The following is a 72,089-nucleotide window of genomic DNA, read 5'->3' as shown; positions in this document are numbered from 1 at the left end:
TGTTCTCTTTCTCTCTTAGCGTCTCACTGAAAACTTAATATATGAACAGCCTGAAGATCCTTTGTATTTTTTGCTGTGGCAGGTATGAACTAGACCAAAAGGAAAATAGTACTTTATTTTTAGAGCCAGCTTCGCATCAACCAAGGATCTTAGAATCAAATATTGAGAGTAGAGAAGGGAAGGGGAAGATTTCATTAATGGAATGGAGAGAGTTTTTTAATTGAGGGTAAATGTATTCAGATGGAAGTGATAGAACTAGGAAGACTTAAAGAGGCAACATTGAGTAAAATGAAACAATTGGAAGGACTATATGAAGCAAGTTTATTTGCTGTCTCCAAAAAAAAGCACCAACCTAGCTTCAGTGCAGTGCAGTGGAAAGAATAATGGATTAGCAGTCAGGTAACCTACCAGGGTTGGGGAGCCTGTGGCCTCAAGGCCACATTTGGCCTTCCAGGTCCTCAAGTGCAGCCCTTTGACTGAATCCAAACTTCACAGAATCATTCCCCCCTTGATAAAAGGATTTGTGGCCTCAAGGCCCCGGATTTCCTACCCCTGACCTAAGCTCTAGGCTCAGTTCTGTCACTGATTAGTTCTGTGACTTTAAGCAAGTCAGTTAAATTTTTTTGAGCTTCAGTTTCCTTATCTGTAAAATGAAAAGATTTGACTAAATAATTCTTTGGATAAATGGTAGCCTTTTTGGGGAAGATAATGAATTCAGTCTTAAGTGTTTTAAACTTGAGGTGACAGCAGAATATCCATGTAAAAATCCATGAAGTTAGTAACTGAATCTCTTGGAAGAGATAAGACTTGAGGTAGAACTTCTAGGAAAAGAGTGTAGAAAGAGTATTCAGCTTTGTTGTTCAGTAATTTCAAACTCTCCATGACCCCATTTTGGTTTTTCTCGGCAAAGATACTAGAGTGATTTATCATTTCCTTCTCTAGCTCATTTTACAGATGAAGAAACAGGCAAAGTTAAATGACTTGCCTAGGGTCACTAGTACGTGTCTGAAGCCAAATTTGAAATCAGGAAAACCCACATCATTAATAATTAGCAAAAGTCAGGATTTGACTCTAGACCCAACATACTGTACCACACTATCTCAGAAGAGCTGGAACTTCCTGATAGGGTAGACGAAAGACTCATGTGAAAGAGAGCCCTCAATTATATCCTTTATGTCTGACTTCACTCCTGACTTCAGGCCTGGCACTCTATCCATTGTGCCATCTAAGTGCCCACTAGCTTATATTTAGAGCATGGGCATAGAACTTGGAGCTAGTAAAAAAAGAACCGAAATGGAGAACAGTATAAAATCATGAAAGCCAAGAAGAAGAGAAAGAGTCAAGAAATTCTAATGCACAGAAGTAAAGGTCCAAGGGGAAAAGTTAGACATGAACTGAGATAGGAAGGAAAGATAGGATTAGTGAAGACACAGAGATGTTTTGAGCTAAAAGTGAGAGAGACAGTTAAGGACAACCTGGCAATATTTTCCTTAAAGTAAGAAGCATGTTTATATATGTGTGTGTATGTATGTATTTTGATCTCTTAGACACTAATATGTCAACAGGAGATGAATGTAGAAGAATGGGGTGTACCTGCAATAGCTTTGTATAACCTGTGTGTGTGTGTGTATATATGTGTGTGTGTTTATCTGTATGGGCCCTGAATTGCTTTATACTTCTGCATAGTGATGGGGATCAATCTCTGCCAGAGAAACCATGAAACCAGCATCCACACCATCCTGAGTCACATGATCCAGGTTTAGTTTCCATGATGTAACCAACCTTTTACTCAAAATCAGTACACAAGAACATACTAAAATGGCAGCAGTGGTTCTCGAGATCAAAATGAGCTTTTTCAGCCTATGGTTATCAAAGATGATGTAGCAATCATAGGATCATAGATCTGGTACAGGAACTGGCACTGGAATGGACCATTAAAGGAAAAGCTGTAGCTCTTCTGAGACACTCCTGTAAACTGAGGCCCAGAAGGGTTAAGTAACTTGTTCAAGGTCACATCATTAATAATTAACAAAAGCCAGGATTTGACTCCAGACCCAACATTCTGTGCCACACTCTCAGAAGAGCTGGAACTTCCCGATATGGTAGACAAAAGACTTGTGTAAAAGAGAGCCCTCAATTATATCCTTTATCTCTTCATGTTCTATTTCTAGCTTTTCAGGGGATAGATACACCTGTGCACAGAAATAAGCATTTCAGCAGCCATAATCTAGTGGTAGTAGTAAGTTATTTAGTAATTAGAAGCAGAAAAAGAAAAAAGAAACTTGCTTTTTTTTCTTTTTTGTTCTTAGATTCAGGACATAATCAGAGAGAGGGATCGAAGATAAAGCCTGCAAATAAAGAAATTTCCTCGTTCTCAACCACCATCAGTCTGAGTCAAATTGACTTTTTTTTTATATCGACACAATTTCTCCATCTGGAAAACGAGTTTCAATAGCTAGCTACTGGCAGTTACTCTGCCTAAGTGGATCCTAAATTTTCATACTTGATTTGTAAAGGTTTCTTTGTAGAATGAATTATCTGGTTACACCATTATCTAAGGATATCCTGTACTTATTAGCACAAACTTTTCAGGACATACCTTTTTGTTCATGAATTGCCCCAGCCTAGGAAACCATCACCACGTGGCCACCCTACCGGTAAAGAGCCAGGCCATTCCTCAGTCAGACAGGGGACACATCTGCCCTTGGAATGGAACAGTGCTTAAAGCCTTTCCACATTGGCAGAACTGGCCAAAGTTTGTGCCTTATAGTCACAGCCAAAAAGACAAAGATCACCTCAGTGCCGTGGTGAGGAGGATTTATTGGAGAATTTGAACAAGAATCACATAGAATGAAAATTATAATAAATAACATTTATATAGGACCTACTGTGCTCCAGGTGCTATAGTAAGTACTTTACAATTATCTCATTTAATCCCTAGGAGAGAGCCCCAGGAGAGGTAGGTGTGCTATCATTATTTGATAAATGAGGAAACCAAGGCAAACAGGATTAAAGTGATTTGCCCAGGGCCACATAGCTATGACTGAGGCTGGATTTTGAAATTCAGTCCTTCTGACTCTAGGCCAGGTGTTCCACCCATGGTGCCACCTAGCTGCCCCAAAGTTGAAAAGGCATGAATGAGTTACAGCTTTAACCACTGAAGGGCGTGCTCACATCACTGAGATCAAAGATCCGTTCAACCTTCAGGTACTATTATTTACCTCCAAAAGATCTGTAGAATAATAATTATTTATATATATATATATATATATATATATATATATATACATACATACATATGCATACACACACACACACACACACACACACACACACACCCCAGAGAGGCTAAGAAAAGTTCTGTGCATGTACACACACATGTCTCATAACATAGAGTACATATGGAATTTTTTAGTCTGGATCTATGGTTTTATTGATGTAGGGAACTCCCATTATAGAAACTCCAATGATGCAGTTCTTCAGCTAATCTAGAACTTGAGTCTTAGAGCGCTGCCTGGGGCCCTGAGACACACAGGAAGTGACTTTCCTAGGATTACATAGCTACTATGTGCTAGAAACAGGACTTGAACCCAGATCTTCCTGATGCCGAGACTGGCCTTCTGCCCACTATGCCAATCTTCCTTTATTGTATTCATTATATAGTAGTAATAATGCTAGCTAACATTTGCATAGTGCTTTAAGTTTTGCCAAGCCCTTAACAAATATTGTGTCATTTGATCCTCACAACCACTCTGGGAGGAAGGTACTGTTATTATCCCCATTTTACAGATGGGGAAACTGAGGCAAACAGTGGTTAAGTGACTTGTCCAAGATTGCACAAATAATAAGTGTGTGAGGCGAAATTTGAACTTGGATCTTCCTGACTCCAGATCCAGCACTCAACCCATTACACCACCTAGAGTACTCTCTCTCTCTCTCTCTCCCCCCCCCTCCCTTCCCCGCCCTCTCCCCCCTCATTCCACCCCCTGAATATGTGTGTATATACATATGCACACACATATCTTGGAACAGACTCATGATTTGATAAGCACAGGGAATTCCCCCATGAGGAAAGTCCCTCCAGTCAATGCAGGTTGAGACACTACAACATGTATAGTCTTAGAGAATTCCCTGGAGAAGTTAAGTGACTCGCCCAGTGTCATACAACTGGTGTACATCAAAGGTAAACCTTGGACCTCAGCTTTCTTGAGTGAGGCCAGCTCTTTACTACGCCACATTCAGAGTGTGTGTGTGTGTGTGCGTGTGTGTGAGTGTACATATTCTATGTTCTTGATGACTTTGACTGGTTGCCAGGGCCAGCCTAGGAGTCTAGCTTATTTCAGAGAGGCTCATCACCAGGTTAGCCACAGGTGATGAATTTTTGGGCTGAGAAACTCTCAGAGCTCATCTATTAAAAATCAGTGTGAGAAGTATCTACACCAATGAAATCATGGATTCTTAAAAGTATAAACATTATATATTCCCAGACCTTACAGTCCTATATATGCATATATGTGTATGTATAACATGTCAAATATATCAGTCACTTCTGTCTCCTAATGGAAGAATGCTATTTCCATATTTCTCTAGGCCTTCTGTGTATTTGTACAGTTTTTTCATTAGCTGTGCAGGCTGTGGTGGTCTCAGATCATGATTCCATCCATCCCTAGCAATCATAGCCTTGATTCCATCCAACCTTAGCAATCTTAGCCTTCTAATTCTTAATGCTGAAGCAAAAGGCCAACTCTGTACACACCCATGGGAGAGGCAGTGTCACCTCATTACTTTTATCCCTTGAAGATCATGGTACCCTGTGTGCAGTGTTGTAACCAGTCCAACTGGTATTTAAAGGCAAAAAGTCTTCACTGGTATGAGACTGTGTGAGTATCTGTCCAGAAACCATGACTGATGATAATACTTCTGTGAGGTGAACTTTTTACTTAATTTCTCTCTGAACTTTAAGCAGACTTGGTTCTCAGCACTTCAGCTAACACCCTGGCAACACAACCTTTGAATGTGGCAGTATGAAATGGTAGAGCTACTTGGGTAGCACTGTACATTTTGGGGCATACTCAGCTCCTATTCCTGTATTCAGGAAACATTTGTCCTTCTCAGTTAGTCAGAGCACATGGAGTTACGAGATAAGACTCAGGTCAGTGCTATTAGCAGTGTGCAGATAGTAAAGAAAGATTGGTCCTTGTGAAATTTGTTGTCATTTTCTGGGTGTGGGGTTGTAAGGAGGTTGTCCCACTTGGTCACAAGCCCTACTGTGGATTAACTATCCTAGAGAGCGTTTGCCTAAGAGTTTATTTTCTTTGTGGACTGTCTAAAAGGAGAGGGAATAGTATCATCAGAATCAGCCCAAGTAAGCTTGGCTGTCAGTGTGACAGCGTCTATAGAGAGTGAAAGTTTGCCTTCAAATAGCCAATTTCAACAGGAGGAACTCTATCAAAAACAGAAAAGAAAGATGATGCCTTTGAGGCACATGTTGGAGAAAGAGGTGCTGTTCCTAACCCCCAAGCTGTTGATGCATATACCATGTATCTTGTAGATCTATGTATGTTGCTCCATCAGTCAATCAGCAAGCATTGATTAAATGCCTTCTATGTGCTAGGCAATGACAATGCAAAGACAAAAATGAAAGTCTCTTCCCTCAAGGGGCTTGCATTGTCTTTGAATGTAATGATAACCTGGGAGTGACCTAGAATGGAAAAGGATTCTGGGATGATGAATGTGAAGGGGCATTGCCTAGACATTCCTGAGCCTCTGGCAGGACTATATCCTTGACTTCCTGCTCCTAAGGTCTCCTCGCCACCATGCTTCAGCCCCTATTAGGAAAGTGAAGCTGGGATAAGCTAGGTTATCTTTCTATTCCTCTTCCTCCCCCTCAATTAAAGATTACTAAAAAATTTAATGAATGTGTACATTTTTTTCTTTCCTACTCAAAAATTCTTACCATTTGCCTTATCCTGTGAATATGTGATTTTGTGTCTTGTGTGTATGTGTGTGGGTGTATATGGCTGTGTACATGGAACCTATGTCCCAAAGCAGTGCTGAATTCACATAGAATTAACATAGTTCATATTTTGAATGCTTCTCAATAATCCTGTCTTTGACCAAAAAAAAAAAAACCCAAACCAAACCAAACTGAAAAACCAAAACTCTGTCACAGTTGGGCCTCAGAAGAGAAGAAAAAATGTACCTCCTTCTTTTCTTTAAGTAGCACCTGAGAGACAGAGAGAGAAAGAGAGAGACAGAGACCCTGTCAGTGGGCTGTCCCCCCCAGCCATTATCCAGGAAAGCAACTGCAATGGAGATGTGACCTGACATCATCTCAGGCCAGTAGGCACTAACAGGGAGGCGACCCTTCAAGCCAACGCGCCAAGTGATCTTAAGAAAGACAAGAATAAGCAAGGAAATAATTTTATTCCTTTCTAATCAATTTGCTTTCCCATTCAACACAAGGACTGTTCCAAAACTTCTTGTTTCTTCTCAAACATCCCACAACAGCCTCTCCTTCCATCCACTCAACTGGGCATCTCAACTCGTACTTCCCTGGGAAAGCTGAGGACATTCACCAAGAGCTCCCTGTCTCCCCTAATCACCATCTCATATTATTCAAATGCTTTCCATCACTGTCTCCTCCTTCACCCCTATCTCACATTCGTAAGTGGCCCTTCTCCTTGCCAAGGCAACCCTCTTAATAGGTATCCTGGATTCCATTCTCTGCCATCCCTAGGAAATTGCCCCCACAACTATTTCCACTCTCTCAAATATGCACATATTTTCCCCTATCCTTTAAAAAACCTTCATTTGATCTAACCATCCCCACTAGCTATTATTCCACATCTCCAACCCTTCTTCACAAAACCCTGAAGAAACCACTAGGTGCCTCCTCTTCTTCCCTTCTAACTCTCCTCTTCAATCTGAAATCCAACCTCATCAACTGAAATCGCTCTTTCCAAAGTTACCAATTATCTCTAAATTTCCAAATCTAATGGCCCTTTCACAGTCTTCATCCTTCTTGACCTCTCTTCAACCTTTGGACACTGTTCATCACTACTTTTGGAACCTTTCGTGAAACTAATCTCTTCTGGTTCTTCTACCTGTCTCACAACTCCTTCTCAGGATCTTTTCATGGAAATTTATCCAGGTCATATCTATTGACTGTAGATGTCTCCCAAGGCTCTGTCTTGGGCCGTCTTTTCTTCTCCTTCTCTACTACCTTTCATTAGCTCCCAGGGTTAAGTGACCTGCCCATGATCACACAGCTACTAAGTATCTGAGTACACATTTGAACTCATAAAGATAAGTCTTCTTGGGGCAGCTAGGTGGTGCAGTGAGTAGAGCACTAGCCCTGGAATCAGGAGGATCTGAGTTCAAATCTGACCTCACCCACTTGACACACTTACTAGCTGTGTGACCTTGGGCAAGTTACTTAACCCCAATTGCCCTGCCTCCCCCAGAAAAAGATAAGTCTTCTTGATTCCAAGCCCTGTACTCTATCCACTGTGCCACCTAGCTGCCCTGGAGGAATGAAATACTACTGTGCTATTAGAAACAATGCATATGGAGGCCATGTGGTACAGTAGAAAGGATTATAGTTTTGGAGTTAGGGAACTGAATTCAAATACTGCCACTATCAGTTCCTTCCTGTGTGACCTTAGACAAGTCATTTAATCTCTCTGGGCTTCAGTTTCTTCATCTATAAAATGAAGGGATTGAATTAAATGACCTCTAGGATCCCTTCCATCTCTAAATCCATAATCCTATAAAGAATTTAGAACATCGTGGAAAGACTTATTTGAACTGATGCAGAATGAAGCAAGCAGAACCAGGAAAGTGATAGCTCTAACATCTCTGTTGTGTGTAATCTGTGGCTAACTCCTCTGTATAATGCCTTGTAAAGCCAATCAGTAAGTGAAAGATCTTTCCTACCCATTGAATAGGCCTCTGGTGGGGCCAACAAAAGGAGGCCTGATTAGAGTGTGCCCCAGGCCCACACTCTTTTGCTAATTAAGCTGATGTAGGCATGAAGCCCTCAGGGCCCTAAAGTGAGTTGCTAAGCCCAGAGTATGTGCACTGAGTTCTAGTCAATCAGATGCTGGCTAGGACTGTATAAAAAGAGAGCCCAGAACTGAGAGCAGCAGAACTGAGAGTGATAGGATTCAGAAGCAGACATCAAGAGGACATTGAGGCAGCGAGAGCTACAGAAATCAGAAAGAGAAGGAGCAGGAACTTGGAGTCTAAAGAGCTGCAGAAGAGAGTGCTGAGCAGAGAGTTAGGATTCCAGAGCGATTGTTTACAGGAAGGCCCTAGCAGGGGGAAAGGATACAGGATGACTTGGCTCTTTGCTATAATATTGTGTTACAATTTCCTTGTTGCTACATTGATGTGGGCTTACTGGCTTTGTAATATTATTGCTACTATATGGAATCGGAATTACTGGTCCGGGGATTGAATTCTCTCATTTCTAAATAAATGTTCTACTTCTTCTGCCTTCTACCTAGAGAATTTCTTATACTTAGTGATTCTGAACCATTCAAGTATGTTCATGGTCATCCTTGAGGTCATGAATCTTGCCTTACTGTTATACCCCTATAACCCTAACCCCTACTTGGACCAGCAAGGTGGTTCCTCAGAACCCAGCTGCTACTTCTCTTCCTCTAGGTTCTAGGGATAACCCAGAATGTGGGGGTGAGGGGGAGGTATCTTTCTAATGTTATGGCCTACAGGCATGCCTTCCCTATTGATCATCAATTGATATCAATGTCACCCTTTCAGGAAAGACTTTACTAATTTACTAGTGTGGTCTAATTAGAATACTTGAGATAAAATATTTTCCCAAATATGATGATGTCAATTGCCTAAGCCTTTAGTCCCCTGAGCCAATCAAGTCCCAAGAATAGTCTCAATACCTTTTAAAACTAGTCTGGCCTCCATGCACTATGGGTGCATAGGTTAAGCTATTGCTTCCACCACAGTACATAGGTATACATGCCTGTATTTGTGTGTGTGTGTGTGCATCAGCTCCACAGATATTCTATCCAACCCATAGTGTGGACAACAGATATTCTTTATCATCTGGTTTTTCTTACAGAGATAGTCAGGCTCTGCTCCTAGGTGAGTATAGGTTTCACGTTGTATGCTTTTAAGTGTTCTGGGACTTGATGAAGATAGCACAATGTGATCCGCAAATAACAGCATCTAGGATACCTTGCCAGATGTAGGGAATTCCTCTTCTCTTTAGACTCTACACTGGATGTAATCCATCATAGTAGCAAACAATGATCTGGCATATGCCATTTTGTACCTTGTATATTTTATATTGACAATCAAGGAATCATTAAACAAAATTTTCTGTGTTGTTAAATCTTTCAAGCAACTGTATATGATTTTGACAAATGCACTGGAGATACCTTATTCAGAAGAGAAGCTTTAAGCTGGTGTTTTGCTCTTCTGTATCAAGTGGTTTTTAATAGATAAGAAGTAGTAAGTAGAGTGATATCTAGTGGTATTCACTATGTCTTTCGTAAATTGTGTGTAAGGTTTGGTCTGCTGTAGGATATCATTGGAGAAAGGTTGCTGGTTCCTCTCTCAAACCTTCATTAAAGATGCTCTCAATTCATGTGTAGAATATTCTTGTAAAAATTTTTGAGAGTTGAAAAAGTAGGAATATGGGCCTGTTGCTATTGATATCCTGTCAGTTGCTCTTTTTTTTGGGGGGGGGAGGTTCCTAGGGGGCCAGAGGAGTAATAATAAGAGCCAAAATTTTTCCAAGCCTTTGGTATCCTCATCTCTTTTAGATATCTATCTTTGTTTCATGGGTTCCCATGTCAAAAGAATTCATCATCAAATGACCAACCTACTTTCTAGGAGTCCTACCATACTTAGTTGGGCTGGGCAGTGGAAAAAAGACTTGGTCTGTTTCCAGGAGCATGTGCAAACCTGCTAGATCCTGCACTCCCTTTTTCATAGTATTGAAAACCAAGGATCACTGCCACTCTACAATGAGGTGTGAGGGTAGATGTTTGTATATAATTTGATATTTTAAAAAATAATTTCCTCTTTCAGTTGTCTAACAAGTCTTTTTTTTTAGTTTTCCCATGAATATCTTTTATTTATTGCATCATTATTTATTATTTGGTTTTATTGAATTGTGGTATCTAAGTTTAGTGTACAAAGTCTCTGCTTTTCTATATTTCCTTGTGCATTTGTACTAGGCCATAGGATTCATTTTTACTTAAGATCTGTGAATGTTTGAAAAAAGATATATCTTTTGCTTTTTTATTTATCTACTTTTTTTTATTTCTCTATTTTTATTAGCTCTAGTTTAAAGCTCTTTTTCTCTTTGTGACTTTTAAAAAATATATTTCTGACAAATTTATCTTATCAAATGTGGGGTGTGAAAATGTCCCATTATTAAATATCCTGATTAGTATGAATAATGAATCTCATGAAGTGGTTATAGTATTTGAATTTTCATTGGATTTCTTTAAACTATAACTAATTACCATATACATATAAATATATATTACATATAATTATAACTTCAAAAAGTACAAATTCAAATAATGCAACCACTTCAAGGGATTCATTGGTCACACTAGCAGAACCTAGCTGTGTCATTTTTTTTTCCTTGTCAGAAGCCTGTGAGATTTTCCTATATGGATTTTGCTGTATGAGATGTACAATTATTATATGTGTATGTATATGAGAATGATATATTCTCACTTAGTAGAGAGCCTTTTAGCATGATATAATGTCCTTTTCTTGCCTCTTTAATATTTTCCAGTCTAAATTCAATCTTGTCTGAAATCATTAATGCCCCTGTCACTTTTTCTGATTTGAGAGGGGCATGATCAGTTTGAGACCAGTTTCTTGCTTTGAATCTCTTTATACTTCCTTGGATTGAAAGTGATTTATAAGCAAGATATTATTGGACTCTGCTTTTTGTTGTTGTTTTTGTTTGTTTGGAGGGGGGGAGGTGAGGCAATCAGGGGTTAAGTGACTTGCCCAAGGTCACACAGCTCGTAAGTGTCAAGTGTCTGAAGCCAAATTTGAACTCAGGTCCTTCTGATTCCAGGGCCTTTCACTGCACCACCTAGCTGCCCCTTGGACTCTGCTTTTTAATCCACGCTTTGACTGTTTTACATTTAATGTTAAAATTGTTAGGTTTATCTTTCTTTCAGTCATTCTATTGGAAAGGGAACCACACTTTCTTATTTGTATAAGAAATTTAGAAAATAAACTTCTTAGATCAAGGACTATTTCATTTTTTTGGTCTTTCTATCCCTAGCACTTAGAATGATATTGGTACCTAAGCAACACAAATAAAAGCTTGTTGAATTAAATTATTTCTATTATTAATCTAAATTTAACAGAACTGAATAACGTCACTGTTCATCTGTCATGAATTAATAAAAATGTAGGTTACTTTAAATTGGACTTCACTTTGCTCAAATAAGACCTCACTTTGAGATAAATTACTCTGCCCTTCCTTTGTGTGTGGTCTTGTTGTTTGTTGTTCCTTTTGTTTTTGGGGGGAAACAAATCCTTTTAATGGCACTTTAGCCAATAGAGAATTGGGAAGAGTTAGCACATTTTGTAGTTAGTGATTGTTTTATCTTGCTATATGAAGTACAAATTGTTTAAAATAATTATCTGTTTTTACTAGAAAGCTTAGTTCTTGTTTAAAGACTTCCTTGAAATGGCCATATCTCCCCAAAGTCTGTTTGTTTCTTTTATATCCATCTCCGGGCATCGTAGGACATACTGAATTTTGCTAATTATACAACTCTAGGTTTAAGAGCCATACTTTAAAATTTCATAGATACTGTGTTTCAATTTCAGCAGGAGTACATTTTTTAAAAGTTTTATTGATATATTTTGTTTTTGTATCATCTAATAGCTCCAAAGTATCTTCCCTCACTCTCCTGGTGGGTTATTCCTTACATCAAAGAATAAAAAAGCAAATAGTCCAGCAAAACTAACCAGAACATCAATCAAGCCTGACTCTATATGCAATGTTCCTACACAGTCATGATTGAAGAGAAAAATCATTTTGGAGTCAGGTGGGAGGATGTCACCATCCTTGTCCTTGTCACCATCAGCAACAACTGTTGACCAACTGCCACCCACAGTCTAAGAGCACTGGGAGTGGCAGCATCTCCTAGACCACCCTCACAACCATCATTGGAGGAAACACTGCCTTGTGTTGGCAAGGGGCCAGCCATCCCCATCAATTGCTAACCAGCTGCCGCAGACAGGGCAGGCAAGCCAGGCTAGCTTAAGCAACTAGGTGAGGGTGAGATAGGAGGCAGAATGTTCCAGGCAACTCAAACTGTAGAGGGAGAAATGAACTCAGGGGTGTAGAAATCCCAAACCAAAATTCCCAAGGCAAGGCCGCCTGGAATGAATTCGCGGACCCAAGCATTCTTTTAAGTCAAGGAGGCAAAGATTTATTACACTTTAAGTAAATAAAGTGAGCAAGAGTTCTTAGGGAACCTGCAACCATACAGGGCTACAGGGAAAGTTTAAGTACAAGATTTAGGGATGAAACCTGTCAATCAGATGTGTTGGGGTGGGATTAGGGAGTGGTCAGGGCGTGATTGGGGCAGGGGGGATGGGGTCAGTTCTTAAAGGAACATGCACTTTTTGTATCTACTGCGCAGGTATCTTACCCAGAGTTCACTGGGAAATAGCCCAAAGGTGGGCTAGGAGGAGGTGTGGTTTTGCCTGAGAAACATCACTAAGTCACCAGTTCAGGACTAGCTGGAGATACTGGCTAGGTTCCATCAAGTGCCTTGTTAGTCAAGATTAATGTAAGGGAGTATACATTTGAACAATGTCTAGGATACATGTTAGACTCAGTATATGGTCAGTTATCAATACCTGGGAATCAAACTATAATTGAGCATAGCTGATTACTAGAAGCAGAGATAATTTGGGGGCACACTGCCCTTTAGCTAGAGAGGCTGCCTGGGAGAGAATATGTTTGAGAACTAGATGTGTTCTGAAATTGGAATTCTGCCATAGGCACAGGCACCCAAGCAGAGGCTAAGGGGAAATGTGATGTTAGAATTAGGGTCCAAGCACAAGCACCCCAATCAAAACCACCACCACTCCTCATTCTTTGACCACCATCTCCCCCTCAGATCCTGATGGAGACAGCCTGGCTCCCTGAACCCAAGAGCCTTGGGAATAGCTATCCTTCTGGCTGAGTCCCCTCAAACATCATCCTGGAGCAGGATTTGGAGAGATGCAGCCTGGTAACTGCTCTTACAAGTGCTCCAGTTGCAGCTACTGAAAACCCAGAAGAGAAAGTTTTTGCAGCCAAAGCCTTTGGCACCATCAAATGGTTTGTCCTCAGAAACTAATCAGTAGAAATGACATTAGAGAAGTTGTATTAACATCTGCTTTGCCTCTGCACCCCAAGGTCCATGGGATCTTTCTGTCTGCCTTGCAGCTAGGGCCTTCCAAATGTGTTATCTTCTCCATTAGAATGTGAGCTTCTTGAGGGCAGGGACCTTCTTATTTTTCTATTTGTATGCCTAGAGTCCAGCACTGTGTTTTGCACATAATAAGTGTTTAACAAATACTTTACTTATTCATTCATTCTATACCCATAGTCCCTCACCTCTGCAAAGAAGGGAAGGAGGTGCATCCTAGTATCTTCTTCATGGCCAAGCCTGGGTTATTTTAATGTCACAATTTTAATTGTTTTGTTGTCCTTTCTAATTCCATTGTTGTAGCATTATGCACATTATTTTCCTCTTTCTGTGTACTTCACTTTGCACCACTTCATTCATGTCTTTCTATGTTTCTCTATATTCATTATGTATTTGTTTTTTGTTGTAATATTCTATTACATTCATGTCCCACAATTTGCTTAGCTACTTTCCTTTGTTTCTAGCTCTTTACTACTACAAAAGTCCTGCTATAAGTATATCGATGTCTATGGAATCTTTCTCTTTACCATTGATCTCCTATATGCCTAGCAGCGGGATCTCTGGGACACAGGGTGTGGGTAATGTAGATGATTTCTTAGCTTAATTCCAAATTGATTTCCTGAGTGGTTGGTAACAACTTACCCTCCTCAGACCTCACATAGCATTGTCCTGCACCTCCCTAGTGAACTTAACCATGTAATATTGTGTGTTATGATGATTTACATAGATAGATCTTATTCCCCCTACAGAATTTTAAGTTCCTTAAGGGTAAAAAACAACAAAAACCATGTATTTATAACTCCACCAGTACCTTGATCTACACACAACAGAAACTTAATAAATGTTTGTAGATTTTTAAGCCCAATGACCATAATATATGACCAATAAACATATATTAAACACCATGTGCCGGTGCTGTGCTAGACACTGGGAATACAAATGCAAAATATTAAACAATCCTTACTCTTAAGAGCTTCTGGTCTAATTGTGGGAAGGGGGTGGAGTGGGAAGACTGGAAATACATATGTAAGAACCTAAATGTAGCAATATTCAACTTACTTTCTCAACCCACACATGCACTGGCAGATCAGGTCTCCAAAGGGCAGCTATATCTCCCCCTCATGGTTCTAGAGGTAACCCTAAGGGATTGTGGGATTTTCTCCAAGTCTGTTGACCCAAGTTCCCATTCTAACATGTTTACTCCAACATCAGTTGCCAGGGATTAATGCCCCAATATCATTTAACCCATTTATATACAATATAGACTAAAAAGATATAAAAAGAACAGAAGTATAAACAGGTCCCCCCAAAGTGGGGGCATAGCTTCCCTTCTACTACTTCAGATCCTGGAGAGAATGGGCTCAGACTTAAAGCAGTTACTATCAAGCATTTGTGCTACAAAATTCTCTTCTGAATTGGGCATAGTCAATGGATAGAATTGCTCCCTGGCTTGGAAGACATGGTGTCCTGGCTACTGGGTCGGGTCACTGCTAAGCTAAATCTTACAGGTTAGTCCTCTAAGCTTTGGCTGTTGGAAAACTCTGTTAGCTCTTCTGACCTTTCAAAGCTCATAATGTCATTCTATCTCCAATCTTCCTTCACCTAAAAACCAAGAAAAAAATAAATACAACACAGCCAGAAGCAACAACAGGGCCATGCATCCTCAAGCATATCATCCTGAGACGGGAGAGTAGGCTGCTGGCACTATCCCTTCCTCGCTTCCCCTACCAGATACTTAGAACAAGTCTTTCCTTGATTACCACCAAAAGAAAGAGGTGAGTCATCCAGTTTTTGTATGCACATTCAATTCTGCCTCAGAAGACAATCAAAAGACTTGTCTTCACCACCCAGTAATCAGACAGGAGGAGGTAGTCATGGGATACCTATTTGTGCTCTGAAGTGGAGAGCTGGGTCCCTCTTCTACATGTCATCACAGATTTTGGGAAATAGGAAACATCCACATAGACCCCTGCTTATGCTTCTAGGACTATGCCCTCATTGACCAGTCCCCAAAATGTACAAAACTAATATAAAGAAATTAAAAGAAATACTAGGTAGCTAAATATAAGGTATGTAGGGGTGGCAAGCACCAACAGGAAAGCCTTCATCTGCAAGGCAATACTTGAGCTTTGCTTTAAAGGAACAGAAGGATTATATGAGGTGTGGGTGAGGACCAAGTATATTCTAGGCATGGGAGAAAACCAGAGCAAAGGAACAGAGATAGGAATCAGGGGTGAGCCAACTTTCATTTATACTTTAGAAATCAACAAATGGTGGAAATCAGATTTTGTTGATTGTCTAGATGAGTGGTATCAAACTCAAATAGAAATGGATCCCTCCCTATAAAAATTGACTTGAAAAACTACAAATTAACATTATCTATGTTGTATTATATTTTTATTCATTTTGTTAAACATTTCCCAATAACATTTTAATATGGTTTGCACTGGGGAGTTTTGCATATCACGATTGGCTGTGAATTTGACACTTCTGGTCTAGACTTAGGAAAGTGATGGAGAAAAAAATGTTAATAGCATAGATTAAACTTAAAAGTGTGTCAGTATATATTTTCTTCCTTCTGAGAGCCAGTGGTTAAGCATTTATCAGCACACACACCCCTGATGTGGAACACAGAGTAGGCTACTTTGGCTTGATTTTAGAGTATGAGAAAGGGAATAATGTATAAGAAAGTCAAGAAGATCAGCTGGGGCCAGGTTGTGAAGGGCTTTAAAAGTTAAACAGAGAAGTCTGTATTTTGTCTTAGAGATAACAGGAGTTGCTGGAATTTCTTGAGTCAACGTGAAATGGTAAGATCTGTGCTTAAGAAGAACCACTTGCACTTTATGTGGACAATATACTTGAGTAAGGAAAATCAATTAGTGAGCTGTTATGATCATCTAGGCAAGAGGTCACAAGGGTCTGAGCTAAAGTGGGGACTGTGTGAGTAGAGAGAGAACAAATGCTAGAGATGTGATAGAAATAAAATTAAAATCTGATAAAGCATAAGAACAGCTTGGCAAAGGCCACAGACCTTCCTGCAGAGTCAGACTTAGATTGAACTCCTGCTCCTGGCACCTACTGACTCTGTGACCCTGAACAAATCATTTAACCTCTTAGGTAACTCTTTAAGATTATAAATGGCAGAAGAGTTGCTGATCAGCATCAGTGGAGAGAATTTCCTCACTGGGAGTTCTTTCTGCTAATGAAATCACAGGTTTGGACTCACCCCCACCAGCACCACAAAGTGTGAAAAGGAGTATAAAGTCCTAAGAGATTGCAATTGTTTGTGACCCATTACCCAAGTCCTTAACATCTGGTTTTACATAGATCAGATTCAATCTTGGCTAATGGCCCCCAAATCATATCATTTTGGTTCATTTTGTTTCTACCCAGAGTTTTCTCTGGGACTCTTAGAAAATGTCATGAGGTGAGAGTCCTCATTTCCCATGAAGGCTCTCTAAGTTACAATACAGATGAGATATAAGACAGCCTTGATTTTGCCACACAGAAAATTTAAAATATCATAAAGGACTCACACTATCCCATACCAGTTTCAACAATTCTCTTTTTCTGTGAGTTTCATATCCCCCAAACCCAATGGACCCATACAGCCCTCTAGCCTTACAGAAGTAAATGTTTAGACCCTCCTCAGAAGTAAAACAAACTTGAAGTTGCTAAAGAAGGACACCTGCCTTGCTCTAACCCTATTCTTTCCAGAAACCCATACTCCAGCCCTATGGGTTTGAACTCACCTTGGAGGGGAATGATCTTGGGGTTGCTGGAGAGGCAACTCCCTTTTCCATCAGATCTGCACTATCTGCATAACTCATATAAGTATGAAAAAATCAAGGTTTTGGTGGGAGGTTGTCAACTTTATCATGGCTCAGTCTCCAACTGCTTGTAGCTCTACGGCTGCAAGCTAGATCCTCATTCCAGTAACTAATGATACATTGTCAAAAGGGTCAGGAACTCTCATTATTAGGCCATGTGATTCCTCCTTCCACAGCAGCCATCTCATGGTATGAAAGTTTACATCACTGCTCTTCTGTAGCTAGGACCATGGATTTGAAGCTCAGGAACTCTTCTGGGGCTATGTGATCAAGAGACCTTACTTACCATTACTTCTCCCAGATACCCCTTAGACTGGAAAGGGTAAGAGCATGTTCCTCATGGTAGACTGGAAAAGGACTCAGGTTCAAATCTTGTCTCTGATGTTCACTACCTACTTGACCTTGGTCAAGCCACCTCCTGGCCCTCAATTTCCTCATCTGTAAAAATGAGGGGTTGGACACCAGGCATGGTGATACATACTTATAATTACGGCTGCTGAGGAGGCTGAGACTACAAGGTCTCTTGAACTGGGGAAGAGTGAGATGCAGTGGCCTATACTGATCAGGTGTCCACACTAAGTACACCATTAGTGTTTTGAGGCCGCAGATTGCCTGCAGAAGGGTGAACTGGGCAAGGTCAGAAATGGAGCAGGGCAAAGCTCCTATACCAGCCATTAGTGGGATTAGACCCATGAGTAGTAGCACCTGTACTTCCAGCCTCTGCAAGATGACAAGACATGGTCTTTAAAAAAAAAGTTTTAAAAATGAGGGAGCTGGAATAAGATGCCTCTGAAGTACCTTTCAACATTAGGTCTGTGATCCTAGTAACAGCTTCTATGAGTGGCTCCAGGGGGATAATTGTGTTTATGGCTAGGCTTTCTCCACCCTACTTCCCAAGAAACATCCGGGTCTCCTCTTAGGTCTGGTTTCTGAACTATGCCCAACTCTCTGTCTCTGGACTTTTCCAAAAAGGGCCTTCTCTGCAATGAAGATTCCCTTTTACAGATGTAACACAAGGGAATAACTTTGGTTCACTCTAGCCATGGTCAATAATTCTTCCCCAACAGCTGAGACTCACTTACCAGTCCTCAAGGTCCAAGAAATGTCCTTAATTCTCTCAAGGAGGTGTCATGGGGCATGACCATACCCTCTGTAGGAAGATGCATCTTCCTAGGATATTGTCAAATTGATCTGGGAACTCTTTGGGTCAATCATCATGTGCATATCTTGTACCTTCTAGACTATAAGCTCTTCGACGGCAAGGTCTATGCCTTATCATATCTCCCCCAGCATCTAGCACAATCAATCCATTAATAAGCAAACATTTATGGAGTGCTTACATGTACCAGGCACTAAGCTAAGCACTGTGGATACAAGTACAAAAAGGAAATAAAATCCCTGCCCTCAAGGAGCTCTCAATCCAGTGGAGACAGACAGCACACAAAAGGAAGCTGTAAAGGGGACAGGAAAAGGGAAAGTACCCAGTACAGGGACATAATAGAGAAATCCAAAGGAGAATAGTGGGGTGGTAATGAAGAAGTACTTTGCACAGCTAAATTCAATGGACACATCAACACATCGATGTCATGTATCAGTCCCCTGCCTTATGAATTCTCATGTCTTAGGTTAATGACCTCATAGTGACTTACATGCAATAGATACCCAGTAAGTAGATAATTAAGTGACACCATATATTGTGGTCCCCATGTTTGTTAGCCCATATTCTCTCTCTGCTCCCAGAACCCCTTTATTGGGGGAGGGGTCCCCTTCCCGTTCTCCTCAGTATTTGCTTAAGAGAGACAGGCTTGAATGGTGCTCATGCCTTTGACCATAGCAGATTTCAGCTACAGAGTATAAAATGGAGATCATCATTCAGAGGAATAGAAGATAGATGAACATGCAAGTCAACCAGTCATTGTTCAATTGCGTCCGACTCTTTGTGACCCCATTTGGGGTGTTCTTGGCAAAGATACTGGAGTGGTTTGCCATTTTCTTTTCCAGCTCATTTTACAGATGATGAACTGAGGCAAACAGGATAAAGTGACTTGCCCAAGGTCATACAGCTAGTAAGTGTCCAAGGCTAAATTTGAACTCAGAAAAATGAGTCTTCCTGACTCCAGGGCCAGCACTCTATCCACTGTACCACCTTGCTGCCCCATGCAGTCAGCCTAGGTTACAGCAAAAATGCACCTTTCAGTGTTCTAAAACTACTGTAGGAATAGACAAAAAGCAGAATAACCATGATTTACCTAAGTAAACTTGTTTTGGAAAGCAGTCCAGAGGAAGGAGAGGAGAAATGTGCCAATGTGGAAGCACTTTGGACTGTCAGAATAACAGCATTCCATTGCAATCAAAAATTTATTGGCTAAAAGTTTTCTTTTGCTTTCATCCTCATTTGAAACAAGTTCAAGCAGAAACAGGTTCAGCCCATGTGAGATGCAACCTACCAATCACAACCCACTATTCCTCTGTGCCTGAGGACTTTAAAGAATCGCTGCAGGCTAGATAAAGCCCACAGGTGAACAAGCTCATAGAGGAGCAAGAAAAGGACAAGAGGCGGTCTTGGTGAGTAGGGGGCTAAATTCACTATGAAATGATTATTTTCCAGTGAAAAGCTAGAAGGAGAGAATTCTTCTTTCATGAACAGTTTCTTAGTGGTGCTAAGTTAATGGATTAAAGGATTTACAAGGGTATTATTCTGTGTGGTTAAGGATAGACTTATCTCCCATTAGCCTGAACTGAGAATTTGCTTTTTAAAAGATGTTTATTTTTAAAATCACCATCATCACCGTGGTACATGTGAAAGTAGCTGTCTTCCTCCAGGGCCGTTATTCAACTCTCTTGATTTTAGGGTCCAACTCTTTCAAGAGAAATTCTGATATCCTAGTGTGTTCAAAGATTTGCTTAAACGAAATATGGGTCTCAGTTTTACCTTGACCTCGTTTTCTCACTTATGAAAAAAAGAATTTTAATTTTACAAAATGAAATAATTTGTCTCAAATGTATTCTCTGTAAAATAGTGCTGGCGAGCAAGTCAAATTTATCAATTGGGTATGTGACTTATTTTTTCCTTACAGAACTTACTTTCACTCTTTACCAATTTGTTGATTTTCCATGATCCCTAATAGATCCCATGCATATTTTCAGCATCTTTAGGATGACAAAAATTTTTTTTGAGTCTCTCTCTTTCTGATAATCCTTAATTACCTTCTTTAAAATGAAAAGTGGTTTTTGTCTTGAACTGCCAAGGGGTACAGATATTCAGATACATCATAGATCATGGAATATGATATTCAATTCATATGAGAGAATATTTGTTGAATGAAACTTTCTGGAGATAAATGGATGAATTTTAAATATTTGTCATGTTGCTAACTCGTAAGAATAGATTTGTAAATAAATACAAATAAAAAATCCCAGCCAACAAATTATTTTTTCCTAATTCACATAGGCATACTCCTTAGAATTAAACAGTTTTGGAAATGAAATAGATCATAGAGGCTATTTCATTTTTTAAAAAAGATCAGCTTTCTATTCTGCTTGTCCAGCTTCCATTCATAAGTCCCCTTGACAAATGGCCACTTTTTGAGAGTAAATAGACTGAACCAACCCTGATGTAATCCTAGGAGCTCTAGAATCTCACCTAGTTCAAAGCTATCTATGGAGTTCCTATCAACCCCAATAACACTGTTTCTCATCATGAAATAAATATAGAGCAGAGATAACTAGCACAGTACCTGGCACGTGGTAGTCACTAAATAAGTACTAGTTATTGTTAGTGCCGGGTAGGCTAGCGATGATCCCAATGGTACTCTGTAGCCAAACTGCTGTCCCACCCCCTTAGGTGATTCCCATTTGTAAGTACCTCACTGGGATGTGAGGAACTAACCCCATTGCTTGGAAGAATAGCAGCTCAAATGAGTGAATGGGTGAATTCTAAAACACATCTTGGTTTAGGGTTTACACTTCACAGCTATACAAACATCTAAACATCACTATTTCTTGAGTATCAAGCCTGAAAGGGGAAGAATAACATAGTATAGATGATTCTTTCTTTCCCACCCTTTTCTTTTTGGGTTTGCCTCTCTGACCTGAACTAGAAACTGAAGGTGTGGTTTGTGTGTTCTCTGGCACAACAGAACTAGGTGAGGAAAAAGAGTAATGAACCAGAAAAATGATCTCATGCTAGGTGGGTGAGTCTCACATATTTCTTCTACTCCTCAAATTAGATTGTTTAGTGAGTAATTCTTTGAGATTCATTCAACGCACCTAGAAAAGTCAACACCTTGGGCTTGGATAAGTTTTTAAGAGATAGATTGAATACAATAATAGAAAAGGTTGAGAAATATAGCTTGGAGTACTCATTGTGGATTGAAGATTTAAGAATGAATTCCTTGTGTATTGACCAGGTTGGGCAACTTGTAATGATACCAGACTGGGAGGAAAAATGTTTCAAAGTGACAGAAAAGAGACTTCCCAGGCCAGGACTATCCATGCAACCTATTCTCTGTAAAATCTGTTCTGAAGTGAGCTACTCTCTAGAAATTCAGGACATTTTTCCAGAGGAAATTAGTTTTGGCTTGGGAGCTTGCTATCCTATTTCACAATCACTTGTCCATAGTTTTTCCTCCTTTCAGCCTCTTTTATAAGTTGAATTAGGTTATAGGATTATCAAGTTATTTATACCTGATTCATAATGTTATCCTGAAGTAACTCATAACTACTATGAAAGATCTGGCCAATTCGTATTTATTATGTTTTGATATGTACTTTGTTTCCAAAGAGATCCCTCCCTTCCCCAGTCATCCCTTGTAATAGAGAATTAAGAAAGAGAAAAAAGTAGTTCAGCAAAATTAGCCGACATATCAACAAAGTCTAACAGTATATGCAATGTTCCACACCAATAGTCCCCCGCCTCTGTATAAAAGGCAGAAAGATACATTTCTCTTCTCTTTTTGAGGGGCCAGACTTGGTCGTTATAATGTCATCAGGTTTTGTTGTGATAGCTGTTGCTGCTCTTTCCAATTACATTATTGTGATTATTGTATATATATATATATATATATATATATATATATATATATATATATATATATGTATATATATATACACATATATATCTCTCTATATATATGCATGTATGTACATATACGTATATAGTTTCCCCTGTGCTGCTTATTCCTCTTTTCATCATTTCATATGTCTTCCCAATGTTTCTCTGTATTCTTCATATCCAATTTCATTTTACTAGGTTCAGTACACTCTTACTAGCCTACCAATATTTTTTGAATCCATACTGTCAGTCAGTGTGACAACTCTCTTTGGGTTATCTGCAGATTTGATAACACGCTATGCTTTTATTCCAATTAATTGAAACAAATGTTAAATAGCACAAAGCTAAACACAAATCGCTGCACACTCCACTGGAGACCACTTTCTAAGTTGGTATAGAACCATTAATGACTGACTCTCTGACTATGTTTTGAATCTGACCATTCAACCAATTCTGAAGTCAACTGATAATATTATCATTTAGTCCACATTTTACTATCTTGCCCAATGCTTTGCTAAAATCTAGGTAAACATTTGTCAGTATGCTGTAGAAGAGTTGTCCTTTACATTCTCTCCATCTCCAATATTTTACCATTCTAAGTAAAATATAGTGTTGCAGATAGTAGGTGCTCAGTAAATATTTTTAATGAAAAAAAAATTAGGTGAACTGTATCAACTACATTTTCCTGGTCTGTCAAAAATGAAATAGGTTGGCACAACCTGTTCGCGATGAAGCCATAATCTTCATAATCACGGTGGTCACCACTTCGTCTTTTGAATGTTTTGTCTCTAACAATATGTTCTAGAATTTTAAAAGTAATCAAAGTCAAGCTCACTGGCCTATAGTTTGCTGATTCCCCTTTCTTCTCTTTTTGAAAAATCAGGACATGTGCCCTTTTTTAATCCTTCAGTATCTTTCCAGTTTCCTATTATCTTTTTCTTTCATTCGTTCTTTCTCTTTATTTTCCTTCCTTCCTCTCTGTCTGTCTCTCATTTCCTTTTGTCAAGACTGGGTCTCCCTGTCTCTTCTATGTTGGAAATGGAGTGGGCATTTACAGGCCTGATCCCATTGGCATGGAAGCTTTGAGAAACTCTGCTTCCAACCTGCCTGCCCCACTAGGAAACCTGGTGGTCCTCTGTTCCCAGAGGTTCACTGTATTGTGGCTGGACTTAGTGTAGAGACTCTATTTGCTTTATCCGTACTGCAGCCTAGAACTCTGGAGCTCAAGTAATCACCTCATTAGCCTCAGCCTTCTAGATAGCAGGAATTATAAGCCCACACAGCACTGTGTCTGGCTTCCATCACCTTTCAAAGGTCATTGTCATTTCTGACAATGTCTCAGCAATCACATCTGCCAAATCTTTTAGCAGGCAAGCTGTAATTGATTTGAACCCATCAAGGGCAGCTTGGGTTTACCTCACTATTGCTTTACTTATCTTGGGCATTAATCCCAATTAGCCATTTTTGTTTTGTTCTTTCTGGTTCTGGTCCAAAGGTTACTTTCCTTAGCAGAAAAAAACAGGAAGCAAATTAAAATTTGAGCATCATTGCCTTTCCCCTGAACTCCTTTAAGTCCCAGCTAAAATCCCATCTTTTACAGGAAGCCTTTCCCAATCCCTCTTAATTGCCTTCCCTCTCTTAATTATTTCTGATTATCCTGTATATGGCTTACTTGTACTGTTTGCTTGTTGTCTCCGCCATTCACTTGTGAGCTTCTTGAGGGCAAGGACTGTCTTTTGCCTCTTTTTGTATCCCCAGAACTTAGCACAGTGCCTGGCACATAGCAAGCATTTAACAAATGCCTATTGACTGACTGAGTCCCTGTCATTGATTATCATCACCACATCCACTTCTAGCAGCAGGCCTATCCACTCCCCCGCCCCCCACTTTTTTTAAACAGGCTAGGAAACTGGAGGCCAAGGAGGTAGAGGGACCACCTGCAAATCACAGTAAGTAGCAGATAAAATTTGGATCCTTCCCATAAAATTCATTCACAATGAGGTAAAGGACTGATAAGGTTACCCTCTCCTGGGGACATTTGCATTTTAATAGAAGCAAGTGGCAAAGAAATTGATTCTTTTGGTAATTTGTCACTATCAGTAAGCTGGGTAAATAAAGCATTTTGCTGCTAAGGGGATAAGAATCCTCTCCAAGGGATAGGGACACTTGTCCGGAGTTTGGGAGTTCATTTCTTTTAGTTGTAACAGGAGTGGTATGGAGAACTCCCAGGGAGCTGGACATACTAAGGGACATGAGCTTTGCTGGGATGACACTGGGGACTCCTGATTAGGTTCTAGTGACTATGGCTGTCCCAAAGATGTTTGTTAATGGAGAGTCAAACGGATGAACTCTTGTCAGGAGGAGATGTCCCTTCTGTGAGCAGTAAAATAAAATAATCACCGCTAATCTCATCTCCATGATGCTAACTCAAGTCTTGCCTGACACCATCTCCCTCAGCCTCCAAAACCTCTGACTGGAGGGCTGGAGGGTAGAGTACCAAATTCCTCCCAATGCCTTCTTTTATTGAGGGCTGAAAGTTGACTTTTAAAAGGGCTCACTCCACCCTGCATCTACTGCCCTGCCTGATTTTTTTCGACTCCATGGAACAAGAGACCTCTGTGTTGGGTACCACTGGTGTTTCTCCCCACCTTTATCCCCTACTTTACTACTTGGGGTTTGTTGTTCTTCAATTGTATCTAACTCTTTGTGACCCTATTTGGGGTTTTCTTGGCAGTAGTTTGCCATTTCCTTCTCCAGTTCATTTTACAGATGAGGAAACTGAGGTAAATAGGGTTAAGTGACTTGCCCAGGGTCACACAGCTTGTAAGAGTCTGAGACCAAATTTGAACTCAGGTCTACCTGACTCCAATTTCAACACTCTATCCACTGTGCCACCTAGCTGCCCCCAAGGATTTTCCTGGTATCTAAGTAAAACTTTCTAATCTTGAACAAAGACTGTCTACTCTAATCTCCTTCTTATGGATAGTTGTATCAGTATAAAGGCTGTTCATTATGTATTGTGCTCAGTCACCAATTAGACTGAATTTCTTCAGACTCCTTGGGTTGCTGACATCTGGGCTTAGGGATTTATTTCTAGTTAATTGACATTGTTTTTCCCTGACCTGTGATTTCAGTGGTTAGGGAACTCCCAGGAGTTCCAGCTAAGGAACTTTCTTAATCAATGAAGATTAGCAGCTTCCCTGCAATGTTCTCTGAGGTGCAGAAAAGTTAAGTGTCCCCCAGGCAGGATGTGATTGAGATGGGACTCCAGCCACATCTTCCTGACTCCAAGGACAGCTCTCTATCCACAATGGCACGTTGACTCTCGGTTGATTAACTCTAGAAATGTATACCTTTGCCATTTTTAAATCTTTATTACTTATAACGGCATGCTTCAAAAGACACTTTGGGGATGGTGTCTTCCTTAAATTCTTTTCCAGGAAAGACCTAGACACATACTTCATTTAAATAATGTTATCTCCTTTCAAATCTAGCAAGCATTTATTAAGCAAAAACTGCAAGGCAGTGTGCTAGGTACCATCCAGACCTTTCTGCCCTCATTTACTGGGGGAGGGCAGGGGAGGGAGATGCACATAGATAAATTAATGAGAGATAGAGTGGTCATGGGATCCTCTAGCTGGGCTCATTTTTTCAAGGCATTTAAAGGGCTCTTAGCTCTTTGGAGGGTCTCACTAGAAAAGGGTTGCCTCGGGATGCAATTCCCAGGCTGACACCTGCCAGGAAGGAGGAGGCAGGAATAAGACAGAGGTGGTTCTTTCACTTTTCACTCCTTAAAAGAATAAGCATTCCCTGGAGCGAAGGGATGTAGTTCCCATCACTACTTCTAAACTTGAAGTGAAGATTTGAAAGGTGTGCAGGCGTGAACTCTGTGCTGGCACTGAAATGCAGGACAGTAAGTTTTTAGGAATGTGGCTGGAATGCTACTGAGCGGGCCCTCCCATAAAGCAGTGCTGCTTTGTACCTGCCTCTGGCCCCACCCGGAGCCCGACTGGAGCTATGTAGGGAAGGTTGGCTTTTTGGTTTTTTCCATCCTCCTTAAAGATGGGATCAGAAACCTAGGGAAATCATAACCGAGGATCTCTTCTCCATCTCACATTCCCTCAACCTCCAAAGTAACTGGGAAGTCACAGGACAGGAGCCAGAGGTGCTCAGTCTTGTCCAGCAGTCTAAGGGCATAAGACTACCAAAAGCTCTGTCCTTACAGCCCCATGGTTAAGGAGGCATGTGCAGAGCAGCCATGACATTTCCCAAACCTGGACTGCCTGCAAACACCCCTCTCTATTGTCCTTGGGTCCAGAGTCCCCATTTGAATATGCAGCTATTTAGGGGATACATTTTAGTCCCCTGAAAACCAGCCAAATCTAGATTCTAGTCAAAATCCCATGAAGAAGCTATGAAAGATTTACTATCATATGCCTTTTAAAATGTTACAAATTATTATTAGGGGTGGGAAGGGGAGGGAACAGACCTGTTATTTCATTGGCGAAGGGAATCCCAGGTGAGGAAACTCCCTTCCCTACCACAGATGGGCCTCTCCCCTGCAATTTAGTCTTACAGAGTAGCCTGAAGCACTAAGAGATTAAATTACTTATTCAAGGTGACACTGGCAGTATGTGTCTGAGGTAGGACTCCCTTGAACCACAGTCCTCCTGATTCCAAGGTCAGCACTGTCTTCATTATTCCATGGGACTTCTCTTAGTTATCACTAGAAGGAATTTTGTAGAGCGGATAAAACACTAAGCTGAAAATCAGGGTGATTTGGGTCTAAAGCCTGGGTTCAAGAACTGCTTTTCCTTCCCTGCCCCCACCCCTAGGCAATGGGGTTAAGTGACTTACCCAAGCTCAGGAAGCTATTAAGTGTCTGAGATCAAGTTTGAACTCAGGTCCTCCTGGCTCTAGGGCCTGCGCTCTATCCACCGTGCCACCATACTACTTCTATGTCTTTGGGCAAATCATTGAACATCTATCTCTAGGTACTAGTTCCTCATCTCTACAATGAAGGAGTGGAATAAAAGGGTCCCTTCCAACTCCAAGTCTATGTCCTATGAACCCACCTGTGATATTTACTAGCTGTGTGACATGGTCAACAGACACTTGACCTGAGTCTTGGTTCTCCTATCTATATAATGTGAATAATGATGATATTGGTAGTACCTTTTTTATGGATTTGTCATGAAGCTCAATTGAGATAATGTATATAAAGCAATTTGCAAACTTTAAAGTTTATTTAAATGTTAGTCGCCATCATCATCTCCTTCTTCTTTTTCTTCTTTTCAAGGCTATGAAAATAAGGGGTAGAGGAAGAAAGTAGATACTGTGTTTGTATCTCTTAGCTTTCATTGAGTGCTTCAGTCTAGTTTTATCTGAACACATGCAATGTTATCTGTTCTTACTACCCAAAAGAGTAAGAATGCAAGGGAACTATCTTTATTTTTTCTGATGTCTGTTAAATTTTTAAAAATTCATTCATCCTTTAAACTTATTGTACTGAGACTAATACTTTGGGGCAGCTAGGTGGCATAGTAGAGCACCGGCCCTGGAGTCAGGAGGACCTGAGTTCAAATCCAGCCTCAGACACTTGACACACTTACTACCTGTGTGACCTTGGGCAAGTCACTTAACTCCAATTGTCTTGCCTTCCCCCCTCCAAAAAAAGAAAGACTAATACTTTGTTTTGTTCAAAAAGATAGCAGTGAATTAAATGGTTTCTAATTAAATGGTTATCAAAGCAGGAGTTTTCAATGGTAGACGAACCAAAAGGGGACTGGGAATGCATAGTAAAGAAAGAGAGGACCTGGCCACTAGGACTCAAATGCATCTGCGATCTCGTCATTGACGTAGGTGTACCCTCCAGTGGGGCAGATCTCATGGCCCCCCATGCTGTGGGGCTCTCATCTATATCCTCTGTCCCCTTAGCTTTTTCTTCCCGTCCACCCAATTTTTTTCTTTATTGCTCGTTATTTTGCCACTTGCCTTTCTACTGTGTGTTGTTTTGTCCTACTCTCATTGTACACTCTTAGAAAACAGGGTCTGCCTTCTCTCTGTTCTGTCATGAATTACTACCCATGAAAACAAATTTGATGCCTTAAGGGCAGATACTCAATAAATCATGACGGATTTGTTCCCTCCAAGTGAAATATGACCTTTACTCCCTACATGTCTACTATAGTAATCCCTCCCCCTCTTAGATGGTAATCCCGCTGGTCAAGAAGAATGTTTTAAAGATGATGATAATGAACTTAACAATGAGACAAGTCCTGCTAGATGAGTCAGGTACTCCCTGTGTAATTGGTGCATTAACTCCTTCAGCTCCTGGGTGCTTTTAAGCACAAGGTGATACAATATTAATGTTATTTCAGAAACCTCTAAAGGACTGAACAAATGCATCTCCTTCCTTTCTTTGCAGAGGTAAAGAACTATGAGTGTGAAGTATTGCATATTCTAGCAAACAGTTGATATGTTGGTTGATTTTCCTAAACTGTTTTTACCTTTTTTATTCTTTGTTACAAAAGATGGCTTCCTAGAAAGGGGAACAGGGAGGAATAGATTAGAAAATAAAGGTGGTGTAAAAATAAAAGATATCAATAAAAAGATGTAGTACCTCTAGTACCCTGAGATAATTAGTGTATTTCTGTACATGCCAAGAATACATTTAAAAAAGCCATTTAACAAAGACCCAGAAACTGCTATGTAAAGAAAACTTGTAAAGGTAGCAATTTTTTTTTGTTGTTCTCAGTCATGTCCAACTCTTCCTGACCCTGTCTGGGGTTTTTCCAACAGTGGTTTGCCTTTCCTTCTCCAGCTCATTTTATAGATGAGGAAACTGAGGCAAACAGAGTTAAATGACTTGCCCAGGGTCACACAGCTAGTATATTTCTGAGGACAGATTTGAGCTCAGAAAGATGAGTCTTCCTGACTCCAGGCATGGCACTCTATCCACTGTACCACCTAGAAATCACTTAGGGGTAGTTAAAGACTAGAAACTACTGAAGAGAGTTTTGAAAGTTGTTAGATGAGATAGCAACAATAATTCTGAAGTCTGAAATTGAAGGAAAGCGTAACAAAACCAAGTGGGCCGGGTTTCTTTTCATCAATTCATCAATTTCATCAATTTCACCCAGATTGATGTATTTCCTAAGTTATAATAATTGACATTTTTATTCTTCTTTAAGCTTAACAAAGCACTTTACATATAATGTACATTGTTTGGTTTGATCCTCACGATAGCTCAAAGTAATACTTCAGATATTATTCCCACTTTTTAAGGGGAATAACTGAGAATCAGACTTGCCCTTGGTAATGTAACTCAAATATGCCAGGGGCAGAATTTGAACCCAGGTCTGGCCTCATTCCAGGCTCTGAGCTCTGCTTCATTGGGCTGCCTTTCAACATGCCTTATGTTTTACTATTTTTGTGCCTCTGTTTATATTATTCGTTTCATCTGAAATGCTTTCCCTAGTCCCGTCTCCACCTATCAAAATCTTATGCATCTTTTAAGGCTCGATTTAAATACAATACTTAGAATCATAGATTTGAAGCTGGAGGGGAGGGGAGGGGAAGACCGAAGACCCTGGTATCAAGAAGGCCATCCAGTCCAAACCCTTTATTTTACAGATAAAGGAAACAGGTCCTAGAGGGATTAAGTGACCAGGTCACATAATTAATAAGTGGTAGTTGTGAGATTTGAACCTGGGTCTCCTGACTCCAAATCCAGAGCACTTTCCCACCATATCATGGAACAGCTAGTCAGTCAGCTCCAAATGCCTTGTCTGCTCTCTGAACTCCTATAGCACTTTTACTGCTAGGTCACTGGATTATCTGTATAAATGTCTTATCTTCTCTAAGAGATCTTAAACTCCTGGAGGACAGAGATTGTCTCTTAGACATCTTTGCATCCCCTACAAACCCATACCATAGTACTTTGCATGTAATTGAGTGAGCAAACAATTGTTAAATATTTGAATAAATGAATGCTCTCACAGAAAAATACTGGAAAACACAGGTGCTTTTCTTCTCTTGCTGTTTCAAGGGTAAGCATTGACTAAACTTGTGTTACCACTTTCCTGGAGGAGTGTCTGTTGGGCAGAAATTAGAGCAGGGATCACAAGTTTAATAGCCTGCAATCCCCTTCAGACACAAAATCTACTCAAAAGCCCATCTCTGAGGGCAAAGGATCTTTTTTGTACTCCATTGGCAGTCTGATGAAACCTATAGACCACCTTCTCAGAATAAAGTTTTTAAATTCTCTAAAGTGACTAATGTTCTCTTAGTTGCTAAATCAATGGTCTTTTCTCAGTCTTCATTCTCTTTGACCTCTCTGCAGCCGTGGACAATGTTGATCATTCTCTCCATCTTAATACTCTTTTTTCTAGGTTTTTAGGACATTCCTCTCTCCTGGTTCTTGCCCTACCTGTCTGGCTTCTCCTTCTCTGTCTCCTTTGTTGGACCCTCTTCCAGATCATACCCTTTAATAGCAGGTGTACCTCAGGACTCTGTCCTGGGTCTTCTCTTAACCACTTCACTTGGTAATCTCATCAGCTCCCATAGATTTTATTACCATCTCTAAGCTAATGATTCTCAAATCTAACTCTCCCACCCCAAACTTTCTGCTGACCTTTAATCTTGCATCTCCAAATGCCTATCAGACATTTGGAACTGGATGTCCAGTAGACATCTTAGACTCATTAAGTCCAAAATGGAACTCATTATCTTTTCCTTTAAATCCCACTCCCAACCTCTTCCCTATTACTGTAGAGGGCAGCACCACCCTCCTACTTCCTCAGGATCAAAACCTAGTTAGTATTCATCCTGGACTCCACTATTTTCTGCCCCCATATCCAAGCTGTTTCCAAGGCCTGTCAATTTCCCTTTTACAGCATTTCTTGAATACATCCCCTTCTCTCTTCTGACACTGCCCCTGCCCTAGTAAGGCCCTCATCACCTCACACCCAGACTATGACCTACTGGTGGATCTGCCTGCCTCAAGTCTCTCCCCAGTACAATCCATCTTCCATTCAGCCACGAAAGTGATCTTCTTAGAGCAAAGACTCAATCATGTCACTTCCCTACTTGATAAATTCTAATAATTTGGCCCCCAGGATCAAATACAGAATGCTCTGTTTGTCCTTCATAATCTAACCCCCTCCTATCTTTCCAGTCTTCTTACATCTTATTCCCCAACACATACTCCTCTCGTTGATCCAGTGACCTTGGCCTCCTAGCTATTCCAGGAACAACAGACTCCATCTCTGGACACTTTCTCCATCTCTCCCCCATGCCTGGAACACTTCCCTCATCCACTCTGTCTACTGACCTCCCTGGCTTCCTTGAAGTCCCAACTAAAACCCCTCCTTGTATAGGAAGCCTTCCCTAACCCCTCTTAATTCTAGTGATTTCCCTCTGTTAATTATTCCCTATTTATCCTGTATATAGCTTACTTTGTATATATTTGTTTGCCTGTTGTCTCCTCCATTATATTGTAAGCTCCCTGAGGTCAAGGACTATCTTTTGCCTCTTTTTGCATCCCCAGCACTTAGCACAGTGCTAGGTACATAGTAGGCACTTAATAAAATTTTAATGATTATTACATTGTAATAGAGTTAGCAAAATGTCCAAGTTCATAGACCACTGGTCCAGGAAGTTATCTAGAATGACCAAAGATGAAAAAGGCAATCCCTGAGCATTATAATATAAATCAGACAGTAGCTTCTGGAAGTCCCCTGTATCAGGCCTGGAAATGTTCCAAAGATCTCTACCCTCTCTGAAGAGATTAAGTCCATTGCTAGTAGAAGAACTCAGGTTAGACTATTTTGCTGTTGCCTTTATCAACATGTCATTTGCTAGCTTACATTCAAGACTTTGGAGAAAGTTGATGCTGCGTCATCTGTGATTTAAGGTATAGATGGCAGAATGAACCAGTACTTCTTGAAATTTAGTCAGAAGGATCATAATAGAGAGAAAGGGAGGCTGACTACTTACTCTGGGCTTCATGGGGGTATTTGTATGGGAGTAGGGTCACCCTGGCTTCGACTCAACTATGAGAGTTCAGGAATTTCATTCTCAGTTCAAAGGGTAAAGAGATTATAGGGGACTGAATTGGGTTCGTCAAAGTCCTGAGATTAATTGATAAGTTGGGTTTGTTCAGCGATGTCCAATTCTTCATGATCCCATCTGGAATTTTCTTGGCAAAGATACTGTAGTAGTTTGCCATTTCCTTCTCCAGCTCATTTTATAGATGAGGAAACTGAGGCAAACAGGGTTAAGTGACTTGCCCTGAGTCATACAGCTAGTATCTGAGACTGCATTTGAAATCAGGTCTCCCTAACTTCAGCCTAGCACTCTATCCACTGTGCTACCTAGCCTGCCCCATAACTTGGGGTACCAATTTATTAATTTATACTAAGAAGCATAAGTGCAAAATAAATTAGAATATTCATGTTGATTGGTTCATACATTCCCTTCCCAGTAGCAAATTAAATCAATATTAGCAAAGTGGCTTAGTGAGAAGAATCAGACCAGACAGAGTTGGATAATGTCACAGACAATGTCTCAGGATAAGTTACATCTGCATTTGTACAGTTCCCTCAATTTTATGGTAATTCTTATTAGCTCCAGTTCAAGGGGGACATTCTCTGAGCTTGTCCTCAAATTCTGGGGATTTACCCTATATGGATCAGCTAGCTACTTGTGCTCTGAAACAAGTGGCACAGATCAAAATCTTATTTTTTTTTATAATGAGCATATAAGTTGAATTTGAGCTATCTACATTTAAATTCAGTCAGTACAAGGGCAACCTTTGCCAAAAGTTTGCAAGAATTCAAATTATAGTCCTTTATACATCATAATAATTAAAATAGCTAATAATTTATTAATATAACACATATAATTCAAACATAAATATAAGCATATGAAATATTAATTCCATATTAATGTAATTTATTAATAATTTATAGTATTGTAAGGTTTATATAGCACTTTACAAATATCTCATTTTATCCTCACAACAACCCTGGGAAGTAAATGCTACTAATTCTCCCATTTTATAAATGAAAAAACTGAGGACAACAGTGGTTAAATGACTTTCCCAGGGTCATATACCTAATGAGTGTCTGAGGCCAAATTTGAACTCGTCTTCCTAACTCTAGATGCAGTGATCAATCCACTATGCCATTTAAATAATATATGCTAGGAGAATGTTGCAATTTTTAAAGCAATCATAGTTATATCTGTCACCTGCTATAATCAAGCTGTATTTTCTTCAACAGAGTCTTCAGCTTGTAAGACATACTAAGGATGGCCAAAGGTGACTCCTCTGTGCGCTGCTTCCAAGGCCTGTTGATTTTTGGAAATGTGGTTATTGGAGTAAGTAATAAGAATTTTTCAGGAACTTAAAAGCATCTGAGTGAACAAAATCAATACTGCTAGGACAGGAAGGAAAGTCATCAATCGGGGAAAAAAATCTTTGCATCAATTATCTCTGAGACATATTTGATATCCAAGATATGTAAGGAATTAATACTAATATGTAAGACCAATAATTATTCCCCCACAGATAAGTAGTCAAAATACATTAACAATTCTCAAAGAAATTGCAAACTATTAACAACCATATGAAGGATTGCTCCAAAGCATTAAAAATAAAAGAGATTCAAGTCAAAATAACTGAGGTTTCACTTTACAGCCAGCAAATTGGCAAAAATGCCAGAAGCTGGAAATAGTCAATGTTGATGGTACCTGTGGGAAGACAGGCACGCTGTTAGTAGAACTCTGAATTTGTCCAAACATTCTTAAAGAAACTTGGACATATAATAATATTATATAATTGTAATATAATATATAATGTAATATAATATAATAATAATGCTTTTTTAAAAAGTAACTAAAATGTTTATACCCTGTACCTAGAAACCTCATTGTTAGTCATGTTATTTTCTACACACACGTGTATGTGTATATATACATACATATATACACAATATACATATATACCTATAGACATGTGCATATGTGTATGTATATGTGTATATATGTGTGTATGTATATATATGTGTGTGTGTGTATGTAAATGCATATATACATACACACACTTCAAGAAAGAAAGGTCCCATATATACCAAAATATTTATAATAGCCCTTTTTTGGGGGGGAAGTGGAGGCTGGTAGCAAAGAATAGGAAACAAAGTAAGTGGTCATTCACTTGGAAATAACTATATAAACTGTAGCACATAAATGTAGTGGGTTATTACTGTCCTGTAAATATAAAGAATTTGTTGAAACATGGAAAGACTTAAATGAACTGATACATAGTGAAGTAAGCAAACCGGGAAAGCAATATACATAATAATGACAATAAAATAAATAGAAAGGAAAAAAGCTAATTTAAATGCTGTGGCATTATAATAACCAAGCTTGGCCTAAAGGAACTGAGAAAATGCAAATGTACTTGTCTTCACTGAAGAGGGTGAGGATTATGGATGTGGAATATTGCATGTATTCAGGCTGGGCAGATGTATTGGTTGGGTTCCCCCCCCCTTTTTCTTTTTAAATCTTTGTTCAAAGAGAAAGTACAGAATCAATAGCTTGGAAAAGGAAGGACAATAATTGACTGAAGAAAACAATTCCTTAAGAAATACAATTGGCCAAATGGAAAAAAAAAATCCACTGAAGAAAACAACTCTTTAAAAAGTAGAATTGGCCAAATGGAAAAGGAGACACAAAAGCTAACTGAAGAAAATAATTCCTTAAAAATTAGAATCGGGCAAATGAAAGCTAATGACTCTATGAGACATCAAGAATCAGTCAAACAAAATTTAAACAATGAAAAAATAGAAGAAATGTGAAATACCTCATTGGAAAAACAACTGACCTGGAAAATAGATCCAGGAGAGATAATTTAAGAATTATTGGACTACCTGACAGCCATGATCAAAAAAAGAGACTGGACAGCATCTTTCAAAAAATTATCAAGAAAGACTGCCCTGATAGCCTAGAACCAGATGGTTAAATAGTCATTGAAAGAATCCGCCCATCACCTCCTGAAAGAGATCCCAAAATCAAAGACAAAGTACATTATCTATAGAAAGTGGTATGCTGGAGTTGGCTCATACTCGTAAGAGGTGATTGTTAAATTTTCAATGTGAGCATTTATACTTGGGAAAGCAGCAAATGCTACAAATTAGGGCTTGATTTATTGCTTTATTGATTGTCCAGATTTAAGAATGTGGTAGAGAAAATGTTAATAATGCAGCTCAAACTTGAAAATATGTTGGGCCAGCTTTTTTTTTTTGAGAGCTGGTTGTTAAACATTTATAAGCACATAGCCATATATTCAAAATGAACATGATGTGAAAACAAAAGGCATCAATTTAAAAAAAACTTTCCTCCCCTCAAGTATTATACAGGAAGTTTTGCTCCTCAAAAGAGCAACAGACAAATCACTTAGACAGACCCAAGGTTGAATCCCAAGTTCAAAGCGAAATAATGGTGTAATTAGCTTTCTTTCATCTTATCTTCATTTTAAAGCCTTATTTAACTGTGTGAGCTAGGATCTCAGTTAAGGAATAATCTTGCATGAATCACTATAATACATTGAAAGCTTGTGGTTGGAAAAGGGTGAGTAATCTTTTCTCTCCCCTCCCTAAAGTAGTGACCCATCCCAGCAAGGGGTGAAGAAATGCCAAGGAGGCTGCAAACAGCTTTCACTGCCAAACCCTAAAGCCTCTTTCTATGAGTCTCCTCTTACTCTGCCCTGCTGCTAATGAGCCTGCCCCAGACACCTGAGTGAACTGGAATATTCCACCTAATTGTCTGAGATGGTTGACGACGAACTCTCCCTGATTCAACTCCAAATTAATACTCTCTCTTTCCGGAAATATCATTTAATTGCTTATTTGTGTATGAGAGAGAAAGGCAGCGTGTGTAGGAAGACCTAGATTTGGATCATACCTCAGACCCTAGCTGGGTGAGCCTGGCAAGTCATTTAACTTCTCTGGGCCCCCAATTTTCTCATCTGTAAAGTGGAAGGGCTGACTTCTGTGAACATTAATTATTGATATTGTATTTTATAATTGATTTCACTCTCATTGATTCTGTTCTGTAACCTTATTCTGTATTCTGTGTAACAAACCTAAGACTTTTCTTTGTCTCTGAGTGAAGCTCATGAATTCAGAAGTTCAGTCTTCCTCTCTCACCGTTAGATGCCAAAGGGTACTCTCTCTATTGATCACTTTTAGTAAAAGAAAAGCTCTGAGCTAAATTTAGAAGTCAATACTCTCATAAAACTCTCTAATTCTAAGGGAACTCATCCTTGCATCACCTACAAATCACTTTGTGACAAGGAAGCTTGTTATCCCTCGTAATTTCATCTCTGGAGACTCCATGACATTTATATGCTACCCCTGAGAGCATACAAGCTGACCTGGCCTGATCTTAGCCCTTCATTGTCCAATTAAAGGTGGTCTTATCTCAGACCCAGGCACCAGTGAGTCTGCTATTCCCGGTCCATTACCAATAGCCTTGGGATGCAGCTGGGTCTCATAAATCCATAAGGCATTTCTCTAAGACAGAGGGGGGTCTTAGTCCTACTCCCATGTGTGTGGGTAAGCCCCTTCCCTTAATGTAACCAAGCCTGATCCCTCACCCCCATGTTGTTGCCAACCCTATAACTGATGGTATGATTTTCTCACCTACACTGTTCTGTTCTTTGTTCTATGCTTTTAGAAAGGAGTTGCGTCTTTGGTTCTTTGTCTTTGGCTAAACAGAGGCAAGCCATTAGACCTGCTTTATTAACAGGTAGTATCTGCTAATAAGCCATCATATAGCTCAGAGGAAACGTGCCTCAGTCTACCTTTTGTTGAATTTTACTTGCCATACCTCTATGGTCCCTTCCAATTCTAAATCTATGTGTTTGTCTCAGGTTGGGCCAGCAATTTGAGGACTTAGGGGGAAAATTCACAAAAGAAGCCAATAATAATAAACAATTAACAAAGAATAGGCCCTTTGTAAAAGTGGATGAGAAACGTTCCAAAGCTTCAGATAAAATACCCAGGCGCAGAGGCACTTGGGGCAAGGGCAATCAAAGATACAGCTGGATAGGTAATAGAAACCTCTGGCATGTTTGTCCTCATGGCACAGCAAGGGGAGGGGAGAGTTAGCAGTGGTCTTACAACAAGCTGCCCACGGACTTGGCACAGCAAGCTTCCTCCAGGTTCTCATCCTAGTCGATTTATTAGATACTTGATTCTTTCATCTTCTTTATACCAGAGCAGCTCACCAATACATGTGAGGGCCCTTGGGTTCATAGGGAAGGGGCAAATTTCTGTTCAACAGCACTTGATTGGTTCCAAAGCAATAGAATGCCGGTCTTGGAATCTGAAAGAATTGAGTTCAAATCCAACTTCAGACACTTATTAGCTGTGTGACCCTAGGCAAGTTACTTACTTAACCTCTGTTTGCCTCAGTTTCCTCAACTGTAAAATAGAGGTAATAACAACACCCTCCTCTGAGGGTTGTTATGAGGGTCAATTGAGATAATATTTGTAAAGTACTTCATACAGTGCCTGGGGGTGGCTAGGTGGCACAGTGAATACAGCCAAGCCTGGAGGCAAGAAGACTCATTTTCCTGAGTTCAAATCTGGCCTCAGACACTCACTAGCCGTGAGACCCTGGGCAAGTCACTTAACCCTGTTTGCCTCAGTTTCCTCATCTTAAAATGAGCTGGAGAAGGATATAGCAAAACGCTCCAATATCCCTACCAAGAAAACCTCAAATAGGGTCAGGAAGAGTCGGATGTGACTGAACAACAAAACAGTGCCTGGCGTATAATAGATGCTATATAAATACTAGCTACTGTTGTCGTTATTTTGAATCCTTAAGGCAGGGAGAGGCTAGGTGTAATAAATATACAAACTGACATAGTAAAGGGAGCAGAATCAGGACAACTGTTTGTTCAATAACAACATTGCAAAAATTAATAAATTTGAAAGACTTAAGAACTTTAATCAACACAATGACCAACCATGGTTCCAATAATGATGACATCTATGGAGTAGCCTGAATTGGCATCTTTGTTAACATCTGCCTCTTCTGCTTGTCCGTCTTGACAGGGGAAGTTTAGTAAAAGGGTGGGGAACGGAAGTTTCTAGATAAGGGTGGGGCAAGGGTAGGCAAGAGGAGTAGGAGTATGCATATCTTAGAACCAAGGCGGCTTGTCAAAAAAGAGCTTTATGATACATGTGATAGAATATTACTGTGTTGTAAGAAATTATGAAGGGAATGGTTTTAGAGAAACCTGGGAAGACTTGTATGAACTGAGGTAGAGTGAAGAGAGTAGAAACAGGATAAGTATTTATTCAATAACAATTCTAAAAATGAACAAATTTGAAAGATTTAACAACTCTGGTCAACACAATGACCAACCATGATTCCAGAGAACCAATGATGAAGGATGTTACCTCCTAACAGAGAAGCGATGGACTCCATATGCAGAATAAGATACAGACCTTACTCCCCTCCACAGACTCTGGGATCCACCAATACTGTCCTCTTTTATGTTCCTTGGACACCCAACCCTCCATCTCCCTATTCTGCCTTTTTCACTGGCTGTTCCTCATTCCTGAAATATTCTCCTTCCTTGTCACAGTCTTCTGGCTTCCTTGGCTTCCTTCAAGTCTTAGCTAAAACCCCACCTTCTATAAAAAGCCTTTCCTAGTTCCCCTTAATGCTGGTGCCTTCTCTTTGAGACAATCTCCACTTTATTCTTATTATATATGTCATTTATACGTAGCTGTTTGTTTGCTGTCTCTTCCACTGGGCTGTGAGTTTCTTGAAGGTAAGAGCTGTTTTTGCCTTTCTTTGTAGCCTCGGGGCTTAGTGCAGTGCCTGGCACTGCAGCCCTTACTGCATACCTGTTGACTTGACTTGTTGACTTTCAACCCCTCAGATGTGTGGCATTGCACTGACAGCAGAATGCATCTTCTTTGTATCGGACCAACACAGCCTTTACCCTTTACTAGAAGCTACTGATAATGATGACATCTATGGAGCAGCCTGGATTGGCATCTTTGTTGGCTTCTGCCTCTTCTGCTTGTCTGTTCTTGGCATCGTGGGCATCATGAAGTCTAGTAGAAAAATACTTCTGGCGGTAAGCTCTATACTATCTAAATTGTGTGTGTGTGTGTGTGTGTGTGTGTGTGTGTGCGCGCGCGCGTGTGCGTGTGCGCGTGTGTCTGTTTTCACTGAGTACAACCGAGCCCTCAGAGAAGAGCTGACGGGACAAGTGTAATCAGAACAGTTTTGCAGTAAAGTACGCTTACATAGATGAGGTGTTGCATTTGACCACAGACAAAGTCCTTTCAGGACACAAAGGGGATATGTCTAGGGAAAAGACACTATCCTAACATTCTTCAGAGCTTCCTGATATGGTCAGAGTGACGGTTCTTCTCTGCTTTTCCTGGCTGAAGAGTTAGCAGACTAAGGGCAGATAAACCTCTATTCCAAGAAAATTTCAATTCCTTTACATATAGAAGAGTTTGTCTCTCCCCCTCCCCCAAATATTTGTCTTTTCCCCCTTAGAGGTTATACATCCTAAACTTCCCACAATTAGAGATTCATTCCTATGAAACTTAGGATTTATTTAAAAATAACCTAGGGTTATTCTAAAAACTTGGTAATATATAGATGCCATTGGGAGAAAGTAACTAATTCATTAGGGTGGCTAGGTGGTTCAGTGGATAGAGTGTCAGGCCTAGAGTCAGGAGGACCTGAGTTCAAATCTGGCCTCAGACACTTACTAACTATGTGACCCTGGACAAGTTACTTAACCCAGTTTGTCTCAGTTTCCTCATCTGTAAAATGAGCTGGAGAAGGAAATGGCAAACCACTCCAGTATCTTTGCCAAGAAAACCCCAACTGGGGTCACAAAGAGTCTGAAACAACTGAACAACAACACATTAAGACACTGATACTTATGAAAATTACTGTGCCACTTGCCTTTCCTTTTGCCTGAAAGGCACTATGAGTCCACTTGAGAGTTGGGAGAGGAGAGTACACTGGAGAAGAGGAGGGATAGATAGGGTTAGAAGAGAGGCACCATACAAGACAAACTTCATTTGTTGACACAATTTTGCCCAGGGACAGACCTGCCTAGCCCAAAGGGGAGATTTGAATTGTCATTCTTCCCTTGCATTCAGAATTATACAAGAAAAATGTGGCCCTTCCCCATTGCTCCCACCTACATTCACTTCTCATAGGTGGCCAAAGGTGGCCACCATTCCCTAGCTACCGTTATCCTACTGGGTTAGTCAGAGAATTCAGCAAGAGAATCTGTAACTGCTTTGAACCAGCCATCTTTTCAGGACCCCCACCTACGTTCATACAAATGTAGTGGGTCCCTGGGAATAGCTCAGTACAGCACAGAAGTACTGGCTCTTGAGTCAGAGGATTTGAGTTAAACCCCACTATGGAGCCTTACTACCTAAGTCACCTTGGGCAAGTCACTTCAATTTCCCATCTGTGAAATGGAAACAGAGTTGGGATATAGACTGGATGACCTCTGAGGTATTTTCTGGTTCTAGACGTATGATCCAATTCTGAGAGTTGTCCTACCAACACATGTAGAGACAGATAATGACAAAGGCTGCTATCTACCTCCTGACAGAGAAGTGATGGACTCAGGGTGTGTGTGTGTGTGTGTGTGTGTGTGTGTGTGTGTGTGTGTGTGTGTGTGTGTATGTGTGATACACACACATATGGATATGGCCAAAGCATAGGTTTTGCTTGACCATACATATTTATTATTTTTTATTTCGATTTTATTTTCAATTCCAAATTCCTTCCCTCCCCTTTCCCCTCTCCCTTCATTGAGAAAGCAAGAAAAACATTGCCATTACCAATATGTATAGTCATATAAAACAAATTCCCTTATTATTGATGTCCAAAAAAATCACGAATATTTATTATAAAGGCTTTCTTTGTTTTTCTTTTTTCAATGAAGGGAAGATGAGGGAGGGATAAATACAGATTTTTGTTTATTGAAAACTTTTAAATTTAATTTTAAAAGAAAAAAGCTTTCTCCCAAACCCCTTCTCCCTTCTTCTACCCTCCAAAATATGTGTACACACACACACACACACACACACACACACACACACACACAAAATACAAACCTGTCCATTATAGGCTCATAGAAAAGCATCTGTAAGACTGATCAAAGTAAGTAAACAAAAAGCCCTAATAAAGAAGAAATAAACCTGACTTTTATGGCAATTCTGATGAGGTTTGAAGGAGGTTTGAGAGGTCCAGGGACCCCTTGAGGACCAGAGTACTAGATAGGGTAGTCTGGAATGAATTCACAGACTCAAGCATTCTTTAAGTCAAGGTGGCAAAGATTTATTGTTACACTTTTCATTAGGGCTAAATTTATGGTTTTGTTGATTTCTAGGCTTAGGAAGGTGATGAAGAAAACGTTAATCATTCTGACTAAGCTTAAAAGTATGTTGTGGTTACACTTTTATTCAGAGAGCCAGTTGTTAAACATTTACCAGCAACCTATGGCTCCTTTCTCTCTGATTGTAGCAGAAATACTAGCTAAATTCGATGCTAGCTCTCTATTGTTCAGACTTTTCAGGGATTCAGAGAGGGGTTTCCCCCAAATTATTCTGGATTAGTGCAGCTTTATTGTGCTATAAAATTCCTTCTTGAACCCTATACTGTGTTACACTTGGGGATTAAGACCCATGCCATGCCTTTGGTTTCTCTTCAAGTCTACAAAGCCTCTGCCTCCTCCTATGTAAACAAAACAGGGAGTCAGTCAAGGAGCTTCCTAACAGCTACTACAGTGGGTTAGCCCCTTGCCTCTTTTTCCAGGCAATGGGAAAGTGTCAGGAACCAAGCTAGAAAACTGCTTAGCAGTGTGGTGCAGTGGAACGAACTCTGCATATGGCATCGGAAGACATGAGTTTAAATCTTGACCCATCAGCTAGCTATCTGTGTGGCCTTGGGCTAGTCCCTTAGTCCCTCTGGGCCACAGATTCCTCATTTGTAAAATGAAGGGGTTGTGTTCCATCTTCTCTAAGGTGCCTTCCAGCTCTAAATCTGTGATCTGTAAAATGAGAGGTTTAGATTAAATGAGCTCTAAACACCTAATGCAAAAAGAAGAATCAATTCCAGTCCATTAGAGCCTAGCAAAAAGCCTCATATATGATGTATTCAATAAGTATTTTAATGAATATACACATTTTTAAAGAAAATCAGTTCTAGAGAGATAAGTCTTTGGGTGACACATAACTTTTATACTTTGCATCTTTTTTTCAGTATTTTATTCTGATGTTTATAGTATATGCCTTTGAAATGGCATCCAGTATCACAGCCGCTGTGCAGCGAGATTTTGTAAGTATGGTCTCCAGTGGGGGAGTCTGGGAGGATCCTTTCTAAGGATCATTCTGATACAATCTGAGTTTGACACACCATTTCCCTTCCCTCTGAGCCATAGGAAGGGGGCAAACAGGGATTGTCTCCAGGATGCTGACATTCAAGAAGCACACTTTCTCCCCAAGGCAATCCCTCAGCCCATTGTTCCTGGGTCTCATGGTCCTCTAACATCTTTGTGCCACAGACCCCCTGCATCCATAGTAGAGTTACCCCTACTCCCTTTGGCCAGCACCCAGCTGCTATCTCCAAGTATCCCATCAACACTGCATACCTCTCCCACATGACAGTGCCCCTTACTTGCCCAACTCTACTTGCTTCTGTCCCCTTGTTGAAGATTAAGGGGTTAAAGATCATTATCTGTACCTAGGGGGACTTTCTGGGGCATGGGCCCTGCCCCCTCACCTAGCATGTTTATATTCAATTGGGATGGATTATCTGTTACCACCCCTACCACTCCCTGAGTTCACAACTCAACTCAGTTTGCCCCTGGTAACATGTTTGCTAGTTATGGCTCTATTTTCTCTTCTGCCTTCCTCCCTCTCCTTCCCCAGCCTAAACAAATTTAAAATTACTCTCTGTTTCAGCCTAATTGTGGCACTCCCATACTAGTCCTGTCATCCAGAAATAGACTCACAGCCAATCTCCATCTGAACTTACTGAATACAATCTTGCTCCCAGTGATGATAGAGAACCTCTTAGCTTAAATGTACTTTGGTGCTTCTAAGGTCCCAGCCTGGGAACTGTCAGGCTAATCCTGTTGTATCTTTTCTTCTGGTAGTTCACTACCAACCTCTTCCTGAGGCAGATGCTGGAAAGGTACCAGAACAAAAGTCAGTCCAATAATGATGACATATGGAAAAATAGAGGAGTGACCAAAACCTGGGACCGCCTCATGCTCCAGGTGAGAATATGACGGACTATGGCTAAGGCCCTTCCATGTGTGAACAGGTCTCTAGAGGGGCTAGGATTGAAGGGCTTAGAGGAGGGTCTTCTCTCACAATGAGACTGTCAGAGAGCAGATGAACTCAAGGTGCAGTATGAGACATACAGTTTTGGACATGGCCAATGAGGAAATTTGTTGTGATTGACCATGCATTTTTGTCACAAAGGTTTATTTTTCTTTTTTTTTCAATTGGGGTGGTGAATTGAGAAGACAGCAATACCCCTCCTGAAAAAAGAAAAAGAAATGAGGATCATTGAAACATTTTTAAATGGACAGAAGAGAACAGGAGGATGGCCAGAAGGAAACACGGACAAGCATGATAGCTTTGAAAGTTGAATGCCAATTTTCTTATATACTTAAAAGGAAAAAAAAAAGGATAATCTGTACATAAAAGAGGTTCATAGTTTTATGTAAAATCTTCTTTTTCTTTCTTATATATTCATTTTATTTGGTGATTGTTCAGAATTTTAAAAAAAAATTAAAGGAAAGGTAGGGTGGTACCTTACAAAAGAAGGCCTTTGGACTAACATCATTTTCAAGCTTAACTAGAGACATTGAACTTTAAATTAAAATTTTTTTTAAAGATGAGACTGCAATGGGGAAGCCTATTGATGACTAAATGAAAAAGCGTTTTTAAGCTCTTACTATCTGCCAAGTAACTGTACTAAATGTTGGGGATACAAATAAAGGAAGCAAGATAGTGTCTCTCCACAAGAAATTTACATTCTAACAGGGAAAGGGTCAGGGTAGGGTGAGGCTATTTGAAGAGACTTGGTCTGGGAATGGCCTGGTCCTGGGCATGATAAGACCCATTAATTAATTAGTGATAAGTTCATTATCAGAGCCCAAGGTGCCAGGAACAGATTACAACTTCTAGCGGGATGATAGTAGCTATAGTGGAGTGAGTATGGTTTTAAAATGACTGGGCAGTATGTGATGGTATGGATTCTAGGCCAAATAAAGTCAAGGTTCATGTATCAGAGCCCCAACGCCTGGGACAGAGATTTTTGAATCTTGGTGTCATTTACTGAGATGATAGTCATGTAAGGTTTGTTTGAGTAAGCATGGCCTAGAAAATGTCAAGATGTTACATGACAAAAATTTATATTCTTCAATTTACATTACAAAGAAATGTGGATAATTCCAAACTCCTTGAATTTTAGAAAGTATGCAAACACTGGACTTCTGTACCTCCCTTATTATCTGCCATACTTATCTGGCACTTCCTAGGCCTACCATGCATTAAGATGGTAGGTGTTTATTGAATTGAATTAATTTACCATTATAATGTGGTCATCAGAAAGATGTATCTTGGTTGTTTCTTCACTTTCATTGGCTGGACCTGGAATCAGTGGGGAAGAAGATGAGAAGCTCAAATAGTAGGGATGGATGATCACCAGGACATCACTTTAGCCCCTTTCCCTATCACTGACTTTCCATTTGTCTTCCAATTCCCTTAGAGTTGCATAAGTTTTAATTGTTCAGTCAAATCTTGGTGTTCTATGAGAGTAGTATGAATAATTGAAATCCACGGATTGTACCCATCAAAAACCCTTAGAACTATTGGAACCATTGAAAATGGGAACCATCACAATAATCTCCCCTACGGGGAAAAAAAGCAAACACATTTGACAGAATATTTAATTTGTACACATAAATCAGAACAAAACAACATGTTTTATAGGCTCCAAGTCCTTGCATTGAAGGATTTTTCACTCATGAGTATATTATGTACAAGACAGGGTCACCCTCTGGTTAAGTATGATATTGCAACCCACTCTAATAGTTGTCATAAATACTGTGCCTAGACAAAGGGAGAAAGGAAAAGGAAGCTAAGATATTGGAACCACAAGTATTTATTCAGAGGATCCCAAGACCTAAAGAATTTTATACAGCTAGTAAGTGATGAGCCTGGCCTTATTAAGGCTTAAGCCTTAACCCTTCCTCAAGATTTTCAACTCAACACAATTAAATAGATATAGATAATGCATATATACTTATGTACAAATACACATACATATGCATATATATATACACATACACAATATTACATACATAAGTGTATATGTATTTTCCATGTTAACATATCATCAATTTAATTATGAAAGTCAGCAGGAAAAGGATTTGTTTGATAGAAATTTGCTTTTGACTTATATGCGTGCTTGAAAATATTTATTCCATAAATTGAGTGGCACGTATAATTTCAACTCTTCTCACCAAATATTTTAATGGAACTGGTAAAAGGAAGACAGTTGGTGTGTTTAGTATTTTGTTTCCATTTCCCCACAGATGTCTACTGTTTGGCTGAGCTACTGAACAAAAATGAATTTTCTGAGAAGCAGGAGGGGAATAAAAGCTTTTGAAAACTCTACAATAATCAGAGCCTTACTAATAGAGTTGGCTATAATTTTGTCAAAAAAAAAATTTAATATCCTTCTGGGGCCCACTTGTTTTCTGTTTCAGCCATATGTGTACTAAATATTAATCTTTGGGGAAAAAAATATTCCAAAGTTTCAGTTATATTAAAAGCAGGGAAGTCCAGAAAAAAATAACTAAAAATAGCTCAACTTATTTCTAATATTAAACCTCTAAACTTAGTTGAATTTCCTCTTCCCACATCCAAGCATTTGCTGGTACTTCAGTACTTGTCTGAAGCATTAAAAACAATCCATCTTTTTCCCTTTAAGACATTTAAATCAAGATGGATCTATTATTTTTATTTTTTGTCTCCCTGTCATCTAGCTTAGTGCCTGGAACATAGTAGGCACTTAATAAATACGTGTTGATTAACCGATTATTTTCCACGATCCCAGAAGCTAGAATATTCTGAGGATCCTTTGGCTGCTACCTTACTCATACTGAATTTATCACCACTGATAATGATAGTAGTTAATATCCATGTGGAGCTATAAAGTTTGTAAAGTCCTTTCCTACGTTACCTCACCTGACCTTCATAACAACCCTGTGAGCCAAGTACTGATGTCATGCTTTATGGACAAGGAAAATGTTTTCTGCTGGTGAAATAGATCGCTATTGAGCTTTGGTCTGACCTCAGCAAAGACAATGAGATTCAGAGCGGGTATGTGAGTTTTCCAGAGCTACACAGCTTAGAAGTGTTTGAGACAGGATTCGATCCCAGTTCTTCTTGACTTTGAGTCAACTATCTATCTATTATGACTCATTGTTTCTAAATAATAACTATAACTGTAATAGGTATTCTGTAACATTTTACATATGTTATCTCCCTTGAGCCTCACAACAAACCTATGCTATGTATTACAGGCGTAATTATCCCCATTTTACAGCTAAGAAAACTGAGGCTTGAGAGGCTTTAACTTGCCTGGGTCATAGAGCTAGTGCATATCAGAAGCAGGACCCCAGGACTTAGGAGTTTATATGTTCTATCCAATAGATACAAGGCAAATGCCTCTAGGGCATTTAAGTCCTTCACAACCTGACTACAACCTACCTTTCCTCTTTAGGGCAGCCAAAATGGCCTTCTTGCTGTTCATGACACAGGATATTTCATCTTTTGTCTCCGTGGCCTTTGTACATCCTCCTCACTGCCTCTTAGAAGCCCTGTTTCCCTTCAAATCTTATTTGATTTTTTTAAAAATTTTTTTCTTGGAGGGGGGAAGGCAGGGCAATTGGGGTTGAGTGACTTGCCCAAAGTCACACAGCTAGTAAGTGTGTCAAGTGTCTGAGGCTTCCAATTCCAGGGCCAGTGCTCTGCTCACTGCACCACCTGGCTGCCCCTTACCTTCAAATATCAACTAAAACACTGCCTCCTACTTTGGAGAATAAATCTCCCCAACCTCTAGCACCCCCTCCTCCCTCAAAAATGACCTTCTATTTATTTCATATACATTTCTACGTGTGTATCCCGTCTCTCCTTAATAGAACGTAAACCCCTTGAAGACAGACGTTGTTTCATTTTGTCTAAGATCTCACGCTAGGAAGTCACTAGAAGGGAACCCAGTTCATCCTGCTCCAACTCCAGTATTCTTTTCACTATATCACCAGCCTGCTCATTTGCAAGTTGCCATCTGATTGGCTAATGATGTTAATCATAGAATATGCAAAATCAAAGAGCTTTTTGATTTCCCCAGGATTCTAGGCGTGTTGGGGTCAGATTTATGGTTAGATGGCTCAGTAGCAATACATTGCAACAGAGGAAAAGCTCTGTTCTCTGATCATATACTGTAATTCTCATCTCAGTAGTAATAATAGCTGACATTTGTACCTCCCTTTAAGGTATAGGAGGCATTTTATGTATCTCACCTTATCTGAGCCTCACGACAACACCATGAGGTAAACACTATTGTTATCCCCTTTTTACAGGTGAGGAAACTGAGATACAGAGTGACTTGCTTATGGTCACACAGTAGCAAATACCTGAGGCAAGATTTGAACTCAGGTCTTCCTGACTTCCTGAGTCCAGAACTCTTATCAGAGCTTTGAGAATTTAATTAAGGCTCAGAGAACTTAAGTGATTTGCTCAGGGGCATAGTCTTACATGAAGGATTGTAACCCAGGTCTTTATGGCTACAGGTCCCATATTCTACTTGCTACACCGTGCTGCCTTTCATGATATAAAAAGCACACATATCTTAGTGTCAGCCTCTCTTTATTATTAGAAAAAATAGCTCCTAGGGAGCATTGTGTTGATATAGCATTTTTTTAAATGAACAATACCTAGAATGCTTTAAGGTTTGTGAAGCACTTTACAAATATCTCATTTTATCCTCACAACAACCCTGAGATGTATTGTTATCCTCTTTTTACAGGTGAGGAAACTGAGGCACAGAGTGACTTGCCTATGGTCACACAGCTAACAGATACCTGAATCGCCTAACTTCCTCAAAATATTTTATTGATGCCTTTCTTAAATATCGCTTCCCAATGAGTCCTTTCACCCTACCTCCACCCCATAGAACTTTCCATAGCTAAGTAAAAACATACACAATGGCCATATCTGACCATGTATACCTTATTTTGCATCTATAGCCTACCACCTCTCTACCAAAAGGAAAGAGACATGCTTCATTGTCAGCCCTCTGAAGTCTATTGGTCATCTCATTAGTCAGAATTCTGAAGCCTTTTTGTCTTGTTCTCTTATACATACACACACACACACACACACATATATAGTAGTCATTTCTGTTTCATTTGTATCCCTAGCACTTAGCGCAGTGACTTACACATAGTAGGCATTTAATAAATATTGGTTGAATCCTTTATTACTAGCAGCACTTTAAAAAAAAGTATTGGAGCATATAGAGTACAATTTGAACGAATGATACAACTCAATGTGAGTCAGTGCAATTTATTATGTACCTACTATGTACAAGAGACTGGGGATACAAAAGTAAAAAGTTTTTGTACAAAAATGGTTCCTGCTCTCAAGGAGCTTAAATTCTTCTTGGGAAGGCAGGCAGAAAAGAAGGAAGGAAGGAAGGGAGGGAGAGGGGAAGGAAGGAAGGATGTGGGCTCATTCTTCCAGGATGAGAGAATATCTTTTTCAGCATCATTAAACCAAAAGTAAATCATGTCGTCTTCTCTCTCTTTCCCACATGGAGACTCTATCTAATAAGCTTTAAGGGTAGGACTTTGAGTGGGTTTAAGCTATGTTATAATGTTTAATCTCTGCTTCCCCTTCAATACCTCATTTGTCCCAATGATTACTTTAGCAGGGATCATGAAAGGAAATGTTGGCTTTATTTTCCTTGGACAGGAAAAGTGCTGTGGTGTCAATGGTCCATCAGATTGGCAAAAGTACAAGTCGGCCTTCCGGGATGAGAATAATGATGCCGACTACCCCTGGCCTCATCAGTGCTGCGTCATGGACAGTCTCTATACGCCACTCAATCTCGATGCTTGTAAACTTGGCGTGTCTGGCTATTATCACAGCAAGGTAAGAAGTCCCCTTTTCTCTAGAGACTGGGTAGAATGGTCCACACTCTAAGGAGAACAGTGTACAAAGGAGGGTGATCAGGATGATGAAGGGGCTCCAGATCATGCTTCCTGATGATTGTGGATATCTGTCTTTATGAAGAGAAGCTTTAGGAGGGAGTCATTGTTAACTTTAAGAATTTGAAAGGCAAATGTTTGTGACAGTGATATGAGTGATAGCCCATGCCTAGCTTATGTCCTGCTTTCCACAGAAAACAGATGATCGCTTAGCTAGTTTACCAGCAGGCCAGTGCAAATATCATTTTTCCTAATAGGCTGGCCTTATGCTCAAGCCACCACTAGCCAAGTGGTTTCATCAGAATCAAGCCAGTGCACCTTCATAGTCTTCCTGTCTCCCCAGAACAACTGAACTGAACTGAACTGAACTGAAGGTTGCAGTGTCCTTGTTGCCCACCAGATGGTGCTCAGCCCTCAAACTTTTAGACCATTTCCCTCTTCTAACAGTCAACTAGCATTTTTTTAAGCAGGGTCATCTCCAGTCATCCTGATCTATGTCTTGCCACTGGACCTAGATGGCTCTGGAGGGAAGAGTGAGGCAGATGACTTTGCACAGCTCTCCCTCGCTTAAATTCAATTTACTTGCATGTTATGGCATCACCTCCCTGATGTCACGGTCCTCTTCTAGAACAAAGGACTAACAACAAACACCACCAGCATTTTTAAGCACCTACTGTGTTGTTGTTGCTGTTGGTCCTTGGTTCTCAAAAAAGACCAATGACATCATGAAGGTGATGTTTTGACTTGCAAGTGAACTGGATTTAAGTTAGGCAAAGATACAAAAAGTCACCAGCCTCACTTTCTCCTCCAGAGTCATGAAAGTGCAGGGACAAGACAAAAGTCAAAAGGACTGGGAATGGCCCAGAATGCAGTGGGTGACCTTGGCCTTTTAAATTAAGATCTTTCCCAGATCTCAGTTCATCCCAGGCAACACCCATTCAATGACCTACTTCATTAGGCACTGTGCTAAGTAAGCATCGAGCATATGAAGAAAGGAAAGGAAACAGTCCCTGTTCTCAGGGAGTGTACAGTCTAATGGGGAAGACACCAACCAAACAGCTGTGTACAAAAAGAATATATACAGGGTCAATCAGGGATGATCCCAGACGGGAAGCAGTAAGATTAAGTGAGACCAGGAAAGGCTTCTTGAAGAAGGTAACAGTGCAGCTGGGACTTGCAGGAAGCCAGGAGGCAAAGGTAAAAAAGGAGAGAGTTCCAGGTGTGGAAGACATCCAGTGAAAACAGTCAGAATTGGGACATGTGTAAAAATAACATCAAAGCAAAAGCAAATATGATGACTGTATAAGAGAGCCATGAGCAAAACGTCATGAGAGTTCGGAGGAGCGCACCAGAGGGTTTAATCTAAGATATATTTCTATATCCTTCAGTTGTAAATACTGCTAGATACAACTGAACTAATATTAACTGAGTGCAACAGAACATATGGGGAGTGGAGAGAGATGGGAACTGAACCTGTAATTTCATTGTTTCAGGGAATGCCTGATAAAGAAATTCCCTCCACCCATGCAGGGCAGCAACGACTCAATTCTTGAAGACATATGGTCTTCGAGAATTGCCTAGGGCATTGAGAGGATAAATGAGTTAGGTAGGGCCTCATATATCAGAGGAGGGAATTTAATCCATATCTTCTGGATTTGGAAGCCAGTTCTATTTTTGCTGCCTATCAATATAAGACATTTTGAATATAATCTGATATGCTTTTCAAAATGTCATGGTGATTTTGGGAGGGGATGAGATTGCTTGTGAATGAACATTTCTCAGGAAAACTGATGATATGGTAGCTCACAAAGTTACTAGTGTGCAAACTCATTTAGGGAGGAATAACCCAAAAGACATTTAGAAAATGACGGGCTCTGCTCTTACTTGTAACCAAGGTAAGGGCCTTGGGAATCATCCTAGATGATTCACAGAGAATGTCCACGCTCTATACTATTGAAGGCAACAGATGCTGCTCATCGTGAAGAAAAGTATGAGAAACAAAATAGAAAGCATATCCTGTCCTTGTATAAAATAAAGTTTGAGGTCCTCCAAAAGTCAATACATAAATGCCTTGATGGGCATGAGCAATGCATTACAAACAAGTAATTACACAGAAGTTACGGTGCAAAGAATATCATCTGAGAAATTTAATAACCCAAACATAGATGGTCTGATCTTGTAGCAAAAGCAAGGGATAATCAACGGATGGCTCTTGAGCTCCATTGGTGTTCATATAACATAAAGTGAATGTGAAGAAGGCTCCCTGCAAGTCAGGTGGGGTCCCTGTGGCAAATCTGTGGGAGTACACAGAGGACAGTCTCATTGGATGGGCGAGTATGAATATATTACAATTTGCATCACTGGAGGGAGTGCCCACATTGATTACAGATTTGGTCACTGTATCTTCCAGATGGCATGAACAAAACAGAGGCACTCCAGAGAAGTGAAACTAAAGTGACAGCGGGTGATGAGGTAGGAGTAGGAAGACTATTGCATGACAACAGGCCAAAAAGTATTTAGAGTTTTTAGCCATCGTAGAGTAGGTCAGGGCCTACTATGTGCCAAACACTGTGCTAAGTGCTGGTAATGTCTGATGATCTATAAAGTCAGGAAAGTCCTGGTTAATGGAAACATAAACTTATTCCCTAAATCCCCAAATGCAGGGATAATGGGCAGGCACCCTTTGAAACTTGAATAAGGTAAGTTTAGGACAAATAAAATGGCTACTTCAAACAGTAAGTAATAACTTATGGAGAGACGAAGGGGTGTTCAGGAGAAACAGCACCTCCAGTGTGAGGGCTGATGAGTCCTTTTCAGGGCTGCGCATCCATCTTTGGTGTCCAACTATCACCCACCACTCATCTGTAGCTCCAAGAAGCTGTAGCAGCCACACCCTGGTAAACTATCTTGGCAGACAGGCCAAACCAGGGTGACAGTAACCAACAGGCCTCAAACATGCCATGTGAAGATTTCCCCTGGGGGAGTGGGCAGATGAGAACAATTTGTTCCAAAGGCCACAAAGGAGGCTGAAGCAGGTGCCATGGAGCACTTAGAGCTTGGTCAGACAACAAAGCTGCCAACATCATCTGCATTCCAGGGCGTTGCCAGTTGTCTTGACTTCTGTCCTGCAACTGGACTTCGATGACTCAGGAAGACAGAGTAAGGCTGCTGACTCTGTGCAGCTCTGCCTCACTGAAATCCAATTCACAAGCAAGTCAAGACATCACCCCATGATGTCATTGGTCCTCTTCAAAAACAAAGCACAAATAACAACAGTAACTTAACACTGACAGAGTTGGCACTGGTAGGAAAAGTGAATGGATTCAGAAAGGATTAGGATAAATATCAAAGGACAGAAGCAAAAATGGCAACAAAGAATAAGTAGCTGAAATTTTTTCAAGAATCTCATGTTTAGGGGCAGCTGGGTAGCGGAGTAGAGCACCAGCCCTGGAGTCAGGAGGACCTGAGTTCAAATTTGGCATCAGACACTTGACACGCTTACTAGCTGTGTGACCTTGGGCAAGTCACTTAACCCCAATTGCTCTGCCTTCCCCTCTCCAAAAAAAAAAAAAAGAAACCAAGAATTTCATGTTTAAGATTGATCTTGGTGGGGACAGGCATATTGCCTTCTGACAGCATACTTCTTGGGCCTGCACAATACTAGACTGAGGCCTTTTTTTTTTTTTGGAGGAGGAAGACTGAGGCCTTTCAATGGTGCAGTGTAGCAGTTCCTATATTTTTATGTTACATGGGCACTTTCAAAATTTACCTATAGCAAAGCTCTCTAGCCAGATATTCTTGAGCCATTTCAATTTGCTATTACTTATGACTTCTTGGTTTTGCATTAGGATATTCTGTTACGTTAAACTTCACATAACATAAGCATGAGCAGGAATATAAGTATTTACACACACATATGCATATGACTCTTATAGGACACGTTAAGGCTTACAAAGTTCTCGATATGTACTATCTCATTTAGTCAATAAGTTAGGTTGACAAGTATTTTTATCAAGTACCTACTCTGTTCAGGAACTGTGGTAAATGCACAAGGTGGGTTTTATCTAAGACTTGAAAGAGGCCAGGGAAGCCAAGAGGAAGAGACAAGGACGGAGAGCATTCTGGGCGTGAAGGGCGATTTAAAAAGGCCTGTTGTCAGGAGACAGAACATCTTGTGCAAGGAATAGTGAGGAGGCCAGTGTCACTGGATGTCAGTATACGTGGAGGAGAATAAGGTGTAAGAAGACAAGAAAGGTAGGATGGGGACAAGTTTTGAAGGGCTTTAAAAGCCAAACAGAAGATTTTATGTTTGATCTTGGAAGTAATAATAAAAATAACTCAATAAACTGGAGTTTATTGAATGGGGTTCATGGTCATACCTAAACTTTAGGAAGATCATTTTGATAGATAAGTAAAAGATAGGCTGAAGTAAGAAGAGACTTGAGGCAGGGAGATTGATTAGGAAGCTATTCCAGTAGTCTAGGCGTGAGGTGATGAGGGTCTGCACCAGGATGGTAGCAACATCAGAGAAGAAAAAGGGATGTATATGGGAAATGTTGCAAAAGTAAAATTGACAGGGGTTGGCATCAGATTGGTTGGGGGGAGGGAGAGGGAAAGAAAAAATGAGGAATCAAGGGTGAGACCTATGTAGCAAGCTGGGAGACTCGAGGTTTCGTGATGCCCTTGACAGTAATAAGGAAGTTAGGGAAAGGGGAGGGTTGGAGGGGAAAGGTTCAATTTTAGACATACTGAGTTTGAGATCTCTGGGACATCCAGTTCAAGATGTCCAATAGGAAGCTGTAGATGCAATCCTGGAGGTTGGGAGAAAGGATAGGGCTGGATAAAAAGATCTAAAAATCAACTGCATGGAGATGGTAATTTATTAGATCACTAAGGAAAATAGCACAAAGGAAAGCTAGAAGAGGACTGAGGACAGAGACTTAGGGGAGATCTATGATTAGTAGGAGCAGCCAGGATAAAGATCCAGCAAAGGAGAGTGAGAAGGAGCCATCAGACGGGTAGGAGGAGAATGTACAGGGAAGAGCTTATCAAGAAGTACAAGATGATTCAGTGTCGGCGGTGGCAGAGAGGTCAAGGAAAATGAGGATGGAGAAAAGGCCTTTTAATTTGGCCATTTAGAGATCATCCACCCCACAGAAGGTCACTCTGGCCAACTTTGTTGTGCAATAATATCAGTAATTTGATATAGCAGGTCAGTAAGTCAATAACATTTCTTAAGTATTTACTAGATGCACTGTGCCAAGAGCTGGGAATACAAAGAAAGGCCAGGACATAGCTTGGGTTTCTCAAGGAGCTCACATTGTAATGAGGGAGACAAAACAGAAGGTACATAGAGTAGGGAGAAGGAAGTCTGAAAGGGGAGGGCATCAGCAGCTGAAGGAGGTGTGCTTTGAGGTGAGTCTTGAAGGAAGCCAGAGAAATTCAGAGGCAGAAGTAAGCTAGCAGAGTATTCCTGGCAGGGGGACAGCTAAGGCAAGGCATAGAGATAGGAGATGGAGGGTCATATTTGAGGAACTGCAAATTGGCCAATGAAGCTGGATCACAGCGGGCAGGGAGAAGGAAGGCATAAGAACACAGGAAAGGTAAAAGGGTATACTGCTAAGTAGCCTGGAATAGTGGCTTTAGTGCTAGACTTGGAATCAGGGAAAGGGGAAGGGAATAAGCATTTACACAGTGCCTCCTATGTGCCAGGAAGAATGTTAAGCACTTTACAAATATCACCTCATTTGAGCCTTACAACCACCCTGTAAGATAGGTGCTATTCCCGTTTTACAGTTGAGGAAACTGAGGCAAACAGATGTTAAGTGATTTACCCAGGGTCACAGAGCTAGTAAGTGTCTAAGGCCACATTTGAACTCAAGTCTTCCTGACTCCATGCCAAGTACTCTGTACCACCTAGCTGCCTCAAATAAGAAATATGGAATGCTTCGTGAATTTGCATGTCATCCTTGAGCAGTTTGATTAGGAAGATCTGGGTTTGAATCTCATCCCTACTTGACACTAACCGACTGTGTGTCCATGGGCAAGTAACTTAACCTCTCTGAGCCTCGATTTCTTCATCTGTAAAATGGGAAGCTAATATATGTCATAATGCCTTTCATAGTTACTGTAGGGCTCAGACATGAAGCTTAAAGCTTAAACAACTGGTTGTTGTTGTCCTATGGTGAATTATAACCACATTTTATGATGATTTAAAAAACCCACTCCATGGAATGTCAAATCACCTATTTATAACATTGTTCTTAAGGAACTAATTCCATCCTATGATGTCGTTTTCTCCCCCGCTGTGTTCTTTTGTGGAATTGATTGATGACACTGAGTTATGATAATCCTCACATGGTTCTCTTGGTTAATGGTGATTAGAAGTGTGGCACTCCTCCCACAGCTGGGACTAAATTTGTTCTGAACTAATAAATGCCCTTTACCAGAATCTGAGATCCTCCGTAGGCTCACTAACATGTTGTAGGTGGGTTGTTTTTCTGTTTTTGCTTTTTGAGGCAGATGACCAATTTTAGTAACAATAATTTACCTTGTAAGAGTATTCACCTAAAGTTACTGTACATGGAGCCCATGTAAATTCTGGGGATCCTTATTCTCATTTGTATTGGCAAGTCAGGTCCCCAGAGCATGGCTGGTTACATCTTTCTCTTGTGGGTTCTGCATCAAATGGCAGATTCTTGAAATGCTATCAGTTTGAGCCCCAATTCCAGCCTGTTCTCTGCCCACCCACCCTCATATCAATTGCCAGTGATTACTCCTCCAATATTATGTGCCAGGGCTAGTTAGTATCTCCTCAAGATCATTAATAAGCAATTAACACCAATTAACTTTTACAAAGAAACTGTGAACAGAAGCACGAACACGTCTCCTCCCCCCCTCAAAAAAAAAAAAAACAAACAAACCAAAACAAAAAACAAACTGGAGCACACTTTCTCCTCTGCCACCTTAGTCCATGAAGGAGAGTAGGCTCAGATTTAAGTGGTTGCTACTGATCATGTGGCTCACCACTTTGCCTTCTGGACCCGACATAGTGGCCAAATGAGTCACTCACTCCCTTGCTGTAGGACATGGCTGCCAGGCTGATCTCCAGGATCCCACAAGTTGCCCCTAGGGGCCCTTTTCCTTACCAGGCTCAGCTGCTGGCAAACACTAGTGTGGACTTCCATCACTAGTCCTCTGGTAGTACTTCCAGCTCACGTGGATATAGCCTAGTTCATTCCATCTGCAACCTTTATTCACCTAAGAATAAGAAGAATGAAAGAAGGAGAGAGAAACCAGCAGAACCATGCATTCAAGGCCACAGAGCAGGCTAATCGGTCAGTCAATAAACATTTATTATGCTTACTGTTCCAGGCACTTTGGTAAGCCCTGGGGACACAAAAGGCCTCTCTCCTCACCAGGCCTTTAAAACATTCCTCCCTCACTCCTAACCCCCTCCCACCATACTCATCAATTACCACAAAGAAAAAGAAAGCTCAATTTGATCTTTTCGATGCGCTCAGTTTGGGCTAATGAGCCAATAAAAAGGTTTTGCTTCACTTCTCAGCACGTGAACAAGAAATGGTTACAGAATACCTAGCAAGCGCTGAAATGGTGGGCAGGGCCCTCGGGTGTGCTGGTAAGTGTTTAACAACCAGTTCTCTGAAAGAAATTTACCCATGACACACTTCTTAATTGAGTCTGCATTATTTAGCTTTTATCCATCGCTTTCTTAAGTCTGGACAATCAATGAAACAAAACAACAAAGAAAGACCTGATTTGTTGCTTGGTAATTCTGAGGTATAAATTTGATAATCAGTTCTAAGCTGCTTTGAGGTGGCTCCAGCCCACTCCTGGCCAAGCACCTCCACTATACCATCATCACTCACACGTAGAAGTGGTCTCACAACCCCGCCCCTCACCCCTCACCCCCTCCCTCAGGTGGGTTTGCAGCAGGAAGAGCTGATTGTGTGTATTGCCAGAGCTGGGCCATCCTTGGCCAGTCCCCTAGTACATATGTAAATACTGTAAATGCCAAAATAACCCTTTTGTTAAATAGATTGACTACTAAATAGAGGACTTAAATGCACCACTTTCAGACTGTTCCACCTCTGTTTCACCTCCCCACCTCAACAAAGCTGTGCTAAATAAACTGTGCTGTCTGAACTGAAGCAAAGCGAAGGGAGCAGAACCAGAACATCGTACACAGTAATGGCAGTCTTACATGGTGATTAACATTGTCTGATGATCAGCTGTGAATGACTTGGCTATTCTCAGCAATACAGTGATCCAAGACAATTCCAAAGGACTCACGATGCTATTCACCTCCAGAGAGAGAACTGATTGAATCTGAATGCAGATGGAAGCACACTATTTCTCACTTAATTTTTTTCATGGATTTTTTTTGGTCTGTGTTTGCTTTCACAACATGACTAATATGAAACTATGTTTTGCACGATTGCACCCAGATATCAAATTGCTTATTGTCTCAGAGAGGGAACAGGGGAGGGAGGGAGAGAATTTAGAACTCAAAATTTTAAAAAAATGATTGCTAAAAACTCTTTTTACATGCAATTAGGAAAAAATAAACTATTATTTAAAAAATAAAATAAACTGAGTTGTTTGATGGAACATGGATAAAATAGATCAAGAGCTGGAAGAGACCTCAGAGACCATTTAGTTGAATCCTCTCATTTTACAGGATAAGGAAACTAAAGCCCATGTAGGTTAAGTGACTTGTCCAAGGTCATACAAGCGTTAAGCATTCAAGGTGGAATTTGAACCCCTGTATTTCTACTCTAGAGCCAGTATGCTCTTTCTGCTATACTATAATGCCTCAAGGGAAGAACAGCCTTGTTGTCTCCAATGATGCTGCAATCTATCCCTTAATATGCCTTTCCTTCCACATCCTGCTGGAGGGGGATGATGCGGCACTAACTGCTTCCTGGTTCCTTCCCCAGGGCTGTTATGAACTGATCTCTGGACCAATGAACCGACATGCCTGGGGCGTTGCATGGTTTGGATTTGCCATTCTCTGCTGGACTGTAAGTATTTCCTGGTGTGGGTTGTGATGACGAGAGGGTGACAGAAGCATAAAAGTTGCTATTAAGTCTCTATATTCTAATTTCTAGTCTTAAGAAACCAGTCCGTGGAGCTAAAGTTTGGCTGGTATCCTTCCTTTGACCTCTGACAGCTTCACTTTTCCCAAAGGTCCCTTTTTCAAATACCTCTTTATAGAGGGTGGTTCTGTGCAGAATGCATCATTGGGAGACTAAGGAGCACATAGTGGTGAGAGAGCTGCGCTTGTAATCAGCAAGAATTGGGTCCACATCTCACTTCTGCCACACAATATTTGTGTGACCATGGGCTGGTCACTTACCTCTCTGAGCCACAGTTTCCTCATATGTAAAGAACACAAAATTCAGGACTGGGGCTTATGCTGAACCTTGTGTCCTTTGGTTCCCCCGGGTCCTGGCTGACCTCATAAGCAGAGTCAGTATAGCAGCCCCCAGTCATTCTCACCTTCCTTTGAGTCTTCCTAATGCTTGGCCACAGTCACTTCCTGGAGGTCTTAGAAAAGTCCAGTTATATGAACAGGACACTTTGGAAACTGTTAAGTCACAACTAAAACTTCAATGGGAAAGTCCACAAGCTTTACAAGCTATATTTTGCAAATGTCAATTATCATCATCCCTGCTGGTGCTTTTTACCACTATTACAGAGAAGAAGCATGACATAGTGGATGGAGGGAGGAGCTCAGAGTCAGAAAGATTTGAGTTCAAAGTCCTGCCACTGCCACATACTGACTGTGTGTCCCTGGACCAGTCACTTAACTTCTCAAGGACCCAATGCAACTATCTAGCTATAAATTGCAGAACAGCCGTTAATTTACATTGATAGAAACAATTTCCTCACCTAAAGTTCCCTATGTCGGTGAAACCACAGGTCCAGACCAAATATGCGTGTGCGATTATTATTATAATAAATAAAAAATAAGAAAGGGAGGCTGTCCTTTAGGGTAATAAGTAAAACACCAATAGCGAGAGCCCCAAGTTAGGAATTGATCCACAACGAAGGCAGAATCCATCAATTTGGGGCTATATTTGTATGCAAAGGAAGGGTGTTTTCCCGATGGGAGTGATTCAGAAATGAGAATGGGAAAGGCTTTCTAATGTATCAGAAGATTCTAAAGTGGGGATGTGTAGGAACATTAAATAGGAGTTTATAAGTTATACCTCTTCTCTACCAATGTCCTGGTGGTGTTTTTTTAGGATAGGATAAGATGCGTCTTAAATTTGAAGGTTGCATAAGCCTGAATGTTACACTCTCTTAAATATGAGAGGTATTTCTAATGTAATGACTTCTTAATTTTTTTCTAGTTCTGTGTTCTCCTGGGCACGATGTTCTACTGGAGTAGAATTGAATACTGAAAGTAAGAGTGGCACCATTGTTCTTCAGTCCTCCCAAGTGTCTCCAGAGTTGGTGCATGGACCCATTCATTGCTCTCCAGATACTATCCCTTTTGTGCTCCAGAGTGATGGAAGCATTTTATACTCATCAAACTGGTCTGATACTGCCAAGGACGTGCACTATTCACTTCTCTTTTTCCTGGATCCCATAGCTCTCTCCACCAGGGTGTATCATCACTGTCTTCTCTTACTGTGATGTTTCCACAGATTACACAGAACACAAAATCCAGGAGTGATGTGGATAGTACATGTCCCCATCATTAGTTCATCAGCTCATTATCCACTTTTGGATCTTGAAACATTGAAAAGGCCTCCAACTCCTGATACTCCTGACAGCAGGCCTGGCCCGTTTTGTTTGTACAAACTCATTGTACCTGGTTGGTACTTTTCTAAAGAATCAAATCCACCAGAAGGTGGAGGATAGGAGGTGCCCTGTGCCATACATACTGAGACCAGTGAAGGAGCAAAGGAGAAGGTATTGATTACCTATTGCAATGTACCTTCTCTTTGGTTCCTCCGTGTCTGATATCTGTGGAAATACTCAGTGTTCCTTTCATTGCTCTCTATAGTCTTTCTGTTCTTGGGGCAATTACTTACTTTGACTTAGCTAACCACAAAGACTGAAATCATGTATTCTCTTCAGTGGCCCCAGTTTTACTCTTGCTTTGAAGCTGTAGGGGTCAATTCCATGGGTTCCTATAGGCATGAAACAAGTTTGTGTGCCTAATAAATCTTGGTCTTTTATGTTTTCAAGCAAGTGAGAGGGAAGGAAGTATGGAAGAAGGGAAGAATGGAGCTTATCTATATTTTGTGATGGGCTACAGTTTGTGGGAATTTGGGGGTGGAGGCTGGTCAGAATATCTCTCTTTTGTTTCATTTTCATATATCAGAGGGAGGTTCCCAAGGGTTGCAATTGTTTCTAAACATTTCTATTAATAAAATTGGTTTGAGATATTTTCATTTTTCTTTTCTTTCTAATCATTCATTTATGCAACACATTAATAAGCACCTGCTTTTTTTTTTCAGAGAACTACAGGATCAAAGTATCATGGATTTAAAAAAAAAAGTATCATGAATTTAGAAGTGAAAGAGATGTTTGATGGCATCTAGTCTGATCTCCTTCATTTGGAAGATAAGGAACTTGAGACCCTGGCTAGTTAAATAGCTTGCCAAGGTCATACAGTTAGTAAGTGAACCCAGGTCCTCTGAATCCAAATCCAGCCATTTTCCCACTACAATGATTAGATGATGGAGGATATAGAAAACTTAGATGTTTTTTGCTGCTCATGGAACTTGTATTCTATTGAGGGATGATAAAAACATAAATAAATTTAATAGAAAATATTAAATGCAAAGTGCATTAGAAAGTTCAATTCAGCAAACATTTAATAGATGCTTACACTATGTGCAAAAAATGATGCTAGTCACTAGGAATGGGCAACTAGGTGGAGCAGTGGATAGAGTGCTAGGTCTGGAGTCAGGAAGACCTGAGTTCAAATCCAGCCTCAGACACTCACTAGCTATGTGACCCTGGGCAAGTCACTTAGCCCTGTTTGCCTGAGTTTCCTTATCTGTAAAATGAGCTGGAGAAGGAAATGGCAAACCACTCCAGTATCTTTGCCAAGGAAATCCCAAACGCGGTCACAAAGAGTTGGGCTGAAATGACTCAACAACAACAACACGAGGAATACAAAGAAAAAGGCAAGGTATTCCCTGCCCGCCCTCTAGGGGGTTCCAAAGTGTACACAGTTAAGGATGATACAGAGAAGCGGGGAAGAGGGCAAAGGAGGCATCAGAGAAAGTGTGCTGCACTAACGCTAGCAAACAACTAGGGGAGATCAGGGAAGGCTTCATGGGGGAGATGGCACTTGAGCTGGAACTCAAAGGATAATAAGGCTTCTAGAAAGAAAAGGTAAAGACACAATGTATTCTAGCCTGTACACATTCAAATTGTAGGAGACGGTGTTTTGAGTTTGGGGAATAGCCTATCATCTGGTTTGGCTGGAATGTGTGAATGAAGAGGAGTATTGTGAAATAAGGTTAGAAATGTGGATTGAAACCAGCTCATGGGAGTCTTGAATGTCAGAAGTAGTTTGTATCAAAGTCGAAGGGAGCCACTGAAGATTATTGAGTGAGGGAAATGACATGACCAGATCTGTGCCTTGAGAAGTTTATTTCGGAAGTTTAGGATGAAGAAAGGATTAGAGAAAGGAGTGGGAAGTGATGGGGGCCTGTAGTAGGATAATGGTGGTATGAGGGGAAAAAAGGAGACAGATAAAAGGGATGTCAAGGAAGTAGAATCAGCTGGACTGGGGAAGTGCCTGGGACTGCAGGATGAAAGGGAGGGAAGAGGCAGAGATGATCCCAGAGTTGTGAGTCTGGATAGCCAGCAGGATGGTGGTGCTCTCCATGGTGCTGAGAGGAGGGGCGGGGCTTAAATAGGGAAGGGAGATGATAAATTCCGTTTTGAACTTGTTGATTTTGAGCTGCTGATGGGACAGACATTCAGCCAGGAAGCAGAGACAGGGGACTGTAGTTCAAGAGAGATGAGGCCTGGATAAACAGATGTGGCAACCATCCACACAGATGACGACTGAACCCATGACAGCAGATGAGATCACCAAGGAAAGGAACATAGAATATAGAGAAAAAAAGAGGGCCTAGGACAGGGAATTTGGGAAACAGCGACATTTAAAGGGCGAGTGACGGATAATAACCTAGTAAAGAAGACAAAAGGGCAGTTAGGTGGCACAGTGGGTAGAGTGCCAGACCTGGAGTCAGGAAGACTCAACTTCTTGAGTTCAAGCCTGGCCTCAGACACTTACTAGCTGTGTGACCCTGGACAAGTCATTTAACCCTGTTTGCCTCAGATCCTCAACTGTAAATTGAGCTGGAGAAGGAAATGGTAAACCACTCTAGTATCTCTGCCAAAAAAACCCAAATGGGGTCACAGATTTGGGCAGGTCTGGAAACAACTGAACAAAGGAAGACTAATTGGAAATGGTCAGGAAGGTGGGGGGAGAACCATGAAAGTATCTCCCCCATTCTAATTCCAAGGAAGGAAGTAATATCTAGAAGGAGAACAGCAGCTGCAATCATTAGATTTAACTATTAACAGTTTAATGGGCCAGCTTTGGGAGGGCAACTTCAGGCGAGAGGTGAGTTAGAAAGCAGATGGCATGGGGTTGAGAAGGAACCGATTATACCCTTTTACTCAGTGATACCACTACTGGGATTTATAACCCAAGGAGGTCGAAGATGGAGGAAAAAGCACCTTATATTCCAAAATATTTATAGCAGAACTTTTTATAGTACTAAAGAAACGGAAGGAAAGTACTTGTCCATTGATCAGTGGATGATTGAAAAAATTGGCATATGAATGTGATGGAAAATTATTATGCCGGTAGAAAATGACATAGATGAAGAACTGAGAGACTTCGGAAGACTTATAGGAAGTGTTTCGGAGAAAAATAAACAGAACCAAGAGAACAGTTTGCACAATGACCACAATAATATATGAGGAATAGATGCTGAAAAATTGGCAGTTAGGCATGATTGCCACCTGCCTTCCCACCCCCTTCCCATCCCTGTCCCCTCATTGCGCAAAGAGGTCATTGACTATAGGTGCAGAACAAGAAAAACATTGTCAGACATGGCCAATGTATTCATTTGTTTTGCTGAACTGTACTTTCTTGTTATGGGGTTGGGGGCAGGGTTTATGGAAGAGAGAGTAAATTGGAAATGACACTGGTATAAAAGAAAAAGTATTAAAGTATTTTAAAGGAAAAAAATATTTAATTTAAATTTTTAAAATGAGTGGTCTGTAAAGAAGTGGTGACAGTGAAGTATAATCCACTCCACTAGGAGTTAGGTAGTGGAACAGAGGAAAAATATAAATGTTTGAGGGGACAGTAGGGTCAAATGAAGGTGAAGAGACAGGGGTCAAGACCCTGAGCTTATTTGTTAATAGGCAGGAGAGAGTTTGCAGATAAGGGAATGATCAATAAGTGAACTCTAGGAGATGAGAGGGGATAGATCAAGGATACAAGTAGGGATGGAACCCAAAAGATGCTATTTTCTCAATTCTTGCCTTAGCAAGAAGGACCTCTCATCTTCTGAGACAGGAACAAAGGAGGAAAGGATAGGTGAAGATAGAAAAGATTTGAGAGGTAGGGTGCTCACTTTGCATCTTCTGCCCTACCTGGTTTCAACTCCAAGAAGAAGCTACCCCTCCTGGGATAAGCTCATCACTTCTAAACTTACCACCATGCTATAGACTCAAGCCTTGATTCATACCACCTCTCTCAGTCTCTTCTCCCTTCTGGAGGGCTGAAGGGTAGAGTACCAAACTCCTCCCAATGCCTTCTTTTATAGAGGGCAGAAACTGGATTCCCAGCTTATTCCATATTTTGTCTGATGCTCTGCCTCATTTCAACTCTGCAGAAAAAGATTCTCTTGGGCCATGCACCCCGGTGTCCCATTCTCCTTCCTTTCCTGCCTCCTTCTGTGTATTACTTCCCCCCTTAGACTGTAAGTTCCTTGAGGGCAGGCACTATCTTTTTTATTAATTGTATCCCCAACACTTAGCACAGTGCCTGGTATATAGTAGGTGCTTAATAAATGTTTTTGGGATTGAATTGAGTAAGGTAAATGGAGAAGTTATTATTTGTGGGGCAAAGTAAATTAAGATACCTCTCACACATCCACTGCTAAGCCATATGCATGGTATAAAAAATGGCTTCGATTTTCTCAGTAAACTAGGAAGTGAAGACATTTACTGAGAAGGGTGGTTGAGAATGGCATTAGGGGCTTGTGGAAGCAAAAGGCTTAGAATAGTTGCTACAGGAAGCATGATAGAGAATTCTATCTAATAGTTAAAATTCTAATACTCAATCTATTAGATAAATAATAATCTAAAATTCTAACAGTTCAAAGAAGGCTTCATAGCACTGAGGGCCCAGTTTCAGTCAGATAATGTCCTGTTATTTGAGTTTCTCCAGAGCTCAAGAGAAGGAGTGGATCCTTCCACTCCACAGGCAGGTGATCCAGGGTTGAGCAGTAACAGGGCATGAATAGCAGTAGGATTTGGGGAAGAGGGCAAAGGATTCAAGGGAGTGGATAGTACATTATTGAGCTGCTTAGCTTTAGGGACAGCTAAGCATCACAGTGGATAAAGTATTGGCCTTGGAGTAAGGAAGACCTGATTTTGAATCCTGCCTCAAATATTTACTTGTCATGAAAGCTGGGTGGTGCAGTGGATAGAGCACTGGGTCTGGAGTCAGAAAGACCCAAGTTCGAATTCATCCTCAGACATTTGCCACCTGTGTGACCATGGGCAAGTCATTCTACCTCTGTTCCCCCTCAATTTCCTCACCTGTTAGATGGGGATGATAACAGCACCTACCACCCAGGATGTTGTGAGAATCAAGAGATTCTAACTGTACAGTATCTACCCCAGGTCCTGGCACACAGTAAGTGTTAAGTAAACATTAGCTATTTTTATTATTTAACCTGGATGAGTCACTTATCCTCCTCCAGCCTCAGTCTCCTCATTTGTAAAATGGGGATAATAAGAGGATCTACCTCCCAGGACTGTTGTGAAGATCAGATGAGGTAATATTTGTAAAGTGCTTTGTCAACCCAATTATCATCATTATTTATTTTTATTTGTTTATTCATTCACCCATTTACTTATTTGTTTGTTTATCTATCTGTTAGAAGATCAAGACTATGAAGAGAGGAAAGTAAGGCCAGAATATAGGTGACAGATTGGGGACAGCAGGTTAAAGGGATCGGAGGTGACTGTGAGCCCAAAGGACAGATTTAAGCAGAGGGAGACACAGAAAAAAAAAAGGAAACTCTCCTCAGAGAAGAGAAATGATTTCAAAATCATGTAGATGAAGCCTCTTGGCATGGGGGTGGACAGGAGTTCTAAAGCAAGATCACCTCTGTGGGGTGTTGAGGTAGACTTCCATGTCACGGGAGCTGATGAGGCTGATGAAACGGGAAGCAGGGGTTTCTGGGCAGTCATCATCACGAATACCAGGATAAGGGTAGGAGTCAGAGTGTAGAAGACTGGGAGGTGAACCAAGTACTGAGCTCCTTGAGGATGGAATGACCTGGAGGCAAATAAATGACAGTAATAAGGGTTTAGACCAGTGGTGGGGAACCTGTGGCCTTGAGGCCACGCGTGGCCCTCTAGGTCCTCAAGTGTAGCCCTTTGGATTTGGTCAAAGGGCCACACTTGAGGACCTAGAGGGCCACGCGTGGCCTCAAGGTCATAGGTTCCCCATCCCTGGTTTAGACAATGTGATATAGACAATAGAATGAACCTCAAAGGAGGAGCAGATACTGAATGATGATGGCAAAGGGAGGTTCTATGAGTGACATCGGGGAGCAAGGAGTGTGCTCTTAGCCAAGTCTGTCATGGACTGTGAAAATATGAACAACCAGCAATAAAGAATCTCAGTATCAGGGGCAGGTGGGTAGTGTAGTAGATTAAAGCATGGGCCCTGGAATCAGGAGAAGCTGAGTTCAAATCCAGCCTCGGACACTTACTAGCTATGTGATCCTGGGCAAGTCACTTAACCCTAATTGTCTCAACAACAACAACAAAAGAATCTCAGTCTCCTCAAAACCCATGACTGACTTTTCTACTCCACCTCAGCTGCAAACAAGGCTCATCACACCCTGGATCTCACCATTATTCACCAATATTCTACTTTCTTCATAAAAAAAATTCTGATGTTCCTCTGACCATAACCTTCTATCCTTTCACTTCTTCCTGTGTACTGCCCTTCCTATACTTACTCTTTGTTTTCATCATGACCTGCAATCCCTCCCCTCCAAAATCCTCATCACTGCTCTGACTTCACTTTTCTCCCTTCCCAGTCTCCACTCAATTAGACTCCACACCATCTTCTACTCTCAAATCCCTTGCGCCCTTGTCCTACCCCTGCTCATTCCTTGTCAAACCCCAACCCTAGGTTATTCCCATCATCTGTCTCATCCCTTCCTGCTCATGGGAATGGAGCTGGAGAAAGTCACACGAGCACATCCACAAGAGCCATTTGTTATCTATTTGTTTATTTTCTTTTAATAACATTTGTGTTCTGTCTATTTTAATAACATTTGTTATCTATTTTATGTTATCTATTTGTTTATATTGTTTTAATAACTTTTTATTATCTCTAGCCAGTTTATGTTATCTAATCTCAACTAAGCCCTCACTGCAGCAAGGCAATCCTTTCACTACTCCCTAATTGATTCCCTATCCCACTCTCCTCAGAAGCTGTTCCAAACCTCCTCTTCTCTGTTCAAACCTCCCCCACACACTCCTTTCTTCTATCCTCTTATCTTCTATTTCCCAGAAAACACTCATTGTGAGAACCTTCTCTTCATATCAAAACCTCATGACATTCCTCACTTTCTCCTACTTTCCCCCAGTGTCTAACCAACAGATGACCCTTCTTGCTAAGGCCAGCCCTTCTTCACATGCCCTTGACTTCATTTCATCCTCTCTAGCAGACCACATCCTTAATCACCTTCCTCTCCTGTCTTCAAACCTATCTTCTCGTTCCTTCCCTACTGCCTTCACTCTTGCTCAATATTCTCCCATCCTTAAAAAACAAAAGCAAACCAAAAACAAATCCCCAAAACAAAAACACCTTCATTAGACCTTACCTTCTCCTCAAGCTATCACCCTCTATCTTTCCTCCTTTTCATAGCCCAGCTCTTTATTATTGTTCAGTCTTTATGACTCCTGGACCATAAAGCCCTTGGAGTTTTCTTGGCAAGGATACTGGAGTGGTCTGCCATTTCCTTCTCCAAGTTGATCAAGGTAAACAGAGGTTAAGTGACTTGCCCGAGGTCACACAATAAGTGTATGAGGCTGAATTTGAATTCAGGTCTTCCTGACTCCAGGCCCAATGCTCTGTCCACTGAGCCATTTAGCTGCCCCCATCAAACTCTAATGATGTCTTACTTCCAAATCTGAAGGCCTTTTCTCAGTCTTCATCCTTCTTTCTCTGCCATACTTAACACCATTGGCCACCTTGTCCTCTTACATACCCTGTCCTCTCTAGGTTTTTGTAACTCTAGTCTCCTGATTCTCCTTGACGTTTCTTCATTCCCTTTGCTGGCTCAGCATCCCTATTACACTCTCTAACTCTGGCTATTCCTCAAAGCTCTGCCCAAGGCCTCCTCTTCACTCTCTTGGAAACTCCCTTGGGTCGATTATCATCTCTAAGCAGGTGACTCATAGATCTACATATCCAGCCTGAATTTTTCTTCCAAACTCCAGGCCCCACCACTAACTGCTTATGGGACATTTCAAAGTGAATTCCCTGAGGATATCTCAAATTAAACCAGTCCAAAAGATTCATGGTCTTTCCGCATAAGACCTTCCCTCTGCCATACTTCTTTATTTCTGCTAAAGATGGCACCATTCTTCCATTCTTCTAGGCGCACGACCTCACTTATCCTTGACCCCCACTCTCTCTCACACCACATATTTAATCATTGGCCAAATCCAATTGTTTCTACCTCCACATCTCTCACATCCAATCCCTTCTTTCTACTCACATAGCTACCGCCCAAAGCTGGGTTCTCATCGCCTCTTGCCTGCAACAGTGACAAGAACAAGGACAACAATAGCTAATATTTATATAGCGCTTGGTATATTCCAGGCACCATGTGCTAAGTGCTTTACAATTATTGTCTTAGTTGATCCTCACAATAACCTTGGGAGGTAGGTCTTATTATTATCTCCATTTTACGGATGAAGAAACTGAGGCAACCAGAGGTTAAGTGACTTGCCCAAGGTCTTACAGCTAGTATCTGAGGCTGGATTTAAACTGACTCCAGGTCTGGCACTCTGCTATTGAAATGGCTTTTTAATTGGTCTTCCTGGCTCAAGTCTCTACCCGCTCTAATCTATCCCCCACATCAAAATGATTTTCTTTTTATGCAGACCTGACCATAACATTCCCTAACTCGATAAACTCCAGTGGCTCATGATTGCTATCTAGGAGAAAATATAAATACCTCTGTTTGGCTTTCAAAGCCAAACTCTTCAATTTATCTTTTCAGCCTCATTGTATATACTCCCCTTCCTACACAATTATACACAATAATGTAACCAACCATGAACTGCTCCTCTTCAACTCTCATCTCCTTGTCTTGGCTCTGGTCATCAACCAAATGTGGAACGTACCCCCTCTTCACCTCTGCCTCATGGGACCCTTTATTTCCTTTAAGATGCAGCTCCAGCATTACCTGCTATCTGAAGTTCTTCCTGATTCCCCCAAACTCCTAGTGCCCTCTTCCCCTGACTAGCTTGTATTTATTTTTTATTTATTCATATACTCTTATGAATGTACATGCTGTCTCCCTGAAGTATCAGATGACTGGTCAAACCAGGATAAGCCAAAGTGATATTGCGAGTACTTCAGTGCCTGACCACTGAGCCCAGTCCTCATGAAGAAGCACAGAGTGCCGCTGGTGGAGTTCTTCACATGGAAGAGGTTAGGAAGCCTGTTTGCAAGAGTTGTGATGAGATGTAATGGAAGTGCCTTGGAGAGATTTGGAACGTGTGAAGCCATTTTGTAACTGATCCCAATGTGCTCACCTCATGGAGAACAAGAACCTCTTTGATCAGCTGTCCAGAAGTCCAAGAGTTGAGTCTATGTTGGATTTTGTAAACTTCCCAGTATGAGCAGCCCAGAGAGCTAGGAGTAACCTTCAAGACCCAGCCCAATAGTAGTGGAGAAGACAACTCGTCCATTGATGATACCACATTTGAATTTAGTGGGCTCCATGCTTTGTCGAAATTATGTTAAGTCTGTGCTCACTCCGTCTCCCAGAGACTGAAGTGGTACGGTTGGGGGCTAGGGGAAAGGTAGAATGCTGTATCTTCAGAAGAAATAACTCTTTGTAAAAGCTGAGTGATGCTAATTGCCTAAATGGACCTAGGTGCTAGTCATTGGTGGCTAACAGTGGGGGAAACCACACCCAGTATGAGGGTTTCAGCTGATAGCATTCGTGGAGAGACACCTCAGCCTCTCAGGGATTTCTCTAGAACCCCGAGAACAAAACATAGCCAGCCTGGCTCTGGGAGACTGAGGCCAGAGAGAGCTTTCTAGATACACTAAAACAAAAGCCTGACCATGGCATCTCCTCAGGCAGCCTCAGTGGTTTCTCCTTGTCTCTTACATAAAATACAGACTCCTGTTTGTTTGTTTGTTTTTTTAATAAAATACACACTCCTGTTTGCCTTTTTAAGCCCTTTGTGTTCTGGTTCCAGCTTATCATTTTAGAATTATTACACACTTTCCTTTATATATCCTACATTCTTGCCAAGCCAGCACACTTGCTACTCCCTTTGGGTAACATTCAATCTGTCCCCACGCCTTTGCACAAGCTGTGTCTCACACTTGGAATGCGCTCCCTTGTAACCTACACCTCACAGAATCCCTAGCTCCCTTAAAAACTCAAGGCAGGAAAATTCATCCAGGAAACCTCTCTTTTTTCCAGTCTTCATATTCTCCAACATCCTTCTACCTCAACCTCAGTGCCTGATATATAATAGGTATTTAGTATATGTTGGTTAAATGAATTTAATATACAGGTTATAATTGAATGATGCTCAGCCTGGTGAAATATTTAGCCTGGGGATGTTTCACTTTAGCAAAAAGAAGAGTTGGGAGAGAAAAAGATGGGAAAGCTATCCTGAAGTATTTGAAGAGCTGTCATATAATTAGACTTTTTTTTTCTGTTTGGTCCCCAAAATAACCAGAAGAAATGAATGGGAGCTGCAAAGACGCAGATGGTGGCTCTGTTGTAAAGAAAAACTTTCTAACAAAGAGAGATGTCCAAAAATGAACTAACCTTAGGAAGTAGTTGGTTCCTCCTCTCTTGAGTTCTTCAAGCAGATGTTGGAAGTCCATTTGTCAGGTGTTTGGCAGAAGGCATTTTTGTTTAGGCACAGGCTAGACTAAACTGCCTCTTGGATTCCTTCAAACTTGGAGATTCTTGAAGTTCCAAATCATTTGCCTTTTCCCTGATGAAGAACCACCTTATCCACGGACTGTCAAAGTCAACCAAGGACATGGTGATACAGACTTTTAGAATGTACTCCTTCCTCCCCTCCATTTCTTAGAATTACTAGTTTCCTTCCAAGCTCGAGTTATTGATCGGCCGGGACTAGTTGTTCAGTCATTTCAGTCATGCCTGACTCTTGGTGACCCCATTTGGGGTTTTCTTGGCAAAGATACTGGAATGGTTTACCATTTCCTTCTCTGGCTCATTTTACAGATGAGGAAACTGAGACAAACAGGGTTAAGTGACTTGCCCAGGGTCACGCAGCTATTAAGTGTCTGAGGCCAGAATGAACTCAGGAAGATAAGCCAGTACTCTACCCACTATACCACCTAGCTACCCTAGACTGGTATAGATGATAATACAAAATTGGGAGGATTCAAAACCAGAAAAAAAAATTACCAAAGAGTTCATTGTCACCTTGGCAAGAGGTCACCACTGGAATACCCTGAGCATCCTTGGTTGGCCCTGTACTGCTTATCAGCCACAGATGGCACACTCATCAAATCTCCAGGTCACAAAGCTTAGAGAAATAGGTAAAACATGGAAAACAATCAGGATCCTCAAAGCTCTTGATAGGCCAAAGTAATGGACTGAATCTAAGATGAAAGTCAGTAAGAATAACTGGGAAGTTGTGCCCCTGCATATAAAAAATCAGCTTCACCTATGTGGAATGGGAGAGACAAAGTTAGACAGGAGTTTATCTGAAAAAGACATACAGATGTTTTAGTGGGCTGTAAGCTCAATATGAGTTGCTCATACGACGTGACAAGTCAAAAAAGCAGCATAGATTCCTGGAATAAGAAGGGATTGTCTTCCTGATCAGAT

General features: G+C 40.7%; 2 protein-coding genes across 2 annotated transcripts in view; both read left to right on the top strand.

Moving 5' to 3' along the window:
- The window catches only part of TEX55 (testis expressed 55), a 5,246-nt gene extending 2,862 nt beyond the window's left edge, over window positions 1–2,384 (top strand). The window contains exons 3-4 of the mRNA XM_036744784.1: window positions 20–82; window positions 2,310–2,384. Of these exons, the coding sequence (XP_036600679.1) occupies window positions 20–82; window positions 2,310–2,345 (99 nt within the window). The 3' untranslated portion in view covers window positions 2,346–2,384. The remainder of the gene's footprint in view (window positions 1–19; window positions 83–2,309) is intronic.
- A 17,411-nt stretch (window positions 2,385–19,795) lies between these two features.
- Window positions 19,796–61,124, top strand: UPK1B (uroplakin 1B). Its single transcript, XM_036745688.1, has 8 exons — window positions 19,796–19,846; window positions 33,620–33,716; window positions 39,295–39,495; window positions 42,666–42,740; window positions 43,561–43,683; window positions 49,460–49,639; window positions 58,656–58,739; window positions 60,075–61,124. Exons 2-8 carry the CDS (start codon window positions 33,648–33,650, stop codon window positions 60,123–60,125), a joined length of 783 nt encoding a protein of 260 aa, XP_036601583.1. The 5' UTR covers window positions 19,796–19,846; window positions 33,620–33,647; the 3' UTR covers window positions 60,126–61,124.
- The last annotated feature ends 10,965 nt before the right edge of the window (window positions 61,125–72,089 follow it).

This window comes from Trichosurus vulpecula, chromosome 2, assembly GCF_011100635.1.
Source record: "Trichosurus vulpecula isolate mTriVul1 chromosome 2, mTriVul1.pri, whole genome shotgun sequence".
Taxonomy (NCBI): domain Eukaryota; kingdom Metazoa; phylum Chordata; class Mammalia; order Diprotodontia; family Phalangeridae; genus Trichosurus; species Trichosurus vulpecula.
This window is presented reverse-complemented; position numbering and strand designations above follow the sequence as displayed.

Excerpts from the sequence above, each read along its gene's own strand:
- UPK1B (XM_036745688.1), top strand. The coding sequence starts at position 33,648 with ATGGCCAAAGGTGACTCCTCTGTGCGCTGCTTCCAAGGCCTGTTGATT. Across the intron at positions 42,741-43,560 it reads CCGCTGTGCAGCGAGATTTT|TTCACTACCAACCTCTTCCT; the intron begins GTAAGTATGGTC and ends TTCTTCTGGTAG. Across the intron at positions 58,740-60,074 it reads TTGCCATTCTCTGCTGGACT|TTCTGTGTTCTCCTGGGCAC; the intron begins GTAAGTATTTCC and ends ATTTTTTTCTAG.